The sequence below is a fragment of the Mustela nigripes genome, chromosome 2 (assembly GCF_022355385.1).
Source record: "Mustela nigripes isolate SB6536 chromosome 2, MUSNIG.SB6536, whole genome shotgun sequence".
NCBI lineage: Eukaryota > Metazoa > Chordata > Mammalia > Carnivora > Mustelidae > Mustela > Mustela nigripes.
Window position 1 is genome coordinate 56,998,296 of NC_081558.1, and position 63,841 is coordinate 57,062,136.

The window sequence follows — 63,841 nt, forward strand, 5'->3', positions numbered from 1 at the left end:
AGCAGGGGGGAGTGGAAGAGGGAGCAGCAGGCTTCCTGCCAAGCAGGGAGCCCAATGTGGGGCTTGATCCCAGGACTCTGGGATCATGACCCAAGCTGAAGGCAGACACGTAACGACTGAGCCACCCAGGCGTCCAACATCTGTGTTGCTTAACCCGTCAGGGAACACATGAAAACACGGCTGCTGGGAAGGTAAATGGTGCAGCCATCATGAAAAACAGTTTGGCAGTTCCTCAAAAATTAAAGCATAAAACTAGCCTCCAAGCAAAGGTCTCACTCCTGGGTCTACATGCAAGACAAATGAAAACACGTCCATGCAAAAACATGCACACGCATGTTCCCGGCAGCACTATGTAGAACTGCCAAAAGGTGGGAACAACCCCGATGTCCATCAGCTGATGAACAGAGAAGCAAAAACATGGTCTAGCTGCACAATGGAATATTGCTCTGCCATAAAAAGGAAGGATGTAATGATATACACTACAGGGTGGGGGAACCTTGAAAACATTACTGTTAGTGTTTTCAGAAAGGAGCCAGTCACATATTATATGATTCGATCTATACAAAATGTCCAGAATAGACAAATCCATAGAAACAGAGAGTGGTGGTTGCCTAGCGCGGGAGGCTGGGGGAAAGGTGAAGGAGAAAATGAGCTAACCAGTGCAAGGGTTTTGGGAAATGAGTGATGAGAACTTTATGAAGTTAGATCGTGGCTAGGTTTCAGAAACATACCAAAAGCATTGATTTACACCCTTCAGTGGATGAATTTTATGGTACGTAAATGGTAAATAAGATGTGTCCTCCCCCAAAGAAAGAAATCACCTTGGCAAAAAGAAATGTTACAGCAAAGTCTAAGCATTCTTTTTTTTTTTTTAAAGATTTTATTATTTATTTGACAGAGAGAGATCACAAATAGGCAGAGAGGCAGGCAGAGAGAGAGAGAGAGGAGGAAGCAGGCTCCCTACTGAGCAGAGAGCCCAATGTGGGACTCGATTCCAGGACCCTGAGATCATGACCTGAGCCAAAGGAGTGGGTTAACCCACTGAGCCACCCAGGTGCCCCAAAGTCTAAGCATTCTTGATCTCCAGAAATAACCGCTGTGTCAGTTTTGAATCCCTCCATCTTTTTCTTTTTCTTTTAATTTTTTTAAAGGTTTTATTTATTTAGAGAGAGAACGTGAGGAGGGGAGGGGCAGAGGCAGAGAGAGAAGCAGACTCCCCACTGAGCAAGGAGCCCCACGGCAGGTGTGTGTGGGGGGGAGAGGGCTAGATCCCAGGACCCCCAGATCATGACCTGAGCCAAAGAACTTAAACAACCGAGACACTCAGGCGCCCCTGCTTCCATCTTTTTCTATGCAGTTACGTACGCATGTCCTTATGTAAAATATTTAATACCCTTTGGTGTGGTTTTGTTGTTATTGTTACGGAGGTCATAACATGGTACAGAAGAGGCTGCAACTTGCTTATTTCACTCATCCCTTTTCCGTGATTCATCCTGGCTGATGCACTGATGAGTACCAGGTTGTCTCTAGTTTGTTGATATTATAAACAATGATACAGTGAACATCCTGTGCACGTGTCTTTTCCTAAGACAGGAGCCCAGAAGTGAAATTGAAGTACAACATTTTGTCGAAATGCTATTGCTTTTATAATTAAAAAAAATTATGTCCAAAATGGCTGGGGAGAAGCACCTAACCCGTTCCCTTGGGCAAAATCTACAAGAATGAGGAAGGATTTGCCAAAAAATATTAAAAAATAAAAAAAATAAAAAGCCAATTCTGGGATACTGCAGCCCAGGAGACAGAATTTTAGTGCCTTTTCAAATTCCAGGATTTAGCATTTAAATTCCTAGAGTTAAACAGAAAAGATTCTGCCCTTCTTACAGCCAAGGACGGTTCAATAAAGCCTGCCTCTGGCTCCAGTGTGGCTGGATAACCGGTCCAGTGCAGGTAATAGGTGCAGGACACCTCGTGAAAGAGAAAGGAAAAACAGCCTAGGTCTCCCCTGAGAAGGTGGCTTTTCTTCCACCTTCCAGAAATGTGCTGTAAGGCACCAGAGAAAACGTTGGCCAAACAGCCCTGTTAGCATAACCCCAGCTCAGAGACGGAACTCAGATTGCTTCGCCAACTCACCATCCACAGGCACAAAGAGGAAGGCTGGAAACCACTTTTCTATCCCCGCCTCCCCCACCCCAACACCCCAGCAAACACACACTGAGATTAGAGAACGAGGGTCCATCTCAGATCGACTTCTTACCAGCCGGATGTCCCCAAAGCAGTCCCCTTAACTTCTCCAACCCTGTCTCTCTGCTCTAGTTTACTGCGTGAGCCTCGGCACCATCTACCGTGGAGAGACACGTGAATCTGGGAACCCTGTATCTGAACATAAAGGGACAGTGGCTTCTCCGCACCTGCGCGGGGAGAGGGCGGTTAGAGGCAGCTCGCGGGGCTACCCTCGGAAGACTTTCCCGGGAGAAGTGGAGTGACACGTGGGCACGGGGGACACGCCCCCAACAAAACAGGAGCTGGCAGCTACCCTCCCAGGCCTCCCGGACTTCCTATCTTGCGTCCACGCCTCGCGCGGGTCCCAGGGCCAAACTCTCAGCGCAAGGCGGGTGAGACAGAGGGTGCGGGAGCGGAACGCCGACAGAGTCGGGAGTAGGAGGGGGAAAGGAAACTCCAGCAACGCCCCGGGAGTGACGAGGGGAGAAGAAAGCGGGGATCACCCGGAGAAGCGACACAGAGAGAGGGATCAGGTCCCCTGCCCCAGCCTTCTCCAAGCCAAGCCGAGTAAACACACACGCCCCGCCAAGCCAGCAGCGGCTGGACACCGCCCTCCGCGCCGCTCCAACCAGACCGCGACCGCTAAGCCCCTCCTTTTGAAGAACTCTGGGGCCGCCCCCTGGAAGTTGCGGGGCGGAGGAGTGGGGGAGCGACGCGCTGCAGCGACGGAGCCGAGCGGCCCGGGCCGGGAGGCCGGCATGGAGGGCGCGGCGGCGGACCCGTACCGACGACCCGCGCGGCGCACTCAGTGGCTGCTGAGCGCCCTGGCTCACCACTATGGGCTGGACCGCGGCGTGGAGAACGAGATCGTGGTGCTGGCCACCGGCCTGGACCAGTACCTGCAGGAGGTCTTCCACCACCTGGACTGCCGCGGCGCTGGCCGCCTGCCCCGTGCTGACTTCCGCGCTCTCTGCGCCGTGCTGGGGCTGCGCGCCGAGGGGGCCGCCGCCTGGGAGGCCTCCGGGGATGCGGCCGAGGGGGACGCAAACCCTGGGGACGAGACCGCCGGGGTCGCGGCCGCTGGGGTGGCCACCGACGGGGACGCGGATGTCGAAGAGGAGGCGTGCCTGGCGCTGCGCGCGGAGCCGCCCGAGCTCACCTTCCGCCAGTTCCACGCGCGCCTCTGCGGCTACTTCGGCACCCGCGCGGGGCCCCGGCTGCCCCGCGGTGCTCTCAGCGAACACATCGAGACGCAGATCCGCCTGCGCCGCCCGCGCCGCCGCCGCCGCACGCCCCGCACGCCGGCCTCGGACCGCGGCCCCGACGGCGGCAGGGACGGCGAGCTCCTGGCGCGGTTGGAGGAGGAGAACAGCAGCCTGCGCGAGCTGGTGGAGGACCTGCGTGCCGCGCTGCAGAGCAGTGACGCGCGCTGCCTAGCGCTGCAGGTGCACGGCCGCGGAAGGACGGGGGGCAGTCGTGACTGGAGGGGCGGGCGGGGGCAGCCAGGGACCCTCTGAGAAAGTGGAAGGGGGGAGAGGGCAGCCCCACTCCACTTCGGCTCACTTCCCCTTATCCCACCCCATTGCGTTCAATGGGTCAATGGGTCGCCAAACCCATCCCACCTCCAAAACCCCTGTCCCACCCGGATCACCGTTCCACGCCATCGCCCCACCCTCACTATCTCGTCTTGCATCTTCTAACCTAGTAGCTGAACTCTCCCGGGAAATCTGGGCCGTCTCACACATCCAATCATTCAATAGGCATCTTGAGCTCTCCCTGGTGCCAGGCTGGAGGTGAGGAATGAGGTTGGTTAGGAAATAAGGGGTGAAAAGGGCCCTGTCCCCACCCTTAAGGAGCTTCTTGCCTAATGGGGTAGACTGGCAGCTCACTGGGTCGTTCAGCAAATATTTATGGGCCTCCCTCATGGCCAAGGCAGGTGCTAAAATGGTGTCACTGTTCATCAGGCAGTCGCTGGTCACCGAGCACCTGTGGGGGCCAATCCTCTGGGATGCTGAAAAGGAAGCACTGAGTGATTATGGATCCAGCCCAAGCATTGAGATTCAGTCAACAAACACTTCAGTGCTGCGCTCAGCACTGGGCGCAGCCTTGTGCCAAGGGGTAGGGAGTGGGAGGGGTGGGAGGAGGAAAAGAAATGCCTCTGTCCCAAGGGACCCTAAATCAGGAGAGAGCTGACTTGTATTAGCCCTATTCTGCACATTGCCCAGTCACCAGCCCTGAGTGGCAGAGGGCAGGCTGCGCATGCAGAGGGGTGGTGAGGTGCTGCTTTCAGGAGTCACAGCTATGGACAGGCAAGGGCTGGGGGCCTGGGAGCACAAGAGAAGTGAAGGGTAGGAGTGGGAAATGACTCCCGTGGTGCGGAGTAAGATGGTCCAGGATCATTCATTCTCCAGCTATTTCTAGAGCACCTACTGTGTGCCAAATCTGGTTTAGGCGTAGGGGACACAGCGGTAAACAAGATAGACAAAAAACCCACCCTCAAGAACAGTCTTTTGACCAGACATCAGGGAGATCCAGAAACACCTGTTTGAGACGGTCAGATTCTTCCTCGACTCCAGGGATCGGAGGAGTCCCAGAAAGTTGAATGCTACCAAGGCAGGAGACGGGCAGAGAAGAGGCGTGAAGTTCAGGAATTAATGGTACCGCGCAGAGATGAGAATACTGGGCTTTGTGGCTCAGTTTCCCCCACCCAGGAAAAAGGGGATAATTAGAGCTCCTGCCTCATTTGGGTGGTTGCGAGGATTACACGAATTCAGACCACCCTGGGAGCGGTAGGCAGTGCGCACAATAAAGCCTCACCGCGGGTGCTCAGGGATGGGGGGCGCCGGAACAGTGGCCGAGGTCGAGGCCGGTGGCCGACGCGAGGCGCTCACCGCGGTAACCGCGGCCCTGTCCCCTGCAGGTCGGCCTCTGGAAGAGCCAGGCGGGCGCGCAGGAGGCTGGGCGCGGTGGGCCCGAAGCAGCGGCGCAGGAGCTGCGTCAGGCGCTGGGCGCTCTGGCGGTGGCCGAGGCCCGCGCCGCGCGGCTGCGCCAGGGCCAGGCCGAGGTGCGGCGGCGTGCGGAGGAGGCCCGGGAGGCGGTGCTGCGCAGCCTGGGCCGGGTGCGCGAGCTGGAGGCGCTGGCACGACAGGTGCCGGGCCTACAGCGCTGGGTGAGAAGGCTGGAGGGCGAGCTGCGGCGCTACAGGTGAGCCGGGGGGAGGGGGGGGGGGTGGCAGGGTGAGGAGGGACGGCCGGGGTGCCCCAAGTCAGCTCCGGGTCTCTCAGATCCCAGGCGTGCATCGTTCCCGCACACACACTGAATCTCCTGTTCCTCTGTTTGTTCACAATGTCTGTCCATGGGTCCCTCCGCTCCCTCGGCTGTTCTTCCACGTCCTTGGTCATTCATGCCCTCATTCACTGGCTTTCCACTAACCCAGCCATTCACGTGCCCACTCACGCACAAAGGCCTTCCACTTGCCCATTCGTGGGTCCCAAGAGGATATGGTTATTATTTGTATTTATTCTTTTACCGACATAACAACGATGATGATGATGAGAGCCCACAGTCGCTGAGCGCTTGATTTGTGTGCCCGGCTCTGGGCTAAGCCTCATAACAGCCCTGTGAGGTGGGTCCCACCTCATCCCCATTCTACAGATGAGGAAGCAGATGTACAATGATCCCTGGTATAAGCCACACAGGCAGGAAACTGGGCGTGGGACCAAGTCTCAAATCCTAGGGGCCTCTGCCAGATGTGTGACCTTGGGCAAGTCACTGCCCCCTCTTGGAGCTTCTGTTTCCCCCTTTGGCAGAACACAGATTGGAGTCCCTGCTGGCCAGGGTGGCTGTGAAGAGGCAGCAGCGTCCTGCCTGGCACACAGTAGGTGCTCAATAAATAGCTCCCTCTCCGTTTTGAATCACAAGGCACACCTGTTTGTCTAATATCCATGTTAACTAGGCACCGGCTGTGTGCAGAGGCTATGCCAGCTGGCAGGGAGGTGACTGGGAACAAGGCAACCCGAAATCCCTGCTCCGAGGGGCTACTACAGAGTGTGTAAGATCAGCATATGACTGGGCAAATGGCATCAGGCAGCATGAACTGGGGGCAGAGAAGGACCTTCTCCATGCTTGCTGCAGGTTCAGCCAGAACCTGAGGTGACACTTGTGCTGAGAGCTAAGGATAGGATGTTATGTGCCAAGATGGGCACGGGAGAGGAGGAGAGGAGAAGGGGAGAGTGTTCTAGAAAATGGGAACATTATGAGCAAAGCCCTGAGACAGGAGGGACCATGGCACATTCCAGAAACTCAAAGGAGGCCAGACTGTCTGGAGCAGGAAAACTGGAGAGGCAGGCAGAGGCCAGGCCTTCCAGGGCCTGGAAGCTTGTGTGAAGGACTTTAATCTTTCCCTCAAAGAGAGCATGGAAGTTTTCAGCAAGAGGGTGACAGTAACTGATCTGCATTTAAAAAAAAAATCATCCTGGCTACAGTTGTGACAAAGAGGTGGGAGGAGGGGGAAGAGCCAGAGACAGTGGGGAGTCCACTGAGAGGGCTGTGGTCCACCTCTGGCCTCCAGCCGGAAAGGAAGGGGTCTGGCCCAGGCTGGTGGGCAGGGCAACCAGAGAGGGAGGCTTTGAACCTAGCCTCTTAGAGGAGGGCCTCCTCCTTGAGTTCGGAGGTGCTCACAGCTGGGAGATGAGAAGCCACAATGCGGAGAGAGGCCTCCATGAAGAGGCCCACCCTGGGCCAGCCTGCTGCAGCTCCAAATGTTTGGATAGTCACTTCCTGTTTGCATAGCTGATCAGCTCAAGAGCAGGGCTGGCTGGCTTGGGGCCCCGTGTCCAGCCTTGGAACTTTCTCCAAGAGAAGAAGTAAAGGGTCTCTTCTTTGTGATACCCTAAAGTAACTGTCCTCTACAGCCTGGTGTAAGAGCCACTGTGAACATCCAGATAGCACTTCCTGCTAGAAAAGGTGGATTTGTCTCCATGGTGCCATTGAATCCTCACAAGAACTGTGCAAGGTAGAGGTGTTATCCCCATTTTACAGACGGTGGGAGGTGAGACTCTGAGAAGTGAACTAATCTACTCAAGGCCCCCCAGCCAAAAAGTGGAAAAGTAAGTTCAGCCTGCCCCTACAGCCTGTGTCTTTCTTTCTTTCCACCTTACCATTTTGTTGTTCTTGACGCACAGTTACAAGATGGCTGCCACACCCCCAGTCCTCATGTCTGCTATTCAGGCTTGAGAAGGACGGGCAAGATTGAGGGTGGGGAGGATTTTCTTCAAGTGAGCTTTGCCTTTGTGTTCAGGAAGAGATACCCCTACCCCATCAGAACTCGGACCTCCATCTCCTGGGCCAGAACTGTGTCACGTGGCTGCTCCTGTCTACAGGAGAATCTGGCCATAGTGATGCCCCAAACACAACTAGGTTCTCTTGGTGAGGAAAATACCGCAGTGGCCCCAAGGAGAGACCCAGTGTATGAGAAAACTGGGGGCCAGAGATTGAGTGACATCGCGTGAAGGCCGTAGGCCACAGTGAGATGGCTTTGTCCTTGTTTCCCTGCCCCTATACAAACATACCGGCAGGAGGTGGGCAGAGTTTGTGGGCTGAACAGCCAAGGACATGCACTGGGCATCACCTGTGTACCAGGCATGATGCCAGACCCTTTCCCCACATTTGCTCAAAGGAGCCCCTCAATTGGCCTAAGAGAAAGGTATCATGATCTGCACTTCGCAGACGAGAAAGCCAAGGCCAGAGAGGAAGCAACTTGCTGGTGTGGCACAGCAAGTGACAAGCCAGAATCCAGACCTCAGCCCAAAGAGCCCAAAGCCATATACCCCAGGCCAGCATGGTAACAGTGCACAAGTCCTCCCCGACTCCCTCACTCCAGCCCTCCCCCTAAAACACCTGCAGGACCTTTCACAGCCTGCAGAGGGGCTGGAACTCAGATGTCCCCTATTTGTTAAGCTGGGAGCCCTCCCTCTGTGGCCTGACCCATTGGGCCTGCAGTCTAGAGGAGCTGGGGGTTGGAAGATGCACCACACCCCAAAGACTAGAGCCCCAGCACGCCCTCTTAAGTGACCTCACTCTCAAATGCCTCCAGGTGTTCTGCAGATGTATCTTTGGGGGGAAAGCCATGCAAGGACTAAAATCCCTCCTGGGAATGACAGCTTGAAGCCATTTGGTTAGAATGAATGACCTGACACACTTTTCCAGCCATGTCACAGAAACTGACCCGCTCTGATCTTCTCATAACACTTAGAGGCTGGATTTATGCCACCTTTTTTCAAATGAGGGAACAGAGCCCTGGGGGTGGTCTCCTAACCAACACTTGGCTGCTTCGGCACCCTGGGGAGTCTCCCAACTCCGAAAAAACGTGCTTTCCCCTTCTCTGCCATCACCTTTAAATAATATCTCAAAGCCTCCCTTGCTCATTTCCTGGACTTCGACGTACTCTTTTTTCAAAACCGGACATTCTTTTCCGTCCCTCCCAGTCCTCGTGTTGTGGTTTCTCTCCCGTTCTTCAACTCTTTCCCGTTTAAACATTCTTCTTTTCCAGTCTCTTTGGGATTGCTGTGACATCTGAGCTCTCCCTGGTGTTTCATCTCTGCTCTTTCTGTGATCATGACAAGTTCTCCGTGTGCTATTGTGATCGTCCACAGTGAGCCCCTCCTTCTTTGGCAGAAGCCATGATCCTGTAGAATCCACCCATCACCAAGGCTGTGGAATTCCGTCCAGAGCTGTCCCACCAGGGCCTGATTCTAGGACAGTTTCTAATTTCATTTCTTGGCTTCAAGTTTCATAACTACATCGGGAGAAATTGAGCTCTGCACCAGCTCCGTACCAACCCAAGGCCAGTAAGTAGGGTTTCTCTCACCTCTGTTCCTGGATGAGACAGCTCCTGGAGGGCCCCCAGCTTCATGCTAGAGCCTCCTTGTATGAACTCACCAGGCAGGTCTTTGGTACCTATCCTCATTGGGCATTAGAACCCCAGTCTTGACCCCTCTCTGGGCATTTCAGGTCTATCTCCTGCATCCCATGCAAGCTGGAGGTCTTTCCTCCTTGTTCTTGACCTTGGCTCTGCCTTCTTTTTTTTTTTTAAGGTGTATTTATTTATTTATTTATTTATTTGAGAGAGAGAGAGAATGAGAGGACAGAGTACAAATAGCAGGAGAGGGAGAAGCAGGCTCCCCCCCAAACAGGGAGCCCAACACGGGGCTGGATCCCAGAATCCCTGGGATCATGACCTGAGCCAAAGGCAGACGTTCAACGACTGAGCCACCGTGCCCCTTGGCTCTGTATTCTTTTAAATGGTTATACTTTGTCCAGTACTTCTCTGTATTTGTACGTGGAAAGGGAACCTTCCCTAGCACCTCGATGCACCATCCTGGCCAGGAACATAAGAGAACGGACAGTAAATATTTAAGCAATAGGGATACTCACTTCTTAGTTCCACGTTTTGTATGCAGCTTCCATGGAGAAAGTGGATACCTCGGGTGACCAGGAATGGGACAGATGTGCCCATTGCCCTCGGAGGCTCTTCTGGGACCTGAGGAAAGCAAGTCATGAACACGCATGTTAGGACACAAATGTGCTGGGTGCAGAGGGCCCCAGCTGTGGGAGTCCCAGACCATATAGAAGTATTCCAGGAATAAAGTGCTCTTCAGGCCTCTTGAAACCAGGCAAAAACCGAGGGGCTCATCTGACCCAGCCCAGTTGCCTAGGAAGGATCACCTGTTCCATCAACCTCTGGGCTCCCGCTTCCCACAGCTGGATTTAGTCTCTTCTTCTAATCCCACAAAATTGTCTCTCCTCCCAACACATTTTTGAGCACAGGAGACCTTACTGATGCTTTGGGGCAGGGGGAAAGGGTACAGATTACATTACAATGATAGTTTTATATGAACAGTTGACATCATGATTCATAAGATGTCATTTGACCCCACATCTAACAGGGGTGTTTCACTGTTACTTTTCCCAAACTATACCCAGCCACTTTCCACCTGTCTCTTCTCTGTTTTCTCTTTCTCCTTATTAGCCATCTCTCTTAGATGAGTGCCTGAAAGCCTGTCTCTATCTGACTTGGATTCAAAAAGAAAGAGTAGCCATCCAGCTTCAGGCATGGCTGGATCCAGGTACTCAAATAATGTCACCAGAATATAGAAGCTCTGCTTTGCTCTCAGGGAAGTTCTTCCCCCTGGTAGCCTTTGGGATGCTTATCTGTTCAAAGCTCTGAGTCCAGTAGAAAGATCATCTCTCATCTGAGCTGTCCCACTGAACGCCTGTAACTGGAAATTATTGAACAGCTTAGAAACAGGTTCATCCCTGAACACATCGGGGTGGCCAAGACAATTTGACGTTCTGATTGGCCAAACCTTAGTCACATACCCATTCCTGGAGCCACAGCCAGCCCCACTGAACTCTGGGACTGAGCTCCTCCCAGGAGAATCAAGGAGGAGCCTAGCCCATGTGTGTTAAACAACACATGCCTCTATCTGGAGCCTGTGGCCTAACTCCCTTCTCTTGTCTCAAAAAACAGGCCACCTGGGGCCACTGGAGACTCTCCAGAAGGTGGAGGCCCCAGGAGGAAGTCTGGTAAGACACAGAACAGGCTTATCTCAAAGTTGGCCTTCCCAGGGTGCTGAACGCTTTGGGCTGGCCATAGGGGCCTGCATCCTCCCCAAAGTAGCCCGTGTTGGCATTTCTCTGGGCCAGCACACAGCTTCGGACTCACAGTAAGGTGGCAAATGAATGGAGGCATGAGCCTACAGCTGGACACTGACCTTACACACATCTTGGTGAGGAGGGGGTGGGCATACGGGACCCCAGCACAAGGTGAGCCCTGAGCAAGTGGTCTGGCCGACAGACCCTGCTTCAAGGGGAGTGGTGCTCTTGGAGGAGCTGCCCTTGACTGGGGCGACTGGGGGTTTGTGGGCATCTCCACCTTCTCTGGAAGCCCCGGGGTGTCGGGCATCTGCCTGTCCCATCTCTGCACTGAGGGACAGCCGGGCCTCCAGGACACCTGGACAGGCAGCCTGAGGCCACCACCATTGGGCTGGGGCTGGGCTCAAACTCACAGAAAAAGAGACTGAAAAACCCAGCTCAGCTGGAGCAGGGTGGAGGGGCCTCCGCCTGGCCTCTGTGGCTTTGTTGTCTGAGAGGGAAAGATGAAAAGGCCTGATGGGGGGCGGGCGTGCGGGTAGGAGGACAGCTCATTTGGCCCGCCACCGCGTAGGGGACACAAAGATGAGGCTGTTGGAGGCACACCTCCTTTCTTCTGCCCCAGTGCAGCAGCCCAGCCTGACCTTGGGTGGGGGGAGGGGCCGAGTCAGCAGGTCGGGGGAGGGAGGCAAGCAGGGGCATGGGGCACCATCTGGAGCTGGGAGGAGTCTGGTCATGGATTCCATTAGTCTTGGAAGTCCATTAGTGGGTGGCCGCTGGTGGGAACTGAGGCCTTTCTCTCAGGGACAATACCCGGGGCTCACAAAGGGGCAGTTCGGGTCAGGCACTCACTGGCTGCACGCTCTGGCCTGAGACCCTACACAGACAGGCATGGCGGGTGGGGTCGTGGGCTCAGGAGGCCCAGCCTGACGGGGGTTTGAATCCCGGCTCTTCCACATATTTCCTGTGGGGCCTTGGGCCCTTCCCTTTCTCTCTATTAGTGCTAGCCTCCTCACCCACCAAGTAGGCGTGAGGTCCTCTTCCTCTGGGTCTCGGGGTGAACATCCAGTGAGACATGGGGACATAGTGGGGTGTAGGAGCCGGAAGTGGCAGCAGCCCTGGGAGTGTGGCCTGCAGCAAATTATTCTCATTTCATGAGCCTTGGTTTCTCATCTGTAAAATGGGGATGATGAGAATGTTACTACTAATAATAATATCCACTTCCTAGTGTGTATGAAGATTCAGAATGCTAATCTGTATAAAGTACCTAGCACTGAGAGAATGCTTAATAAATATTGAAAATTAGTATTATTGATCCCTCATCACAGTACCCCCCATCATTAGTAAAGGCTGTGGTGGCTGGTATTGTTAATATTGGCAGAGTCCAGCCCCTAGAGAGCCTTCTATCTGTGGAGACCCCTAGCAAACAAGGGACAGTTTCAGCTAGTTGTAGGCAGGATGCTAACAAAGTTGCAGAGTGTAGACAAGCACAGAGGAGGCATGAATGACTGGCTAGGGGTCAGGACATCTCTTGGGGGAATGCCATCATCCAAGATGGGTGCTGAAGGATGAGTAGGAGTTTTCTCAGGGATTGTAAAGGCAGGTTGCTGTGAATACAAAGGCTTGGAGATGTGAAGGGCCCTGGTGCCTCCTGGGAAGAGGGAGATGTACTGTGGTAAAGGGTTCAAAGTGGAAAGTGGCAGGAGCAGAAGCTGGGAGGCAGGCAGGGGGTGGCAAAGAATCTGAGCACCAGGCCGAACATGTGGCCTTTACCCCGGACAATGAGGGAGATAGAGAAGGGCTTATGCAAGAAGCAAAGTAATCAGATTTGAGTTTCACAGATTGAGCTTCCCTCTGGCTGCATGTGGAGGACAGATCAGGCAGGAGGGATGACTAGAGGCAAGGAGGCAGGTGACGAGGATGTATCTGGGTCCAGATGGAGAGGACACAGGCCTGACCTCCAGCACCTGAGAAGGGATGGGCCACCAGCCCCACACCTGGAGGCCTTGCCAGGAGCTGGGGGGAGCCTCATGCCTGCTGTTCTCTATTCCAAGACAGAGCCTTCTGCACTCCAATATTATTGTGGGCATGCTAGAAAAGCATGGAATAGACTGAGAGCTCAGACCTCAGAGGTCAGAGGGTGAGCATCCTGCCTCATGATTCTTACACGGGTTGTGTTTATGATGACAAATTCAAAGGAGCCCATTTCAGGATACCACCAGGCATGGCCCAAGGTGGGTGGACAGTGTTCCGTGAGTGGTTTCTCCCGACTGGTCGGGGTCCCACCAAAGCACATGAAGCCTTGAGTTGGGGGAGGAGGGGAGGTCACCAGACCTTTTAACCCCCAGCTACCTCCCTCTGAAACTGCAGCCAGAGTTTGCAAAGCCGTCCTTAGCAAGCCACACCACCCGGATCTCAATTCAATCTCCAGGTACAATTTTGTACTACCTCCCTGAAGCCTCTTGCCACATCGTCCACAGGTCATACACTCTGGCCCAGCATTGCACGAGGGCGGTCACACCACACCTGTGGAAGGGCGCCATGCTGCGGGCAGCTGGGTAGTTGGTCCCTAGTGCTGGATTTATCAGTTTTCAGTTACAAGCTGCTGAGAACTCACCTAACAGTGGTTTGAATATATTGGGGGTTCCTTGTCCACACCTCACCTAGAAGTCCGGGAGTGGCTCCACAACCCTAAGGAAGGCAGAAAGAAGGGTGACATCTTGTTCTTTTCTGGCCAGAAAAGCAAAACCTTCCCAGAAACCACTAGTGGATGTCTACATGAACATCGTGGCCAGAGTGGGGGCACAGAGGGCCAGAAGGGCCCAGAGAATGAGACAGGCCTTCTCAGCCCCAAGAATGGAGACAGTTCGGCAGAGGAACCATGGCGTTCATTGATTAGTAGTATCTCCCAGAGAGGTCAAACCTCATTCAAGTGCATGTCCCCAGCTGGATTTCTCTGAGGACAGAGCTGAGCCCACACTTCTGGCTGACAGCCCAGGGTCTGGGGCTTTGTGCCCCTACCAGTGGGAGGGATCTGGACTGTACCAGCTAATGTGTGCAGCAGATGTGGCCTTCGGAGAGGAAGCTGGAGCCACAGAGGGACAGTGATCTGCCAAAGGCCACCTGGTAGGAGAGGGCACAGCCCTCAAGTGTCCCAGAGTCTGAGGCTGTCTGTGCTGCCTTGGGGTTCAGAACAAGCTTCAGTTCCTGTGTCTCGGGGGTTAGATTAGGGGATGGGCTCTGTGATCCCCAGCTTTCGAGTCCCACCTTGTCCAGGTTCAAGCCAGGTAGGGTCCTGGGGCCTGCAGATGGTTTCCAAGTGGACCAGGGTCCTCAGGTCAGAGCCAGCCACACATAGGACCCAGGGTGGCCTGAGGGGCTGGACAGGTTGCCTTTGGCCATGACCTGCCTTCTCTACTTACCTTGATATGCTCTCTATTTCTTTTGGTGCCTTGATACTTCTTGGGAAACTCTGACTCAACCTGTTTGTGCCTTAGTTTCCTCACCTGGAAAATGGGGTTCATTTTAGGGCCTACATCATGAGGCAAGAATTAAATGGGATCTAAAAAGCACTTCACATTGTGCCTGGCACATACTTAGCACTCACAGATGTCGCTGTCAGGGGTTGGCCCTCTTGCGGCGGGAGACCTCTCATCTGTGTGGGGGCATTCATGCATCCACTCCATACTCTGGAGCAGACCGAAAGCCCCGTGCCACCAGCACACTCCATGCGTCATGTATCTCAGCCTGTCCCCACTTGGCTTTACTCATTCCTGCTCCACATGGTAGGGAACATGGCTGCCGTGACCCCAGATTCACTGCTTTTCAAATTTGGTGACCCAACCTACTGCTTTCCAGTACCTGTGCATAAAGTCCCAGGGAAGAGGGCCGGCTGACCCAGCCTGGGTGACAGATCCAGGGCTAGGGTGCCTGAGGCAAGGGTGCTGGCATACTCCGTGGGACCAGGGCCAGAACGCGCCCTCCACCCTGCAGTCTGGGGAAGATGGGGGCGGGGCCGCTCCGCAAGGCCACTAGGGGGCTGTCGCCAGGAGACAGAAGAAGGACGCAGGTCAGACAAAACCACCAAACGTCCGGCCAGGGAACTTCCTTTCTGGAAGCAAAAATCCAAAGAAATATAAAGGCTGTATGTAACATGGCACCCAGCACAGGGCAAATGAAAGAGCGGAAGTTTGGGCCTCAGAGCCAGATGTTGAAAGTGTTTTGGGTGTCTGTGTCGTATCTTGATGTTCTAGAAAGTCAGAGGTCCTGGTACATGTGGATGGCTCCCTTCCTCTAGAGTGGTCCATCCACATAAGAATGTACTGCCTACCCATGAGGCAACATTGGAAGAAGAGGCCCGTGTCTGTGAGGAGGCCTCCTGTGCCTCATTGCTCCGGAACCAGGATCCTGCCATTGCTCGTTTTGTGGGCTAGAGATGGCCTCTGCTGGAGGCCCAAGCCAGAGAAACTCTGGAGCACATGAGGAAGCAGCACCATGGTCTCTGGAACGTTCTGATGGGATGGCCTGCGATATAGATAATCATGGTGCCCTTGTGAGAGGAAACAGTGAGAAATAAATGTACACTTTTTTCAAGGTAGAGGGACCACTGTATTATATTGGAAACTTGTTGCTAATGACTGAAAGAAAAGCCAAACTGCTTAAATTTTAAAGTCAGGGGGCATTGGGGCATCTGGATGGCTCAGTTACTTGAGCGTCTGACTCTTGGTTTCAGCTCAGGCCATGATCTCAGGATCCTGAGATTCAGCTCTGTGTCAGGCTCTGCACTCAGTGGGGAGTCTGCTGTAGATTCTCTCTCCCTCTCTCTCTTCCCCTCTCTCTCAAAATAACTAAATAAATCTTGAAAGGTAGGGGGGTGTTATCTACTCATAAGCTTGAGAGTATGGCTTCAGGCATGGCTGCATCTAGGAGCCCAAACAATGACACATGGAGTCTATCTCTTATCTCTGCTTTCCTCTAGTTGGCTCCATATTCAGACATTCTTCCTATATGGGAGCAGACAGCTGCCAACACAGGATGAGCTCCCATCCTCCCAATCATCCCCAAGAGAAAGAGCTTTTCCTTTCTAGTAGTTCCAACAAAACCCTTAGATTAGCTTTGATTATCCTGACATGATTATGCCCATCCTTGAACCAAGCACTGACACCAGGGACATGGAATGTGCAGACTGGTCCAAGAGGGGTCGTGTAAATACTCTGGACCAATTTCTGTGATTGACCAGGTCTGGGTCACATGGTATAAGGTGGATTCTCCCTAGACTGGAAGCTTCTTGCAGGCAATGATGGTACCCAGCACCCTTCTTTTCTGTCCCTGCTGCCACTGAGCCCAGCAGAGGGCTAAGCCCAGGAAAGACAAGGGTTCCTCCTGACTGGCAAGTGCATGGACTATCAGAAACATCTGGGGTTTCCCCTGCTCTGCTCTGAATGGGGAGCAGTGGGGACTCTTCTGAGAGGACTGAGGTGAGCTGGAGAAGCTTGGGGCCATCAGCGGTGAGAGACCCAGTGAGAGTGGGGGATAGAGATTCTTCATGTAGTCTCTTCACAATTTCTGTCAGAAATAACTACTGACTTTTCTTGGTTCACCCAAATTTTGTCACATCCCCAGAGAGTGCCGATGCTGGGTTGGCCGCCATGACCAAGACAAAGTCTCTGCCCTCATGGGATGGACCTCCTCACTGGGGGAGACAGTAAAGAGGATGAATGAGGGGGAATGGGTGAGGTAGGGGAGGCTGCTTGACTGTGGCCCTCAGGGAAGTGTATCAGTTAACTTGGCTGCAGGACGAGTACCGTGGGATGGCTGGCTTAAACAGACATGGATTGTCTCATGGTTCTGGAGGCCGGAAGTCCTGGAGCCAAGGGTCGGCAGGGTTGGATCCTTCTGGGGGCTCTGTGGGAGAATGTGTTCCCGGCCTCTCTCCTGGGCGTGCAGATGGCTGTCCTCTCCCTGTGTCCTCGCATAGCCCTCCAGCTGGGTGTGTCTGTGTCCTAAGGTCCTCTTCCTATAAAGACACGAGTCAGATTGAATTAGGGCCTCCCCAGTGACCTCATTTGAACTTGATCACCTCTGTAAATACCCTGTCTCCAAACACAGTCACTCTCTGAAGTGCTGGGTGGGGGAGGGGGAGGACTCCGTATGAATTCAGTCCGTGGCAGGAGGCTTCCTTGAGGAGCTATCTGAGCTGGGATCTCAGAGCCCACCCCTCTGAGTCCTGCCATGTCTCCAACCCACCTGCTCCCCGCCAGCTGCACCCAGCTGCACCCGCCACGCACTGGGCCAGGACCAGCCCGGATGTGATGGCTTTCCCTAGCTCCCCACCAGTCCGCCGGCCACGAAGTGGCTGGGGGTGGGAAGGAGCTTTTCTAAACCCACATCTAACCCCGTAGCTTCCTGTTGTCCTTAGAATAAACATTGGCCTCCTCACAGTCACCGTAGTAGCCCTGCATGATCTGGCCACTGTCCATGGATCCAGCCCCAGCGTCTTCCACTCTGCGCCTCTGGCATTCAGTTCCTGCCTGCTGTCAGGCCTGCCACACCTAGCCCACGTCCACGCTGCCGGTCTCCTTCGCCAGGGCTTGCTTTTTCAGAGGCCCTGGCTCCATCCAGTTTGTGCCTCTGCTGTCTCTCACAGCCCCTGGCCTTTTCTGTCCTTAATGTACTTTTGTGATGACATCATTCGTATCTGCGTCCCCCAGGGGAAGGTAAATTCCACGAGGTCAGGCTGTTCTGTGGCTGAGGGCGGGATCTCTCGCACCCAGGGCAGCAGCAGGCTCACTAATGCGTCTGTCCGATGAATCACAGGATGGAACGAGCAGCCAGCCTGGGAGACGCCTCTGGGGACTCCCCAGCGGCAGCATCGAGCCCCCGCTGGGTCCCCTTGCACCTGTCACCCACCCCATAGAGGCGAGTGGCAGCCAGAGATGAGGGGCCATGGAGAAGCACTTCCCAGGCCTGAAGGCTCCCTTCTTCATGATTTATTTTCAGCTCACCCTTCATAGCCCCCCTCTCAAGCTCTTCTTCCTACTGTTGTTCTCTTGTTTTCACATGCTAGTCTCCGTTTCCTGCTCCTGGGAGGGAGGCTTCACTCAGGAAACGCCAGGCAGTCAAGGAAGCCCGGTGCACAAGACCCCAGGCCCTCCGGGGCGGGCTGCACTGCCTGGCCCCCTGCCTGGCAGCTTCCTCCCCCCCCCTCCCCCCGCCCCGGGTCCCCTCAGCAGGCCCTGCCCGGGCTCTGGGTGTCCTGTCTACCCGGCGGCTTCCCAGAGCTCACAGAACACATGAGTGGCTTGGTGGCTGAAAGCAGAAAGAGAAGCAAACACAAGTGACACTTTCCATCCATTCTATAAAGCTGAGCCGGGGTAGGGGATGGGGGTAGGGGACAGGGGCTGTGTTAGGGGGTGGTCTGTGGGGGGGTCAAGTGGTGATGGTCTTCTGTTGGGTCACCTTGAGGTATCCCTTGGTGACAGCCCCAAGTTGTCCAAACAGGAATCTACACTTGCTGTGAAGACATTTTGCCAATGTTATTTAAGCCCATCAACAGCTGACTCACAGTAAGGGAGAGTATCCTGGATAGTCTGGGTGGGCCCATTTTCATCATTTGAAAGGCCTTTAAAGCAAGACGGTGGACTCCTCTGCAAAAGAGAAGGGGTTCTGCCTGTGACCAGCCTGCCTGTGACCTCCCCCTCCTATGGATGGCATATTGGTTGAGCCAGCCTGTCATCACAGAAGCTACTTCCTTGTGATAAGGCCCTTGAGACAGTGCTATAGCTAGACACATAGACACAGATGAGTATTCCCCGCTGGCCCCACTTCTGCATCTGGACACGGACTCACCCCAGGGCTGAGGCTGAAGGAAGCAGCCCCAAGAGCACAGGCCAGCATCTCTGAGTTCCTGCTGGGCACAAGACACCGTGCTAAGGACTTCCATACACAATCTCATTTAACCCCCAAGCAGTGCTGTGAGCCATTTTCAGTAACAATGCTTTACGCTGCAGGAAACAGAAAACCCAACTCCAGGGGTGCCTTGGTGGCTCAGTCGGTTCACCGTCTGCCTTTGGCTCAGATCATGATCCCAGGGTCCTGTGACCTCACTGGGCTCTCTGCTTAGTGGGGAGCCTGTTTCTCTCTCCATCTCTCCCCACCATTTGTGCCTTCTCTCTTTCAAATAAATAAATAGAATCTTAAAAAGAGAGAGAGAGAGAAGACAAAATCCCATTTCAAACAGCTTAAATCTTAAGGACACTGATGATCGTGAATGAGAAGCCCAGGGGAAAGCAGTTTCTTTGCAACTCTGATGTCTGCAAAGATGCTTATAGGTTTTTTTTTTCTTTTTGATTTTAACTTATTTATTTTAGAGAGAAAGAGAGCACGCTGTGGGAGGGGGAGAGCAGCAGAGGGAGAGGGAAGGGGAGAGAGTCTCAAGCAGATTCTCTGCTGAGCCTGGTGCAGGGCTCAATCTCACAACCTAGCCGAAATCAAGAGTTGGGTGCTTAACCAACTGGTCACCCAGGTGCCCTGGGCCAGGACAGAGTTCTTCATCCTCCCACACTGTCATCCTCAGTTTGTCATCTTCACCTGTCAGCAAATGCCCCTCATGGTCACAATCTGGCTGCCATGGCCTCAGGTATCACTGCCACATCCACAGACAGAAACGTAACTTCCTCCTTGGACTTCCCTTTTCCCAGAGATCATCCAGGAAGACTTTCCCCTCCCCTCTCATTGGCCAGAGGCACATCACACGCTTATCCCTAAACCAATCCTTGGTAAAGGGAAGGAATCATCATGATCAGCACAGACCAATCAAATCTCTTCTCTAGAAGCACGTGGGCACTCTGTGCTTGAAAGCGTAATTGAGGCTGTGTGTGCCATCAAGGCAGACGGGTGTGTCTGTTTGTGCAACTGTGTTTGGTTTCTATGCAACTATAACAAACTACCACAAACTTAGTGGCTTAAAATAACACCCACTTACGATCTCACACGGTGTAGGCCAGAAGTCCAGGCAGGCTTGGCTTCGTTCTCCCTAGGTTCTCCGGAGGCTGAAATCAGTGTCATTGGCCAGGTGTGGAGGCTCAGGGGAAGAATGTGTTTCCAAACTCAGGCGTGGGCAGAATTAGGTTCCTTTCAGTTGTAGGACTGAGATCCCCATTTCCTTGATGGCTGTCAGCTCTGGGGTCACACTCCACACTCCTCTTCATGTGACCTCACTCACCTTCCAGCTAACAAGGACCCCAGTCCTTCTCATGCTTCAGCTCTCCCTGATGACCTTTCTTGTGCCAACCAAGAGAGCTCTCTCTTTTTGTTTTCTTTTTTTTTTTTTTAAGATTTTTTATTTATTTGAGAGAGTGAGAGTGTGACCAGGGAGAGGGGCAGAAGAAGAGGGAGAAGCAGGCTCCCCATTGAGCAGGGAGTCCAACACGGGGCTCGATCCCAGGACCCTGGGATCATGATCTGAGCCGAAGGCAGACACTTAACCGACTGAGCCACCCCGGCACCCCTAGAGCTCTGTTTTTAAAGGGACTCTTGTGACTAGATGGGAACAATAACCCCCTTGAGATCAGCTGTACCACATAATGTAACACCATCACGAGAATGACACCTCCCCAACTTCACAGACTGCAGGGATTAGGGTGTGGAACCTTGAGTCATTCCTAGAAATTCTGCCCACCCTGCAGTAACCACGGTGCACACCACGGTAAGACGTTTCTTTGGAAAGAAAGGTGAAGTTTAGAAAAGTGAACATGAGTTGCTCCAGGCCATACCAGCCAGGGGTCCGTGTCACAAACAACAGGACATGACACGGGCTCACTGAAGCAGGAAGAGAATTCTTTGGGAGGGTGTCAAGGGTCAATACAGTCAATATGCAGGTTGGAGGGTCAGACTCGGGCCAAAAGCAAGGCAGGGCAGACCCAGCCAATCTGTGCACTCAGGTCCCATGGCATCAGACGCCACCTGTGAGCTCAAGTGAGCCTGCACCTGCGTGTGAATGCGCATCCCACACACTGTCAGCTGCCCACCCCCTTCGCCTGTCAGCTACAAACAATATCTCTCCCTCCTGCTGACCCAGACGGACAGACATACTGTGTTCCCCTCAGCATGGCTCCGTGGCCCCTTCCAGACAGATAGTTGCTTTGCTCCATATCCTCGCTCAGGGCTCTTAGCAAATCCAGAAGGTACTGGCTGGCTGGCCTTAGGAACAAAGGTGAGACCTCAGTCCGCCACACTGATTAAACCTGTTTTCCCTGGACTAGAGTCTATGCACTGAGGGCAAAAGCCATCAGTTAAATCAGCAGTTTGTAGGGGCACCTGGGTGGCTCAGTGGGTTAAAACCTCTACCTTCGGCTCAGGTCATGGTCTCAAAGTCCTGGGATCAAGCCCCGAATCGGGCTCAGCAGGGAGCCTACTTCCCCCTCTCTCTCTGCCTGCCTCTCTGCCTACTTGTGATCTCTGTCTGTCGAATAAATAAATAAGATCTTTAAAAAAAAAATCAGGGGTTTGCAAATTATGGCCCATGGGCCAAATCAAGCACCGGGCCTGTTTTTGCATCTGATGCAAACTCTGATTTTAACCTTTGAAAGTGGCTGGGAAAACTCCAGAAAGGAACAATATTCCTGGCACAGAAGAATTTCATGAACTTCAAATTTCAGGACCCGTAAATAAAGTTTTGCTGGAACACTGTCATGTTCATTCCTTTCTGTATTATCTGTAGCTGCTTTTGCACCAGAAAGGCAGCCCTGAGTCATTGCAACAGTGACCACATGGGCTGCCAAGCCCGAAATATTCACTACGTGGCCCTCTCCGGGAAACATTGGCCAGCCCCTGTGTGAAATGATAATGTCCTCCAACTTCTATGCTGGTCGTTGGTGGACATTTATTCTGACACTTGGGAACTTGTGTATTCTGAATGGGAGACTTGGGTTGGAGCAGGGGTAGGAATGGATTTTTTTCCCCCTTTTCTTGCCCTTACCCTATCTGTCCTATAGACGACCATTCTCGTATTGTTCCGTGTTTTTTCTTGTCGTGTCCTTGCAAAATGTGTGGTTTTGTGTCTATGTCCTGTGTCCATCTTGGCACAGCATTCTAGGCCTCACTCTGTCTCTTGCATTCTTAGCTCAGTGCCGTGTGTTTCGGGGGCACTGGGTATGTGCATGTCTGTCCTCTGCTTCTCCTCCTGGCGAGTCTCCCACCCAGTCCCAGAGGCAGACACCCAATCCCAGAGCTGCGTCGAGCTCCCACATCTGCAGGTGACACTGATGTACACCCTCCACCATGCCCCCTTGCAGACAGCCATGGAAACTTCCCCCCAGAAAATATACCCCGGGGAGGAATTCCCGGGTTGCGGGGGACTTAGAGAGAATGTGGCCAGGGGACACCAGCGGGCTCCCATGTCTTCTCTGATGGAATGCGGTTCACCAAATGCTTTGGGCCTTGTGATTTTGCTTTTGAGTTTTGATTTGAGCTGTCCCCCACACCGCGTTTCAAGGTCATTCATTCTGCTCTATGTTCTATTTCAATTCTGCCCTTCAATTTTGGTCTCTATAGAGGCCACACCCCTTCGGGTGGTATAGGCAGGGACCCAGGCTGGGTTTTCTCCATGTGGAGAGGGATGTGCTGGGATTATGGCAGGAACCTCACTCGTGATATGTTTTTGTGTTTACGCTACAGCAGAGTCAAGTTCTAGGTTCAGATAATTACAACTTCAGCAGATTTGTCACTGCATGAACATAATAGTGAATCGAATAGGAGGCTTACAAGTGACCATTACAGTTCCAGATAAAATGACTCTGAACTATAACTTCCCCTTTTACCTTTTAACATGATCTCAGTGCTGTCCAGCAGAACTTTCTGTGATGATGGAAATGGCCTACCTCGGCACTGTCCAATACGGTAGCCGTGAGCCCAATGTGGTTACTGAGTACTTACCATGTGGCTAGCATGGGTGAGGAACTGAATCTTTGGTTTCATTTCCCTGTAATTAATTTAAACTTCAGTAGCCCAGGGTGACTAGCGGCTGCCATATTCAACGGAACAGATCAGATTAAGAAACTGTGGGCCTGGGGTGCCTGGGTAGTTCAGTGGGTTAAGCCTCTGCCTTTGGCTCAGGTCATGATCTCAGGATCCTGGGATTGAGCCCCGCATTGGGCTCTCTGCTCAGCAGGGAGGCTGCTTCTCCCTCTCTCTGAGCCTGCCTCTCTGCCCACTTGTAATCTCTCTGTCTGTCAAATAAATAAATAAAATCTTTAAAAAAAAAGAAAAGAAAAGAAAAGAAAAGAAAAAGGAACTGTGGGCCTATCCCTGCACTCAAGCATTTATTCAAGGTTTTCAGAAAACAAAATGATTATAGGAGGAGGCATTTGGGAACAGAGGATGGGAACCAACAAGAATAGTGTGTCTACTGTGTCCCAGGCATGTGGTTGCCTCACTTAGCCCCAGCTCTTGTCCATGAGTGGGGGCAATGTCCCCATTTGAAAGCTGGGGAGGCCGAGTCTCAGTGACTTGGGCAAGGGACTTGATGAGGGCACCCCTTGATTGAGAGGTTGGCCCAGGAGTAAACAGATACAAGCCCATCCCCAATCCTGCATGGCTCTGGGAGAGCCCAGAGGCCACGTGGGGAAGGGGCCAGGATGCCAGTGGGTCCCGGCAGGTGCAGATCCTGGGGATTTCCCCAGGGCCTGGGCACGGCCCCGGCGGCTGACCTGGCAGCCCCAAGTCCAAATCCATCAGTCGGGCACCTCACAGTCCCCCCAACGAGGCAGCCTAGAGCTATGTTTGGGTGGAGGCTGCCAAAACCATTGGGGGCATGAGGATCAGGGACAGAGCTTACACAGGGTATGTCTCCCCCCTTGACATGCTGGGAACTTGTGTGGAGGGAGTGTCTCAGTGACTAGGGTTCCTGACACTTGGGATATGAGGCTCCGCACAGGTCCTGTGCGACCCAGGATTGCCCTGTACCTCCCACGACTTCCAGATGTCCCTGGGCGTTCATTCTACGAAAAACTTGCTTTCACTACCCTGATCTAAGACTAGAATCTAACTCTGCTTTACCTAGAAAAATACTATTTTTTGCATAGTTTTAATGCACAATGGATTTTCCAAGAATGCAATGCTGTGTGAGTAGTGGGAAGGTTATACTTTGTTTTGAATTGTTTGAATTTTCCAAGAGTTGTTCACCATTTTAGAACCATATCACACTTGTGCTTAACCAGCTGATAAGCAATGCCTATGTCCCCTGACATTCATTGTGCTGTGTCCCAGTGAGTCTACATATCTATCTACCCATCTATCTGCCTGTCCATTTGCCTCTCTATCCATCCATCTGTCCATCCATCCAAATATATTTTCTTAGTCCTTATTTCAAAATGTCAAACATAGGAAAAGAATGTCAACAATATGCAATTGAATATTACCTTCCTAGTGTCAAATTCAAACAGTCATTTTAACAACAACAGAAAAAGGGGTGCCTGGGTGGCGTAGTTGGTTAAGCCACTGCCTTCAGCTCAAGTCATGATTCCGGGGTCCTAGGATCAAGTCCTTGTCAGCAGGGAGCCTGCTTCTCTCTCTGCTTCTGCTCTCTCTCTGACAAATAAATAAATAAAATCTTTCTTAAAAAAATCTTAAAAAAAAAAAAAAAAAGCAGAAACAGATCCATAATAGAGGGCAAGCTGATAGTTGCCAGAGGGGAAGGAGTTGGGGGATGGGCAAATGGGTGAAAGGGAGTGGGAGATACAGGCTTCCAGTTATGGAATGAGTGAGTCAAGGGGATGAATGACACAGCATAGGGAAGGTAGTCAGTGGTATTGTCATAGGGCTGTATGGTGACAGGTGGTAGCCACGCCGCGGCTAAGCCAAGCGCAATGTATAATCACCATATTGGACACCAGAAACTAAGATAATGTTGCATGTCAATAACACTTCAATTAAAAAAAAATCTTAGCCCTGTTAAATAGGTTTAAACATCTAAAAATATCATGTCATAATATTTACATATTGAAATATATATCCTAAAGTCCCTTTTTACTTTAGATCACTGTTAGAGCCTCACATTAATTGTTTTAAAATATTTGGGAAGATTAGGTATATTATTTATCCAGATCATTTTGGGATCACACCGGGATATTCTAAAATATCCACTATAAAAATAGGGTGCCTAGAGACACCTGGGTGGCTCAGTCGTTAAGCGTCTGCCTTTGGCTCAGTTCATGATTCCAGGGTCCTGGGATAGAATCCTGCATCGCACCTGTACTATTATTTGATTAACATTTTTCCTTAAATCATATCACTCTTTTTACTTAAATAAACTTATTTAAAAGAAGGGCATATTGGGGCACCTGGGTGGCTCAGTCAGTTAAGTGTCTCCGTTTGGCTCAGGTCATGATCTCAGGGTCCTGGGATGGAGCCCCATGTCCAGCACCCTGCTCAGTGGGGAGCCGGCTTCTCCCTCTCTCTCTGCCCCTCCCCCTCTGCTCATGCTCTCTCTCAAATAAGTAAAATCTTTTAAAAGTAAAAAATAAAAATAAAAGAAGGGTATATCATTATCATACAGGTAAAACTAAAATTGTTTGCTGTGTTTGCTAATTGTTTTTTTCTTTTTTTTTATTAACAAATAATTTATTATTTGCCTCAGGGGTACAGGGGCAATCATCAGTCTTATACAGTTCACAGCACTCACCATAGCACATACCCTCCCCAAGGTCCATCACCCAGCCACCCTAACCCTACCCCCAACCACCCAGCAACTCTCAGTTTCCTGAGATTAACAGTCTCATGGGTTCAAATGGAACCCATGCTAAGTGAAATAAGGCTAATTGTTTTTTAATACATATTAAAAATAAATGCTTAGCTATTTAAAACACACACACACTGCTGTTTATCTGGGCATCATCTCAAATGGCCTCAAATGCTGGTGAAGGCAGGAGCTTCCCGCGGTTGGAAAACAAATGGAAATATAAAATTCCATTGTGAATACGGGCTAAGAAAATGTGTTTGGATGGATAGATATATGGATGGGCGGATGGATGGACAGATAGGTCAGCAGATGGGCAGGCAGATGGCTAGGAAGACATGCAGACTCACTGGGACGCGGCATAACGAAGGCCGGCGGACACAGGCATTCCTCCTCAGCCGGCCATCTTGTTTTTCTTCACGGGACTCAGGGCCCCTCTGTGTTTCCTGATGAGTGAATGGGAGAATGGAATGAAGGCTGGGGAGGGGGTCACAGTCCTGTGGGGCAAAACCCAGATTTGGCGGCTCCCCCAACCCCTTTCCGCCATGCTAGATCCCAAGAAGGGGGGAGTCTGTCCACTGGAGACCCAGAAGCCAAGGGCCAGGAGTTGCAGGACTGGAGGAAAGGAGGAAGGGCTACATCTGGCCTTTGTCAGATTGTGCAAGCCACTGGGCTGGTGGCCAGCTGTGGCCGTCAGCCTCTGACAGGAGGGAGACATTAGAGGTTCACCCCAGGCTCCAGGCAGTGCACAGATGTGACCAGCTGGAGACAACACCCGACCGCACACGAGGACTCAGGACCGTCTGGGAGCGAGTCTGCGAGGGGACAGTGGGCAGCCTCCAGGGCCCACCTTTTCCCCCAGAACCTTCTCTAATGCCTGCTGAGTGACAGGCACCTCTGCAGTCACAGGAGTCCCCTCTTCCCCCAGTTCCTCCAGGGCTCCCAAAGGAGAGTGGCATAGAGGCGCGGAAGGGTTCCCAGGCGGGGGAGGCATGGAGCAAGGGCGCTGCGCCTTCTCAGTCCTGGTTTGGAACTGGCGAATCTCTAGGTCCTCACAGGACTAACCCCCATTTTAAGGGAGAAAGAACAGCTTCAGGGTCAGGAGCAAACAGAAAAGAAGGCCTAGCTACAACGGACTCACTTTGTTTTTTTGTTGTTTTACGTATTTTTCTGGTTACTTTCTATGCATGACAATATATTGGTTTTTCACTACTAGTAATAATGTTTCCTATTAAAGGAAATCCATACAGTAAGCAAGAGGGTCGGTGATCAAAAATGTCAGTGGTTGGGGTGCCTGGGTTGCTCAGTGGGTTAAGCCTCTGCTTTTGGTTCAGGTCATGATCTCAATCTCAGGGTCCTGGGATCGAGTCCCGCATTGGGCTCTCTGCTCAGCAGGAAGTCTGCTTCCCTCTCTCTCTGCCTGCCTCTCTGCCTACTTGTGATCTCACTCTCTCTGTCAAATAAATGAATAAAATATTTTTTAAAAATGTCTGTGGTTTAGGAAACTTGACATCATCCTTCCACTTTGAGGGCCTGCTCCTCAGTGACGTGGGCAGGGAGGTTAGCCCCTGAGCCACTGGTAAAGCTCATTGGAGCTGGGACTCCACCTGGATCTTGTGGCTTCAAATTGAATGCTCTCCTCTCTGTCCCTTCTGGAACAATCTAAGATTGTTCCCCACCCAAGTGTTCCCCATCCCCTCGGATCCCCATCCAAGCTCTGGATTGGTCCAGGCCTTACCTGCCCTTCTTCTTCTTCACCCCCACTATTATCAGTGGTTTCATTCAATCAGTTTTTACTGGACCCCTCTGTCCCTGTGCTGTACGCCCAGAGGAAATCCCAATCAGATGAGGGACACAGATCCTAACAGGACACCTGAGAGCATGTGAACTCTGGGAGTCCATTCGAGAGACAGGGGAGGATGTGGGATGTGCATTAGAGAGAGGAGAATGAAGGGCCAGTAGGATTTTCCAGACAGAGATTCCTAAGTTGGGTGTGCACACTGAAGACAAAGGAATCTATGTGATCTGGGGCCAATTACTCTGTTCTCTGCATCTCAGTTTCCTCATCTGTAAAATGGCAGCAAGAAGAATCATTCCTCCTTAGAGTTGCTGGGGAGGCTAGATGAGTTGGCACAAAATACTCAGAACAGTACAGTGTCCGGCACACAGTAAGGCCATATAGGTGTTAGCTGTGCTTGTCATGTGCAAAGGCCCCGAGGGTGACACACAGGAGGTTAGGTGCACCTGGCTGTGCTGTGCCCAGTGGTCATCACCAGCGATCAGGCTGGAGGGGTGGGTAAGATCTCGGAGGACCCTCGGTGGTGTGTTAGGACACTGGAGTTCTTCCTATTGGCTGCAGAGAGCATTTTGAAGGAAGAGAGATAGGGCCAGAGCTGACCTCCACTCCCTTTGGCACCGCAGTGGGGATTGGAGGGGCAGCACTGGGGGTGGGAAGAGAGCAGGGGGACTTCTCTGCACCCACAGGGCCCTCCTGAGTGAAATGTGTTCTTTCTTCCTTGGGATCTTTGCTTTGCAACTTCAGAAACTCCTCCATGGAGGGGCTGGAGTATCAGAGGATCTGGGCTTCTCTAGTTGGCCATGGGAAGCCACAGAGGGCTTTGGAGCAGGATTGGAGCTGTCTTCCAGAAAACGGCCATGGTAGCAAGTGCTGATGGCCCAGGAGTAGGGGGAGAGGAGAGAGGTAAGGTGATGCAGCATCAGCTCCGTGACCTTGGGGCTGACATTTGTAAGAAGGCTGGACCTTCAGGTTACAAGATCATTCAGCAGGGCCGTAGTGACCCTCTGCCTCGTACCCAGGCAGTTCCATCTCCTCCCCCAAACCTCAGGGACCCATTCTTATGGGAAACCCTACTTAAACCTCTGCCATGTGGTCCAGTCTTACTGCCGATAGCGGTCAGATTTCTAGGCCCAGAAAATCCTTTTCTCTTTTTCTATAAGATTTTTATACCTAAGTAATCTCTACATCCAACAGGGACCTCAAACTCACTACTCCAAGATCAAAAGTCACATGTTCCACCGACTAAGCAAACCAGGCAGCCCTTAGGCCAGAAAATTCTAACAAAGCCTTTCACAAACCAGGATAATCACTCCTGAATCAAGAAACATTATACAAACATGTCCTATCGGATCAGATTGAACCATTTTAAATTCCCCTTTTGCAGGTCAAAAAGCAGCAAAAGCCAGCAATTCCATAGGGTTCAACCTAATACCTGCAAAGCTCCACTGACTTCCACCATTTATAATATGTGAGACTTTCCAAGGCCTGGTGACACAAGGGATGCAGCAACAGAACAAGATCAGGCTTTGGAAGAAAGACCCAAGTCCAGATCCCTGCTGGCTCCCCACCCTCTTTGACTTAACCTTCTCTTCCTTTGAGAGCTACCAGTCTCGTAAGTCCAGGGGAAGAGCAGGACCCAAAATAGCACACAGAAGCCCAGCCCAAAGTTGGGGTACCCAATCAGGGTCTGTCCCGCCCCTTCTGAACTGCTGTGAGTCCTCGTCTCTAGCCCAGCCGGCCCCCATCTGTCTCCAAACACACCTGCTGCCTTTATTCCTCCACTCAAACCTCTTTTATTCTACTCAACCACAAGTCCCCAAGTCCTCTAGGACACCCTCCCTGCTCTGTGGACCCAGCGCCCTGCTTGCCTATGTGAGGGTCTGGCCCTGAGTCCAGTGGGCATGGCCTTGAAGAGTGAAGACTCTGGGCTCCCTGCCACCCAGAGGTCCCCCGAGGGCAGGGGTGGCACTCCTTCTTCCCCCTTCCTCCTTCTCACTTCTGTCCACATCTGCACAAACCCAGGCAAGGGAGCGGCCACAAAATAGCATGACACCACGGCCCTTTGCTGAGCAGCCTCCCTGCAGCACCCGTGGGCTGGGCACTGAGTGATGGGTCAGACTGTCCGTTCTCACGTATGACCTCCACTTTGGGTGGCCAGGTGGGTGGTGGCGCTTTTCACTAAGGAACAGACGAAGACACGGCATCTGCAATGCCTGTGGGACATCCAGGTGGAGACCCCAAGGCAGCAGTTAAGCTGGGTGAGGTTGTCAGAACACTGGATCCCAGAAGCCAGGCCAGAGGTACGTTTGGAAGTCATCAGCGCTTAAGGTCACAGCACTGGCTGAGACACCTTATAGAGTGAATGGATAGAAAGAAGTTCTCAGGTGGAGTCTGAGGGCACAGCAGCCAGCACAGGGGCATAGGGATGAAGAGGAGGAACTAGCAAAGTAGACAAGGAGGAGTGCCAGGGAGGGAGGCACTCCTGGAAGCCACCGGAAGAAAGTGACCAGGTGAGAGAGTCATTTAGAACTCACTGCTCTCTGTGTAGTAGTATTCATGAAATATGCTCTACGAAGTGTGCACTGTGAAATGTACACTATGATGTGTGCACTCTGAAATGTACACTGTGAAATGTACACCATGAAGTATAGTGTTCACTTCACCAGCCAAAGGAGAAAAGCAGTGAGACGCCGCCGTTGGGTCTAGTAGCACAGCAGGGACGGGTGACAAGCTGAGGTTGGAACAGCAATGTGTAGCAGAGGCAGCTTTTTCAAGAAGCTCTGCTCTATAGGAGACAGAGAAAGGGGTGGTAGCTGGGGGAAGCCGTATAGTGGGGAGGGTTATTTTGTTTGGTTGGGGTTTGGTTTTTGTATTATAGTAGAGACACTACAGCACATTTATGTGATTATGGGCATGATTCTACAGATTGAATCAGCAGGGTAATGACAGACTCAGTTAAATAGCAATTACTAGACTAGTGTAGCACACCCTTTGTCTCCCTAGGGAAACTCTGTTTCTCTGCAGCCACACTTTATTTCTTGGAACACTCCAAGGTATGTCCTCATCTGTCCCACTCTCCACACTCGGTTCTCAGTGGCTTCCTCTGCCTGACTTTTCCAAGTTTTGCAGTTTCATTTTACACACCCTTTGTACTGGGGTTGTTACGCCTGATAGTCTGAGAGAAATAAGGAATGAGAGATTCTGAAGAGATGAGAGAGATGTTGGTGCACAATGAGGGAGGAGGGAAGAACTAGTTTAACAAGCAGCTAATTCATTAGTGAATATTTTCATGTTATGATAGATTCATTTTCATTTTTTCCTTGACTTTGTAACTGCAGTGACATGGAAAGTGAATATTCAAAAAGTGAGGACTTTACACTACCAAGAAAACAGATTGATGAGCAGGTTCTCCAAAGAGGAGAGATACTTTAAATTTTAATGCAGTTAAAAGTAACTGAAACAATTAAGACTTTTTAAAAGATCTCACCCATAATAAGAAGTCCAGAGGTAGGTAACTCCAGGACTAGTTAATTCAGCAGCTGAAAGATGACAGGACTCTCGTTTAACTACTCTATAATTCTCTCAGCCATTTCCTCATGGTCTCAAGATGGCTGCCATAGCCTCAAACATCATATCCACGTGACAATGTCCAAAGGCAGGAAGGAAGGGATTTCCTTTGCTGATCTTCTTACTAGAGGAGACACAGATCCATTCCAGAGGCTCCTCAGACTTTGCCTTTAGTGCAAAAGGTGCTGAGAGAGTGAGTGTGTGTCATGGAAGGCTGAGACTCTAACATGCCAGGCCTAATGTGTTAGGGAGCCAGTAGGGTCAACCGCAGAGAATACCTAGTGTCTTCTTCAGGCCCATCATACACAGCTTACCCGTGCAGTCTAAGCAGTGGAAGAGAGTGGGTCCACATCCCACACTCTCCTGCGGGAAGCTGGCCGAGTCCCCTCCTCTCTCTCAACACCTGTGTCTTCTCCCCTGCCCACAGGTCAGAGGGCACCCAACTCCCCATCTCATCACAAGCCAGCCCAGAGCCAGAAGTCAAGAGAGGTGACCCTCCGGACAATGGGACCAGAAGCCCAGACAGCCCTCCAGAGGGAGCCTGGCAATCAGACAGCGGTTCTGGTTCTGGGAGCCGACCCCTGGACGAAGGTTTGTCCCTGCCCCACTCAGACTTGCTGCCAGGCTCACAACTGGTCTGCTGTGCCCAGGCCCAGTCCCACGGCCCTGTCAGCACTGAGGCTGCCATCTGGCCTCCAGACAGAACCCTTCTCTCCCTGAGTGCTGAGGCTGGGCTTCCCAAGTCCACAAGGGCTTCCTCCTCAGGCTACATAGCATAGACAGACATCCAGTGGGAGAGGGTGGTTCCCACGGACAGGCTCCAACTCAGTGTGCGAAAAAACTGTCTCCTTTTAGTCCCACGCAGGGATGGGTTGGGTGCCAAGGGAACTGAGATGGAGTAAGCACCCGTCATCAGAAGTGTGTAAGCAGGGGCTGGATGGTTCCCCCCCTTAAGAAGACCACAAAGAAGCCTGTTGTCTCAAGAACCTGAGCCTGGTGGGTGTGGAACCATCATGTGGAAAGAGGAACCATGCTGGCTGAGAACATGCCCGGTACATTCCAGGCTCAGTTATGGGCAGCTATGGAGGTGCTACTGGGCGGTGTCCTTCCCATTCCTCTTCAGAGCTCCTCGCCTACCCTTGCCTGGGGCACCTGGACAGTGTTAATGACTGTGACAACAATGACGCCACACACACATACACACAAACACATATGCACGTACACAACATCGGTACACACATGGTGTCAGGAAATTGCCAGGATGGAAAATGAATTGCCAATATTGGGAATGCAGCTCACACAACCAAAAAGTCAGGGACCAGTCCCTTCAACCCTGATTCTGTTCGGTCTGGCACAGTTACTACTGAAACAAAACAGAATCGCCCTGAGCCCACCCCGTCGGGGTAGTCAGGCTGGAGAGATGGGTGTCCCAAGTCAGGAGACCTGAGTCCATGGTTCCCAGACCTGTCAGGTGGCCAGGATCACCCTAGAGCCTCTTAAAAACACAGAGGCCCAGGCCCACCTCAGCTCTGCTGCTTAGGATTCTCCTCTCCCCCTGCAGGGGGAGGAGGACACAGCTTTGCTGCTCAGGGCACTATCTGTCCACAAGGATCAGGCTATTGTCACTGTCAGACTGGCTCAGATTAATTAAAAAGTCCAAGTCAGCTTCAGGCACAGCCAGGGTGTCACGGAATGTCACCTCTTGCTGCCTTGCCTGCTTTCTCCCTGGCGCACCCATTGTGCAGAAGGCGCTCCGCTCAGACTGACCAGACAGCCCCCCACGAGCTCCAGACCCACACCCTCCACCTCCCAGGCCAGAAGAATGACGGCATTTCTCTTCCCTGGAGGTTTGACTCTGATTCTGGCCTGGCTCTCCTTAGCTCACGCTGGGTCCCCTGCCTTGGCAGAACTAATCATGGTTCACACGAGGCTGGACTCGTGCGTCTCCTGGGCTAGGGTGGAGTGAGGAGCCGAGGGAGGGCTTCCCCTCCCCCTCCCCCAGACACAGAGCCTGATACTGGGTGGCCTAACCCCGGGGTTTCCGATGCACAACCCAACTGAAGTACCCCAACCAGACACAGGGGATGGTCAATGTTGGCCCCAACCAGCCACACTGGTCTGGGTGTCACACAGGGTCACATGTATGACAATCTTTCCTGTACATCCCCCAAATGGTAGAGGTGCAAAGGAAACCCCTTCTCTCTCCCTGAGAGCTGAAAATTGGCTCACCCTGGTGCCTGTGCTATACAGAACCCTGATCCCAGCCCCTTGGCCTCCCTGGCTGGGACGGTCACACCTTAACATGGAAATAATATGCACCTCTGAGAGCGCAGACAGGCCCTGGCTGGTTGTGTCATCTTAGAAAGCAGAGAAGAGAAACAGCTTCTTGCTCCCTGGGACCCTGTGTAAAGCCCCAGGGAGGGGCTCCAGCTGGCCAGTTCGGGGCCTGGGCCAGGCCCTGGGGATGGGCCCCACCAGCCTCGGTGGCCTCACTGGTGGGGACATGGAGAGGGTGGGAGTGTGGCTCTCTGGAAAAGGGGTGGATAGTGCCAGAGCCTGTTCCCTCTGTGCAGCCCACCCACACCTGCCCCTGGGGAGGGCTGCCCGGTTTCCCACCCTTTGTTCCTGGTGCCTGAGCCCCTGCTTCTCCGGCAGTGGACGGGCAGCTGTTCCGCTCAGTGGAAGGCCAGGCCGCCTCCGACGAAGAAGAGGAGGGTGAGGAGAAGTGGCAGAAAGAGCGAAGCTCACTGGCAGAGGTCAAGACGCTGCTGGAGTACCTCTCCAGCTGCAGGAGTGGGTATGTGTGCTGGGGCGGGGCAATCGGCGCTGGAGGCCCAGAGCCCCTTCCCAGAGCTTGACCTTGAGGACCGGATTCAAGTCCCCACTGGATCATCCCCAGCTCCCCTGACACTCTGGCCCCTGGTCCATAGGAGGAAAGTGAGATGTATATCCCAGCATATGCAGGGATGAAATGAGGTGACTGACCAAGGCACGGAGATGCCGTTCCACTGATTCCCTCACACTCCCCTGGCTGCTATCCCAAGATGTGGCCCCAAGTTCTAGTGCTACTCCAGGACATATCAGACCCTTCCTTCCCCATTGCTCCTGTGAGAAACAGCGCTTACAATGCCTCCTACAGCTGACCCCCTGGCTTATTGAATCCTCACACCCACCCTGGAGGGAAGAAAGACCCAGATGCCTGGGGCACTGCAGACAACTCGCAGACTTCTCTGAGCCTCAGCCTTCTCATCTCTAAGATGGGCCAGCAACACTTGTCTGGCAGAGGTTTTTTTTGGACTTGCTATTGCAGCTATAAAATGCCTAAAAGGTGCCTGATCCCCATTGGTTCACTCCCAAGAGCCAGCACAGACTTTAATTATATTGTAAAGTGCTGTCAGTGTTCCTGGGTGATTGTTATTCCTGACCCCAAGTCAACAGCAAGCTTTTATGAAGCACCTACTATGTGCTGGGAAAATATGGAGGAACCGAGAGAACAGCAATAAGCAAAATAGCACCACCCCATTAGCGGAGCCCCTATTCTAGTGAGTGGTGACAAGTGTGAGGAGAAAAGGTGAAGCATGGGGGAGGGGCAGAGGGTGGTGCAGGAAGATGCTGGGAAGGCCACTCTAAGAAGGTGCCATGTGAGCAAAAACCTGAAGGACACAAGGAAAGGGCATTCCACAAAGAGGGAACAGCATGTGCAAAGGCCCTGAGGCATGCTCTAAGGGCAGTGAGGGGGCTACTGAGGCTGGAGCATGATGAGTGAAGATGAATGGGATGGAGGTCAGAGAGATTGCAGGAGCAGATTGGGAGAGGCCTTTGGCTTTTCCTTGGAGTAAAAAGGGGAGCCACAAGAGGGTACTGGGCAGAGGGTACCATGACCTGGCTTAGCTTTCAAGAGACAGGCTTGGCAGCAACACCCACATTCTGAGGCTGGACCAGACTCTGCAGAGCCACCCCGCAGTGCTGGTGCTCTCCTTTGCCGCAGGTGTGATGACCAGACAGCCAAGAAGCTCAAAACTTACTTCAGCCACATTGGCAGTGGTGACGATGCCTGCACCCTGGGACAGCTGGAGACCCACATCACCATGCTGGTGGAGCATCTGGGGACCCAGAGCTGCCGTGGCAAGGCCCTGGGGACACTTGGGGAGGAGGTCAGCTGAGCCCCAGAGGTCGAGGTCTGGACCAAAGCTAGAATCTCTCATAGCTGGAAGAACCCCAAGGGATGTCAGCCAAATACTGGGCCCTGTTCACAGATGAGCAGACCAAGACTCAGAGAGGACATGCAACTTGCTTTGACTTAGATTTAACGAAGAATATTCTGGTTGCAAGACAACAGAATTAACTCGAATTAGCTTCAGTGCAAAACTGGTATTTAATAGGATATGGAGCTGGCAAGAACAGCTTCAGAAGAACAGCAGAGGAGATGAGCTTCAGGAACAATGGGGTCCAGTGACTTAGACGAGATTGTCTCCATCTATCTGTCTGCTCGGTGTTTCCCAGGTGCTGGCCTCGTTTCCCCCTACTTCAGAAGGGCTTCCTCCATGTGGTGGTGAAAGGAAAGGCAGGACCACAGACAGCTCCAGGCTCCCATTGACCCACCCACGGGAATTAAGAGCCTGATATATAAAATCTCAGGGAAGAACTCCAGTTGACCCAGTCTTGGTCATGTGCCCGTCCCTGGCCCAGTCCCTGTGGTAGGCAGGCAACGTTCAGGGATTAGCAGCTCCATCAAAGTCAGATGACAGGGAGGAGGGACTTTTTTCTCCCCAGGAAAGTTACTGAGGGTTATGGGAGGGAGCTGGCAGGCAACACTAATAGCAGGGTGTCTCCGTTCCAATAGGAACACTTTGCATTTTTTTCCATCTCTCTACTCCATTCTCCAGTAATCAAGTTCAGAGTGTTATTGAGAGTTACCATTTCACAAAGCCCTAGCCCACTGCACTTTTGCAAACTGTTGTGTTGACCTAAGGTAGTTTTATATTTATATATCTGAAATTCGAAATCCATACTGTTTGTGACATAGTTGTGGTCTGATGTGGTTCCAAAAGGCATGGCCACCACCCCTTTTCTAAGTAAATTCCAAGGAAGTGGGGGTTAGGAGAGTTACTGAGGCATGTGAGTGGTGTCCCCAAGCCCACCTTCCAGTCCCATCTGTGGTGGGCACCAGCACCATGCCTTCTCTGTCCTACCCAAAGCCCAGAGTGGACCCAGAGTGTCTGAGGATGCCACACCTTCAGCTGCTTCTCTTTCCCTCCATTGGTGCCAAGAATAGGGGCTGCCTCTCATCTGGCATCCTGCTTTAAAAGGCTAGTAGCCACACGATGCTCTGTGACTGCCCCCTGGTGGGTATCCTGGTAGGACCCATGGTCTCAGGGCTCAAGCTGGCCCAATCCAGGCCCCTTCTGGGGCTCTCTCTCTCTTGAGGGAAGTAGAAGAGTGGCTGGAGAGTGTCCTTCTCAGCTCTGAACTCTGGAGAAGAGGCTTGAGGCTGTCCTACCATCTCAACCCCATTGCAGTCCTAGCCCTGAGCTTCTCCAGCTGCTGGTCTGTTCTGGGAATGACCCAGAGCCTGCCAGTGAATTCTCTTTCTGTTTCACTAGCCAGATAGTTTTCTGTTGCTTGCAACCAAAATAATAATAATAATAATAAATAAAAATAAGAAGGAGGAAAAAAAGTATTAAAATAAAAGAAAGCAGATGAATACAGAAGAAGAACGGAAAATGGAGTCCTCATCTAGAAAACGAAATATACATACTCTTACATTAACACCACTCACTGTGTGATCTTGGGCCAGACACGTAGCCTCTCTGGGCCTTGGTGCCCCCACTGGGAAGATGGGTGATTTTATCTGCTCAGTCCCCTGGCAGGTACAGGGAGAGAGGGAAGATCAGAAGAGATGACCTCTGTGAAAAGGTCAAGGCAAGTCATGGGCCCTGCCTGGAGATGGCACAGTGAGTGCTGGGCAGAGGGCAGCAGGGTGGGTGCTGAGTCCCTGCTGGCCCCAACAGGCAGAGCTGCAGCAGAAGGTAGAAGAGATTGAGCACCTGAGGCTGGAGCTACAAATGGTGGAGACAGAGCGGGTTCGGCTGTCCCTGCTGGAGGAGAAGCTCATGGATGTGCTACAGCTCCTGAAAAGGCTCCGGGACCTGGTAGGCTCATGGGCGCTGGCACACCCGGGGCAATGGGAGGAGCTCTCAGGGAGCACCAGCCTCTGCCAGGCACTTGGCCCAGAGTTTCCTCACGTTAGGCAGGTGTCAATTTCACTTGACACCTGGGACGTTATAGTAAAAAGAAGGGAAGGCTACTCTGTCCCAGCCAAGGTGGTGTTATTCACTTTCTAAAGCTGATCCAACTTTGATTTCAAAACCAGAGAAGGAGAAATATAAGAAAGGAAAATTATAAGCTAATGTCACATGGAAATGTGGATGCAAAATATTAAATAAGATATTTGCAAACCAAATCCAGCAGTGTTTAAAGAAATGCAACATGACCACATTGGATTTAAAATGATTTAAAGATCAGTGATTTAAAGATCATTCAAGATCAACAAATCTATTAATGACATATACACATTGTAGATTAAAGGACAAAAACCATATGCTCATCTCAATAGATGTAGAAAAGTCAAGAACAGTCTCCTTTTATCAACGAATTAAGAACAGTAAGGACTTCCTTTACCAGATAAAGAATCTCCACTAACTATCTCTCACAGGCTTCACACTTATTGGTGAAATGTTGTAAGGAGTGCTTCCAAAGTCAGAGTCAAGACAGTGATGCCTGTCATCGCTGTTTGTATGCCAGCTAGAGGATCTAGCCAATGCAGTAAGACAAGAAAAAGAAAGAAAAGGTGTAAGGTTTAGGCAGGAAGACAAAGCTACCAGTGATCATATATCATACTTATCTACACAGAATACCCAAGAGAATCCAGAGGTAAATTATTGTCATTTCTTGGCCAGGTAAATACTAAAATGTCAGGACACAGAAATCAATTGTATTCCTAAATAGCGACAGCAAATCATTAAATAACTTTTTGAGAAATCACTAAGCTGGGATTATAGCCACTATAAGGTAGAAGGAGGATTTAAACCCAGGTTGCCTGAGTTTTAAGTGGGCTCTTTCCAATGCACCAGACTGCCTAGGACAGAACTATCAAGGCCAAAGCCAGGGCAGCAGAGCCTGAGAGAATGGCTGAGTGGCAGCCAACTCCAGCAGACAGTGAAGGCAGTGGTTAGCACCATAGCTCCAGGCCGTGCAACCTGGGGGTAGAAGCTGGTTCTCCCATCTCCTCCTAGCTGGGTGGCTTTAGGCAAATTTCTCATTTTTTCTCAGCACTGCTTTTCTTCACTGGTAAAAATGAGCCTAATAATAGGACTTGTTGCAAAGATTAAATGAGCCAATGCATAAAAATGCACTTATTCATGTTTATTTCCTAAGTGCCAACTTTACTTTGGCACATAAATGGTAATCCATAAATATATGATCTTTGAGGGAATGGATGCTGCAGCCCACACTATCCACCCACCAAAAGTCTTTGAGAAGCCCATCAATCAGTGTGGCCAGGCTAAGGGTAGGGACCCAGGAAGGGATGGGGGGGATAGTGACTCTATGTGCCCCCAGGGAGCCTTACAGAAGCTGTAGGGGCCATCAAGTCCCGCCTGCTGGATGAGGACACAGCAGCCACAGTGAAGTCCAGCCCTGTCTCCATTTCTTTTCAAGAACATATCGAAAAGAGCCCTGGGGAAGATTTTGCTGAACACGCTGGATGCTTGCAAGGACACCCCACCCGGTAGGAGAACTCCCCCATCTTTCAGAGCCTGGACAGTGTCTGGAGAGCAGCCTGACCCAGAACTCTCTGCCCTGAGTGTCTTGTCTACAAAATGCCACTGTCATGACTCCTCTGACTGCCTGTGATGTGCATAGTACATAGTGAGGAATGGGCTTTAGAAAGTTGGAAAATGCTATTGGGTGTCCCAGGTAGAGGAGCTAAGCAGAAGCCAGCATGGTCAAACCTCCAAGGGCGCTAGGCAAGTTCAGTCACTGGGCTGAGTGTGGGCTCTGTGGAGGCATCCCATGTGGTTTCAATCCCCCAAGTCATGACAACAGCCTACTGGAGAAGGTGCTGTTATTGTACCCATTTCACAGATGGAGAGACCAAAGCAGAGAAAGGTCAAGTGCCAGCTGTACCCAAAGCCTTGGGTCTCTCCATTATGCAGTAAGCTAAGTGGCCCCCATTGTTTAGACAAAGTTCAGGGCAGTAGGATTTCATCAGTACTAGATTGTGGCTGGTGAAATCAAGAGGAGTCAGGCCAAGCCCTCTCCTCAAAGGGCCTCCTATGCTAATGGGGCAACCAACTGCTGATGAGCCTTTGCTTGCTGGCCTCACAAGGCATTGCAGGGCAAGGCTCAGGTAGGTCCAGTGCCCTGGATGGTCCCTGGAATTGAGAGGGAGGTTAGAAATTGTGTGCTAGAAGCCCCCTTCTCTGGGGCCCTCAGTGGGAGAGAAACAAGAGGGGGAGGTGGCTAGGCAGGACTGGGGAGGGTCCCAGAAAGGAGTAAGAGTGGCTATGTAGGCCACAGTGAGCAAAATGAACTACCTTCCCTGTCCACTCTTTCCTTCCAGAGGGGCGATGTGGACCCTTGGCCATCCTGGATGCCCTGCGCCAAGCTTTGGCTGGCTGTGAGCTCCTGCAGGGAGAGCTCTCGGCGCCAGCCTCCACAGCTCCTGCACTAGCTAACCCACTCCTCATCTCCTGCTGAGGTCACTGGCCCACCTCGGTCAGCCTGACCTCCATCAGACCAGCCTCCAGATCAACCTGACTGCGACCAGACCAGTTTCCTTGACCAGCCTGACCACCATCGGATGAGCTTCCATGGCTACCCCCAACCACCATCACATCCTCAGAACCCTAGAGACCCTGACTCCTGAGACTGGGCTCAACCCCAAAGCCTCCCACAACAGAGCCTGGCAGACTTCATCTCCTTGAGTTCCTCCCAGGTTCCCTCACAGCCTCTGCATTCCTGGTGCCACAGTTCACATTCAAGTCCTGGGGCTGCTGGATCAGCCCATACCTGCTGTTGCCTCCCCTGCCCACTTTCTCATACAGCCCAGCCCAGAATCCCTTCCCTGGTCTCCTGGGGTCTTCTCCCCTCCCAGCACTGTCCCTTTCCTCTTACTGCTGCGCCCAACCTCCAGGCCACACCTGGCCCACTGGGGAATCCCCACACCTCCAGTGCTGAAGACCAGGCAGGGCTGGGGAACACAAGGTGGGGATGATTACTGCAAGTTTCTGGACAGAGGCTGCCCTTGAACTAGCTGTAGAAGAAAGGTGGTATTTAGACGGACAGAGAAAGGATTACAGGACCTGGGACACCTCTTTCCCAGGCAGATAGTGGGTACTGGATTTCACGGAGTCATGCGAAGGAGTAAGACAAGCTGTCTGGTCTCACCTACCTTAACATCTTGTAGGAGAGAAAGCTACATTGGCAAATAGTGTGATATGGGTGAAATCAGTGCCAAATCAAGGTAAAATATTTGCAAGAGTCCAGCCAAGAGGGGGTCATCTGAGCCAAAGAGGATGGATGCACTACAGAGTGGAACTGTAGGGGTGAGGGCAGATGCCCGGAAGGACAGTAGCAGGTCATAGGGGGACTCGATGGCAGACAACAGACTGGGACTTGCTCCCACAGGCAATCAGGAGCCATTGGAGGATTCTGAGCTGCCTCACAGAGGGTAGGTGGAGGGGAGTGAAGAAGAGGCAACTGCAGGACTACAGGAGGAAGGCGGCACTAGGAGCCTGGAGCCAGAGCTACAGGACACAGGAGGGGAATGTGGGAGAAGGAGGATCAAGAGGTACCCAGTGGGGAGTCTGGGAGCAGCAGGCACTCCAGATCAGGGTAGCAGGGACTGGGGACAGACAATGCCTGACTGGCATTCCTGACCTGTCTGGTCTCAGACACTCAGCAGCTTGGATGGGGCCAGGAGGCATCAGGGAGCCACTTCTGGGAGCCCCTACCCAGTTTCCCTATGGATCCTCTGGGAATGGAATGAAAGAGACAAAGGCCAGTGGCCACTCCTGAGGGGCCACCCTACCCTTGGTCCTGTAGGATGGGCCAGGCTTTTTTGAGAAAGTCCTCAGGACTCCTCATGGGCCAGTGGGCAGGACTGGGCAAACATGAGTAGAACTGTGAGTTGAAATAGATGAATCCACTATTGTATCTGGAGAATTCAACTCCCCTCTAACAGAAATGGACAGATCTAGCAGGCAGAAAATTGGTAAAGACAGAGTTGAACTCAGCAGTGCCATCAATCAATGGGATCTAATTGACATCAATAGATGACTTCATCCCGCAGTTGCACAATGCATGTTTTTCTCAAGCTCACATGAACTATTCACTAGGATACACCACATTCCAGGTCACAAAACACACCTCACAAATTTCAACATATTCTGTATGCTCTCAGACCACACTAGAATTAAACTAGAAATCAATCAACAGAAATAGGTAGAAAATCCCAGAATATGTGGAAATTAAACAACACATTCCTAAATAACACATAGGTGAAAGAACAAATCTCAAGGGAGACTTAACAATACTTGGAACTAAATGAAAATGAAATACAGTCTACCAAAATTTGCAGGATACAGCATCAGATGCATATATTGGAAAAGCAGAAGATCTAAAAAAATCTAAGTTTCCACCTAGAAAAAGAAGAGCAAATTAAATCCAAAGTAAGCAGAAGAAAAGAAGTATTTTTTTAAAAAATTAGAGCAGAAATCAATGAAATTGGAAATAAAAAACAGAAAAACAATGAAACAAAAGCTAGTTCTTTGAAAAGGTCAACAGACTCAATAGGCCTCTTGCCAGGTTAATTGTGAAAAAGAGGGAGAAGACACACACTGCTAACATCAGAAATAAATGAGAAGATAGTACTATAGTTGAATATTATATGGATAATAAAGGAATATTACAAATAATTCTAAGCCCTCAAATCAGATAACCTAGATGAAATGGATCAGTTCCTTGAAGGACACAATCTGCCAAAACTTACACAAGAAGAGATATGAATAGGCCTCTATATATTAAAGAAACTGAATCAATAATTAATAACCTTCCCAAAGAGAAAGCACCAGGCCTAAATGGGTTCACTGGTTAATTCTACCAAATATTTAAGGAAGAAATTCTTCCAATTTTCTACAGTATCTTCCAGAAGAGAGAAGCAGAGGCAATACTCCCTACTCATTCTGAAGCTGGCATTACCCTAATCAAAACTAGACAAAGATATTATAAGCAAAGAGAACTACAGAGCTATCTCTATCATGAACACAGATGCAAAAGTCATAAGAAAACTAACAATTTGAATCCAACAATATATAAAAAGAATTTTACAGCATAACCAAGTGGGATTCATCCCAGGTACGCAAGGCTAGCTCAACATTCAAAAATTAACTGTACTCTATCACATCCCACAGGCTAAAGAAGAAAAATCACGTTTATATCAATAAATGCAGAAAAAAACATTTGACAAAATCTAACACCTATCCTTGATAAAACAATAATAATAACCGTCAACAAACTAGGCATAGGGAACCTCCTAACTCGAAAAACCTAGAGCCAACATCACACTCAAGTGGAGAGAAACTAGATACTTTCCCACTAAGATCAGGAACAGGGCAAGGATGTCCCCTCTCCCCATTTGTTTTCAGCATCTTGTTGGAAGTCCTAGCCAAGACAAGAGACAAGGAAAGGAAATACAAGGTGCTTTAGACTGAATATTTGTATCCCCTCAAAGTTCATATGTTGAAACCCTAATTCCCATAGGGATAGTAGCTGGAGCTGCTACTATCCCCTCTGGGTGGGGGGAGGGTGGAGAAGGATTGGGTCAGGAGGGTGGGGCTCTCATGATCATTAGTGCCCTTCTATAGGAGACTGCTTGCTTCCCCCTTTCTCGGTCTCTGCCAGCAGAGGATACAAGACAATGGTCATCTGTAAACAAGGAATAGGGCCCCCACCAAGAACCCAAACACCCTGGCATGCTGATCCAACCTTCAGAACTGTGAGAAATAAATGTGTGTTGCTTAAGCCTCCTAGTTCATGGTGTTTTGTTACAACAGCCCAAACTGACTAAGTCAAAAGGTACACAGAATGGGAAGGAAGAAATACAACAGCCTGTGCACGGATGACATGATCATCTAAATAGAAATCCAAAAGATTTCTTTTGGAACAACAACAACAACAACAAAAATCCTGGAATAAGCAATTATAGCATAATTTCAAGATATAAGCTTACTATACAACAGTCAACTGCTTTCCTATTCACAAGAATAAACAAGCGTGGGTGGCTCAGTGGGTTAAAGTCTCTGCTTCAACTCAGGTCATGATCTTGGGGTCCAGGGATTGGACTCTCCAGGCATTGTGCTCTCTGCTCAGCAGGGGCCCTGCTTCCCCATGCCCCACTCTCTGCCTGCCTCTTTTCCTACTTGTGATCTCTGTCAAAAAAATAAATAAAATCTTGGGGTGCCTGGGTGGCTCAGTGGGTTAAGCCTCTGCCTATGGCTCAGGTCATGATCCCAGGGTCCTGGGATCGAGCCCCATGTTGGGCTCTCTGTCTTCATCTCTTCCTACTTGTGATCTCTATTGGTCAAATAAATAAATAAATAAAATATTTTAAATAAATAAATAAAATCTTAAAAAAAACACTCCACACCGTTTACATTAGCACCCCCAAAATGAAATATTTAGATATGAATCTAACAAAATATATGCAAAATCTATATGAAGAAAATTATAAAACTCTGGTAAAAGAAATCAAAGAACTAAATAAATGGAGGCATAGTTCACATCCATGGACAGGAAGACTCAGCATTATCAAGATATCAGTTCTTCCGACTGATCTCCACTCTGTGCAGCCCCAACCCAAGTTCCAGCAAGGTATTCTGTAGGTATTGACAAACCAATTCTAAAGTTTCTATGGAGAGGCAAAAGACCCATAATAGCCAACATTATATTAAAGAGAACAACAAAGCTGGCAGACTGACACTACCTGAATTCAAGATTTATCATAAAGCCACAGTAATCAAGATGTGTGGTGCTGGGATGCCTGGGAAGCTCAGTTGATTAAATGTCTGCCTTTGGCTCAGGTTATGATTCCAGGGTGCTGGGATTGAGTCCCACATCCAGCTCCTTGATCAGTGGAGAGCCTGCTTCTCCCTCTCCCTGTTCACGTACACTCACTCTCTCTCTTTGACAAATCAATCAATCAACCTAAAAAAAAAAAAAAAAAGACATGTGTTGCTGGCAAATACATCAGTGGAACAGAATAGAGAGGCCAGAAAGAGACCCACACAGATATAGTCAACTGATCTCTGACAAAGGCACAGAAGCAACACAAGACAAAAATAGACTTTTCAATAAATGGTGCTGGGACAAATGGATATCCACATGCAAAAAAAAAAAATTAGACACAGACCTTACACCCTTCTCTAAAATTAACCCTTCACAAAAATTAAAGTGAGTTACAAACCTAAATACAAAACGCAAACCTAAAAACTTCTGAAATATAACATAGGAGAAAACTTGAGGATTTTACGGCCTTTTAAAATACACCAAAGGCATAATCCCTCCAAGAAGTAACTGATACCCTGGAATTTGTTAAAATTAAAATGTCCTGCTCTGAGAAAGATGATGTCAAGGGAGTGAAAAGAGAAGCCACAGACTGGGGGAAAATATTTGCAAAGGCACATCCGATAAAGGACTGTTATCCAGAAGAGACAAAGAGCTCTTAGAACTCGCTAATAAGAGAGTTAACAACCCGATTTCTTTTTCCAGTGGGCAAAGACCCTGAACAGACAAGTCACCAAAGATACAGAGATGGCAACCACATGAGTGAAAAGCCGTTCCCCAACAGACGTCACTGAGGAATCACAGATTAACATAAGGCGATGCTGCTCCACACCTCACAGAATGGCCCAGCTTGGAAAGGCAGACAGCATCAAATGCCGGTGAGGACGTGGAGCAACAGGAACTCTTGTTCTTTGCTGACGGGAATTCCATACGGGGTACGGCCACTTGGGAAGACAGTGTGGCATCTTCTTAAAAACTAAACATGCTCTCACCACATGATCCAGCAGTCATGCGCCTTGGTTTTTACACCAAAGAAGTTGAAATGTACATTCATACAAACGCTTGCACGTGGATGTGTAGAGCAGCGTTATTCACAGTTGTCAAAGCTTGGAAGCAGTCACAGTGTCCTTCGGTGGGGGAAATGGATACAGAAACTGGGGCAGGTCCAGACAAGGAAATACTAGTCAGCACTAAAAAGAAATGAGCTATTAAGCGCCCCCAAAACATGAGGGAAGTGTCAAATGTGTATTACTAAATGAAAGAAACCAGTCTGAAAAGACTATATGCTGTACGAGTCCAGCTAGATCATGTTCTGGAAAACGCAAAACTATGGAGTAAAAATATCTGAGGTTGCCAGAGGTGGGTTGGCAGGGGAGGGATGACGGGGTGGAGCACAGAGGAATCTAGGGAAGAGAAACTATTTTGTATGAGACCCCAGTAGGTGTATTTGTCAAAATCCATAGAACATGCACCCCGACAGTGGACCTTATTGTAAACTGTGGACTTTGGAAGATGATGGTGTGTCCATGTAGGTTTATTAGTTATCATAAATGGACCACCCAGGTTTGGGATGGTGATAGTGGGTATATGCTTACAAGCAGGGGCAGGGAATATAGGGGAACTCTACACTTTCTGCTCAATTTTGCTGTTAAAAAATTAACTCCATTGGTGGGGGAAGGAGAATGGGCACAGAAGGTCTCTCAGCTGTGTTTGCAGTTAGCCCTGGTGTCAGGGGCCTCCTGGCCCCTCACCTTTGCTGATTTGCCCCTCGGCGCCCGGTGAAGCCACTCTCACATTCTCACCCCACAAAATCTGCGGGATAATAGATAAATATGTGTTTTTGCTGCAAGCTGTCCTTTGGGTTGATGATTTGTTACAGAGCAGGAGCTAAGATAGATTTCCTAATTTTTTTTAAAAAAAAAGGCTTTATCAGAACACAGGATAATCTGGGTGTTTGGCTCTATTAGTCATCACTGTCATCAGAGGCCTGACAATAATCACTAGCAGGTTGCAAAGACGACAAGGGTTCCCCAGGCCCAGACCTGGCTGACCCAACATTAAAATGCTCACTGGCCCCAGGGGGCAGCAGGAGAGGGTCTGGGGGACCAGTGGGGCAGGGGAGTAGGCAATCAAAAGTCAGGAAGTTGACAGGGAGTGTAGCCTGCGTCAGGCAGGCTCCAAGGCCCCGGGGCATGCTCCATGGAACAAATTCAAAGTTAAGACAATCATGAATTTCAAGGCAGCAGCCACAGAGCATTACACCCCAATCACAGGGCCTTTCTGAGTTCAGCTACACTGGTCACTGGTTGTGTGCCCTGAAGCTGGCGCCAGGTAAGCGGAGAAGCAAGGAGAGCAAGCCTTCTAGAGAGACTTCTTTGGGATTGTTCAAATGGTCTGAAATTCGTTAAGGTTGCTTTTCTGGGGGAAAAATGTTTTTGTAGGAATTTAACACCCTCTCTCACCTTCTGGCAACAAAATTGTTCTGTTGACCTGAAATTGCCCCCACAGGTCCAACTATCCTGTAATTCCATACTCTTGCCACTAGGTGGCGAGAGCACTCATTGAATAGAGGAATAAACAGGTTTCAAAATCACCCCTAGTGCCAGGTCTTGCTAGTCCAGGATTGAACTCATTTGAACACCCCTCCCTGAGATATTCGCTGTATCTTTGCACCAAGTGTGCTATTGCCGCCTCGATATTTTTCTTAGACTCAGCCCACTTTTTAAATTTATGGAAATGATTTTAGGAAGGAAAGTCGACATGCTCTCATTTAATTGAGAAAGCCATCCCACCTGCCATACAGAGAAGGTAACATTGCAGTCAGTTCACAGAAAATACAATGACCTGTTGACTTCCAACCAGACGCATTTTCTGAGCCTGAAGGGACAAGCAACACCTCAGTAGTCAGGGGTGCCAAACTAGACTGTTCGACCCATTCAACCGAACCCTCTGACACCACAGACAGATCCAAGGGCATCAGGCCCACGTTTCATGCCCTGGCGGCATCCAGGCAGATCCTCGCCGGTGGCTGGCTGACCCAGCACAGACGGTGCCAGGCCTCAAGGGCCTCATACTCACTCAGCCTTCACGGCTTCCCAGGGAGGCAGGTTCTTTTATGCCTCCATTTTACAGACGAGGAAAATGAGGCAGAGAGAAGGCAGAGACTATTTCCCAAGATCATGGAGTTAGTAAGCCAGTCGTGCTACTCCACAGCCTGGCCCCTAACAGCTTTCTGGACAGAGATGTGTATCCACAGAGAACCAGCCAGCAGAGTTTCTGGTCCAAGGGGCCCCAGCAGCTGCGGCAGGAAGGACCCATTGACCCCTGGTTGTACACAGGCTAAAAATGCTAAGTAACAGTTTCCACTTCTTACTCTCCTCTGCTTCTCATCAGAAGAAAAAAAAATGTTTCAGGGGATATGAAGGATCCTCCCCCCACCCCACGTAAAGGGTTTCTGAGCAGCTTCCTTTGTAATACAATGACCAGACCAAGGCCCCCTCCTTTGGGTCAGGGAATGGGAAAGGAGTGGCTCTGTCCCTTGTGTGTCTCAGTATGTATGTCAGACGCATGTGTACCACCCAAAATCCCTTAAGAGACTCAACTGACCTTCGGTCACTCCTCACTCTGTGAACCTCGTGCGTTATGCCACGGTGACTGGGGTCCCTGAGGAGCAGCTGGGCTGGTGGGCAGACAAGCAAACAGCAGGGCCACTAACTCAGCTGGGGTAGCAGGTCAGGAAGGGCCTCCGGGAAGAGGTCATGACCTAGGTGAATCTTAAAGGAAGAGAGAGTGACAGGCAGAACTGTGGGAGTGGGGGTGGGGATGGAGGAGTGGAGGGACTCCCAAAAGAGAAAAGTAAAGAGAAGGAAACCAGCATGTGGGTGGCAAGTAGTGACAAAGATGACCTACCATGAAGCTTCAGGTCAGTAAGAGATAACGGGGGAGCCTGGAGTGGACAGCCAAGAAGAACTCTGCAGAGGAATTGGATTTCATCCCAAAGACACTGAGGAGCCATGAAAAGATGTTGAGCAGACAAGTGTAAAGGTCAAAGCTTTTATCCAGGAGATAAAAGTCCTGGAAAGATATGGTCAGGCTGAAACCAGAGGAGAGATGGTCAGCAAAACTGACAAATGTGTATAATGCTCAGACTATGTGGTAGGCATACGTGTGGTTACAAACAGCCGCTAACGGAACATAGACCCTGTCCTCTTGAAGTTCCCTTTCACTGAACACAAACATTTAAGAAATGCATAGAAATTTAGGGGCACCTGGCTGGCTCAGTCAAGCTCAGGGGAGCGTGTGACTCTTGATCTTGGGGTATCGAGATTATGACTTTGAGCCCCACGTTAGATATAGAGATTACTTAAATAAAAACCTTTTAAAAATCATTTTTTAAATGCATAAAAATTTAAAAACAAGATAATCCTAGGTCCTGTTAAGTACTGGGAAGAATTAAATGGAATACTATGGTGAATAATGGAGAATTGTCTTAGCTGGGGGGGGGGTACTTTGAGAAGGAGGTCACTGGCCTGAAACATGAATGATGATCAGGAGGAAGCCATGGTGGAGTTTGGGGGAAGGGTGCCATGGGCAGAGGGACCAGCAAGTGCAAAGACCCTGAGGCAGGAAAATACTGGAGTGACTGAGGGACAGAAAGAAGGTCCCTGTGGCTGTAGATTAGCAAGCAAAGAGGAGAGTGCATTACAAGGTCAAGGCATAAAGGGCCTCATGAAACATGGAGGAGGTAGAGTTCATTGTGGTTGCAACGGGAAGCCAAAGCAGTTAAGAGAAGACTAGGGCAGTGGCAGAACAGGGGGTTAGTTCTGAATATATCTGGGGGGCTGAGACAACAGGAATTGCTGATGGGTTGAGTAGCATGTACGGTCAAATCTTTGGAGGAGTTTTGTGGTGGAGAGAGGCAGGAAAGGTAGTGGTAACTGGAGGAAAATGCAGAACTAAGAAGGGTTTTTTTTTTTTTTTTTTTTTTTTTAAAGATTTTATTTATTTATTTGACAGAGAGATCACAAGTAGGTAGAGAGGCAGGCAGAGAGAGAGAGAGGAGGAAACAGGCTCCCTGCTGAGCAGAGAGCCCGATGCGGGACTCGATCCCAGGACCCTGAGATCATGACCTGAGCCGAAGGCAGCGGCTTAACCCACTGAGCCACCCAGGCGCCCCTAAGAAGGGCTTTTTAAAAGGACAATACTATAGGCCATTTTTAACCTAATGGGAATGATCCAGTAAAGGATAAATTCCATGATGCAGGATAGTGGGTAGCTGTGGGAACAACGTCCTTGAGAAAGTGAAAGAGGCCAACCTTAAAAATAAAACCACCGGTTTCCTTTCCAGCAAAAACGGGTTGATTCGGGAACAGCACAGAACTGCAAGCCACACAACCAAACTACTACAAATCCTTAACAAGTCCATATAGCAGGGGAGAGGAAGGCTCCTTTGTAGAGGAAGCAGTGGGGGGCGGGGTGGGGAGCTGGGAGGGGCTGTTAGAAACAAAAAGTCCATTGGAGTAAACTGGGAGCTCAAAGTGTAGTGGCTTTTCATTGGCTGAGTTGGGATGGTCTCTCATTGGCTGGGCTATTGCCGGGCGGGAGGAGAGGCGGGGGAAGAAACATTCCTTCCACGTGCTGGGACAGTAAAGTAGCGTCCTAAGTGCAAGGTCCCTCTCTTCCTATCGGGTCTACCATTGACCAGAGAGGTCGGTGACCAGAGAGGTAGGGCACGAGCGCTCTCCCTGGCGCCCTCCCCACTCCGTTCTACACAAGACTTCCTTTCGTTCGTTTTCACAAAGGGGACAGAAGGCAGAGCCCCAGAGCCGTTTGCCCTCATACTGATTTTCTCTTGCTGCTGTAAGAAATCACCGCACACTTAGAGGCTTACAGTAACACTCATTCCTTATCTCACAGTTTTCCAGGGGCAGAAGTGGGCACAAAGTGGAGGTGGGTTCTCTGCTTGAGGTCTCGCCAGGATGAAATGATGGTGCACCAGCCGGGCCAGGCTCCTTCCCAGAGGATCCGGAGCAGAATCCACTCGCTGGCTTATTGCAGCTGTCAGCACCATCCAGCTCCTGCTTTCTAGAAGCTTCCAAGTGGCAATCATGCATCCAGTCCTTCCTGTCCTTGAAAACCGACCTCTATGCTCGGGAGCCGAATAGGACACAAATACGAAGTTTGGGAATAAAGAGGAATGACGATTTTATTACTTTGCCTGGCGAAGGAGGCTGCAGCCGGCTGAAACCGCAGACCCACCAGGGGCAAAATGCTGAGAGGGGTTTTATCAGAAAGTCCACGATCTGGGAGGTTTTGCTAGAAATCCGGTGCGTTTGCCCGCCACGCTTGTCACGTCTCCCACGCGGTCTGACACTTGGCGGCAGAGGCCGCGCGAGTCTCGTTCCGAAGTGGCCATACTGGACCAAAGGATCCTCCAGAAACACGAGTGAGGGGAAGCAGGAGGGCAAGAATGCGGAAGAGAGACCCTCGTTCCTTTGAAGTCGAGCTCCCTGCAGCATTAGCGTGCCCGTCTTCATTTCACCCGCCTTCCCGTGGGTGCGGAGCGCCCGTTCTCACGGTCCAGACCTCTCCGACTTCCCTCTCTGTGGCGTCTCTCTCACTTCCTCTTCTGCTAGCGGTCGCAGAGAGTTCTCTGCACTCAAGGGCTCACACATCTAGATCAGGTCCTGCTGGGAAACCGCCCTTTTTAAAGGTCAGCTGAGCCACAGAACACAGCACAGCCACAGCAGGGATGTCTCGTCAGATTCACCAGTCCTGAGGACTAGCGTGAAGGATCTTGGGGGACATTCCTAAGGCCTGTCTCATCGCAGCGGGTCGTTTCTGTGCTGTAGCAGGCGGGAAGGCAGAATATGTGAGGACACGCCTCCACTGCAGGCAGATTGGCGGGTTTGCCCTCAGAGGAAGATGGGGGACAGTAACAGAAACCTGAAGACAGGCTTCACTGAGATAAAATTTTCTCTCTCTCTCCCTGGAAAAGTCCCAAGTAGGCATGCGTGAGCTGGATGGCAGTTCCAGAACCATTAAGAACCCAGGCTCCTTCTATCTTTTTGCTCTGCCACCCACAATTCAGGGCTACGCCCCAAGAACCAAGATGGCTTTCCCAGCCCCCACCTCCTCCGGGGGAAGAACAACTCTCACTTAGTCCTCTTTTCCTATTGGCCTACACCTGATCACATGACTACATCTGAAGGCAAAGAAGGCTGGGAAATGTAGTCTTTAGCTTAAAGGCTTCATGTTCAGCTAAAATTCTATTTGTGTGAAAGAAGGGAAGAGTGGACACTGAAGGACAGTGGTCATCCCTGGGTCAGCTTGTGAGGCCATGCCGTTAAAAGTATAAAAGTACAGTGATAAGGCCACTGGCCCGGAGACCTCAATGAGGCTGGAGAAGGACCAGAGTGGGTAGGCTCAAGGACTTGTGCTGGAATGGGGAGGTGTAGTCCAGAGGTGGGGCACTTGTATCAAGACTTCGAGGAGGAGCAGTTGCTGATGATGGCCAGTCTGGGGTAGGACTGTGAGGGTGAGCAGCTGTGGTGGACCTGAGGACAGGAGCACAGCTCCGGGAGAGGTCAACGGACTATGAGGCCAGGGTGACTAAGAGTCATCTGCATGAATGCTGGAATTACAGAGAGGGAGACAATGTTCATGGTGGACAGAAAGCCCAGTGCCCAAAGTGAGAGTCACCTAGAAGAGGAGTGACCAGGATGGGGAACAGCAGGCAGGAGCAGGGGGCCCGGCAGACAACATGCATATCAAAAGAGCTGGGGTTTGAGTGAGGAAGAGAAATCCCAGGAAACAGCAAGAAGAGGCAAGAGGACAGGGTCCTGGGGGAGAGCTGGGTTCCCATTCTAGAAATGGAGGAAGATGTCAGAGGAGGAGTGAGGGGGTGAGGGTTACTTGGGAGGAGTGGAAGACAGGGCCAGAGAAGGGGACATGGAGTGAGTGGAGAACCACCCTGAAGGGGACAAAGTCCACAGATATGCAGATATGCAAAGTCCACAGATATCATGGGATATGGTAGTGGGGAGAGGGAGGACATCCCTAATGGTGCCTCAGGTTTCTGGCTGGGTGACTGGGTGGTTGCAGGTGGCCCTCTCTAAGGTGGAAAACACTGAGGGGGGCTGGCTTTTGGGGGAGAGACACCCAGGTTTAGGCCATGGTGGGTACGAGCCTCCTGTAGAACACTCAGAGGGGATATCCAGGTAGGACAGTATGTGCACGTCTGGACTGGCATTGGAGATGGAAGGACAAGCGGGGGCAGCTAGACTGGAAGCCAAGAGAGAATGTGCATGACTGAGATAGGACTTGGTGCCCTCGGGAAGTAGCAACTGTATCTGGGTTCGTTGTCAACCCAAGGGGCTGAGGGAAGAGAACAGGGAGCATGCTGGGGTGTTCAAAACATGCACACACACACATACACATGTGCACACACACCAGATTTTTCCAGAATAAAGGAGGTCATAAGCATGTTTACAGACTGAGAGGATGGAGGGGGGCAGGCAGAGTGGGCTTCCAAATAGGGATTGGGGAGGTGACCTAGTAAGGAGCCTGAAGGGGCAGGAGTGGAGAATGCCTCAGTTTCTCCACAGGATAAATGGCATAGATACTGGGTCAGCCAACTTGGTCAGCCCTGGAAGAAGGAGCGTCCCCACCTCAGGAAGCCTGAAGAGCTGCCCCTCTCCCACCCTCAGCCCCCACAAAGGCCTGTCTGACCAAGATAAGGAGAGTGAGGCACACTCTTCATGCCCAGAAATTCCTTAAATAAAAGTTGCCACGTCCATACAATGGAACTATGGCAAACACTGGTGACATATGTGGGTGTATTCGCAGGTGGAAAAAGGAGGTTCCAGGACAGTGTGGGCCCCAAGTGACCCAATTCAGGGTAAGAAAAGAAATACGCACTGGAAAAAAAAATAATAAAAAGCAGTCTTGCTTGATATTGGAATTGAGAGAAAATTTTACTGTTTTCTTCCTGCTCATCTGAACATTCAATTTTTCCACCACAAAAATGGGTTTTCATGTGTGCTGCTTTTTGTTTGGTCATTTTGGGTTTTTTTTTTTTTAAGTTGTATATGCTAAAAAATAAGAGGGAAGTCTCAGAGGTCTAAGAGGAAGAGTGTGTGCCCAACTAGGTCAGGAAACACAACCTGGGGGCTGGGGCGCACCCACTCACCGGGACTCCTTCCTCACATGCTGTAAAGGCATGCAGGAAGATGAAGATGGGACAAGCCCAGGGGTCCACAAGTGGGAGAAGGGAAGGTCTGTGGAGGTTGAGGTTCCTGGTCTGTGGCCCAGGTTCTTCGAGTGGTCACCAAGGTGACCAGCGACAGGTGACCCCAGCGACAGCAGTCATGACTCCAGGGGACCGAATGACACCTTCCCTCCCCACCCTGCTCTGGGCCAGGGATCAGAAGGTTGGGGAGGCTGGCCCTTTGGGCATCACAGGAAGGTCAATGCCTAGCGCCTTCTCCAGAGGGCAGAGCTGGGCCGAGTGGAAAGCGAGAATCCAAGCACCGCCCCGCGGGGCCAGCAGGAGAGACCCCAGCCTTCTGGCCACGGGGGAGGACAGAGGCTAGCCTGAGAGGGGCACACAGTAAGAAATAAGGAGGCCCATGTTCTGAAGTTGTCCTGAGCAAGGACAGTTTATCACAGTTTGTTCTACCAGAATGGGGTATTACTTCATACTCTTGTGCATTTCACTCTTGCCGCTCAACAACACAATGGAAATTCCCCCAAGAACATGATTCATGCGGTTTTATTTCATTTAGTGTGATGTCTGTCAAATATCCCGTGGTGTGCATGACTGGTAACTGTTCCTTTCGTTTCCAGCTTTTTGCTGCCATTAACAATGCTGTAATGCACAGCCTTGGGTACTTAAAACCAAGCCCAAGCCAATCCCAGGTGTCCTAGAAGCAGGCCATGGATGGGGCCATGGGACCACGGGGGCAGGGGAGCCTCTCGGGAAGTCAGGCTTCCCCTATGAGTGGTCTGCCAGCATCTGCACAACGAGGGGTCGGGTTAGAAGATCGGGGTCCTCCTGCTGATAGAAACTTTCAGAGTCAAATCACTGGCTTGCTCCAGCAATCAGCCGGTGCAGACTAAGGAAGGACCTGTGAGGTGCAGGCGCTGACCTCGGCGCGTGGCTTGACCATGGACACAGCCCTCAGGGAGCTGCTGTGCTGTCGGGGAGAAGCAGATGACAGATACACCGATGAACAGGAGCACGCCTTGAAGCGAGCTCCCAGTTGCGAGATGCTAAAAAAATAAAACACCCACACTCTGTGTGAACATGAGGCATGCTCCTGTGGGTCTAGAGTAGTGTGCAAACGGGGTGTTGAAAGCGCCCCTGAGGGGCGTCTGGCTGGCTCAGTCTGCTCAGTGTCTGCCCTCGGTTCAGGTCATGATCTCAGGGTCCTGGGATTGAGCCCCACTCCGGGCTCCCTGCTCAGTGGAGAGTCCGCTTCTCCCTCTGCCCTTCCTTGTGCTCCCTCTTTCTCTGTCTGTCTCAATTAAATAAACAAAATCTTTAAAAATAGATAAATAAACTGAAAATCCACTTATCTTTTAAAGAGAATTCTGTATCACTAACGAAAATGGAAAACTGATGTCACTCCCCTGTAGTGACAGAAATAAATAAAATGCAGATTAAAAAACAATCTTAAATTCTAGCTAGAGACCAATGACTGATAGAGACGGAGCCATGGGCCTGTAGCATCCCATGAAAGAGAAAGATCAGGAGGTTATTAGAAGGTGCTAAAGATGCAGTACACCAAAAAATGACTTTCTCCTTGACCTATTCCGAAGAACCAAAGAAAATCCAAGATGACATTGTTCTCCGGCCATAGGATTCTCTGCCCACAGGAGCTGCCCCAGCCACACCCTGCATATGCAAGCAGGACAGGGATGATTGCTCCCATTTTACAGATAAGGAAATAGGAGATTTGGAGGCCTCCAAGGCCTCATCTTCCTGGAAGCCTTCCCCACCTCCTGAGACCTGATGAGGGGCCTCCTTGGTTCTCCCCCAGGCCCAGCGAGGCACCGGTAGTCCACGGCGATGACCTGTGGGACCCCCTTCTGTAAACAGGGGCTGACCTACCATTTAGGGCCCAACTCCCTGGGACCCCGAGGGCCCGCTGCCTCCGGAGACAGCCCCCCAGTGCTGCATGCGGGGGATAAGCCGGGCTATTTTCATCATTTCCTTCCTCCCACTCAAGCAGCGGCCACCAGCGGCTTTGCATAGAGCTGTTACCTCAGCCTCGACCAGGACAATTCAGGGCACAGAAAGGAGTGCTGGCTGCAGGCCTACAAGTAAGTGGCACTCTTATTACCCAGGACCACCTCCCACAGCGCGCCCCCACACGGACGGGACCGTGGGAGAGGAGGCCAGCCACCGGCCCACCTCTGTCCCTTCAGCTTTCCTCTCCAGAAGATGGGGCAGGGGGAGGGCACCGGCTCTGAGACACTGGCTCCTTGGTTGATTCAACTAATTTTCACAACCTGCTGTGGGCTAGGCCCTGAGGGGAGAGCCTGTCTTAGGAAGGCGAAGCAATTGTAGGCAAGTAGGAGACCCAGGCAAGAGCCTGGAGCTCAGGAGGCATGAGTTGGACTCGGTTCTGTGACACAGACCGCCAGGTGACCCTGCATGGGTCGCACTCTGTCTCCAAGGCTCGATTTCCCCAACTCTGAGTGTTAGCCTCGATGCATGGCTTTCCAGAGGGAGCCCCTTTGGGGGCTCCTCCTGGTCCCCATCTCAGTGTCTTCATCCTGCTGTTTTCTACATTGAGTATCACCAAAGAGATCACCGGGCCCCAGGCCAGCTGCAGACATCGATGGCGCAGGGTGCTCTGTGAAGTCTGCAGCATCAGCCTGTCCCTGGGCTTGGGCACGGGGGCTGTGAGCAGCCTGGGGGCCAGGATTTGGGACTGAGAAGCATCTGGCAAGCATTTGCATCCCTCCTCACCCCACTGAGGAGGGGCTGGACCTCCTGGCTCCTTTCCAAGAGCCTTCTAACCCTCATTCCCCGCCCCCACCCCACAGCTACACTCACCATCCTGCCTTCTGAGTGTCCTGGGAGGCTCAGCGAGGCCTGGGTTGGGCACACTTCACCTCCTGCCGTCATAACCACCCCATTCCACAGAGGAGAAGGCTGAGGCCTGAGAAGGAAGGTGAGTTTTCCTTTGTCCCAGGTTGGTCCCACTGGCCGTTGGCTGGAGGGGGTGCGGGCTGCCAGACTCTCCCTCCCCTCATGGCCACTCTGCCCACAGCCAGCCTGCCAATGCCTGCCTGGGGGGCCCTGTTTCTGCTCTGGGCTGCCGCACAGGCTACCAACGACTGCCCCACCGAGTGCACCTGCCGGGCCCTGGAAACCATGGGGCTGTGGGTGGACTGTCAGGGACAGGGGCTCATGGCCCTGCCTGCGCTGCCTGTCCACACCCGTCACCTCCTGCTGGCTAATAACAACCTGAGCTCTGTGCCCCCTGGTGCCTTCGACCACCTGCCCCAGCTGCAGATCCTCGATGTGACGCAGAACCCCTGGCACTGTGACTGCAGCCTCACCTACCTGCGTCTCTGGCTGGAGGACCACACGCCTGAGGCCTTGCTACATATCCGCTGCGCCAGCCCCGAGCTTGCCACTGCCCGCCCGCTGGGCCAGCTCACGGGCTTTGAGCTGGGGAGCTGCGGCTGGCAGCTCCCAGAGTCCTGGACATACCTAGAGCTCTGGTGGGATGTGCTGCTGATTGTCGTGGCCATGCTGGGCCTGGCTCTCCTGGCCGGCCTCCTGTGCACTGTTACAGAGATCTTTGACTGAGGCCAGGTGCCCAGGGTCACCCTGAGCCCCTCCCCAGACCCCACCAGACCTGGGCATCAGGGCCACCAGTAACTCAAAATAAACTGGGTGCTCGACCATTTTATCCGAGTTCAGAATTTTGGTTATTTTTCCTTTCAGCACCCAAGTCTGGCTCTTTCTGGAAAACTGGGTCCATTTTGTTATAACCAGATACCAACTGGGGCTTCTCTGTCCCCCAATGCGGGGATTGTCCCATCTCCTCCACACCAGCTACCCTCCATCCCAGTCTGTGGACATCCTGAGCCCTTCCTCCGGGTCCCAGGCTGTCACAGTCCTCACGCTCTCCTCCATCCCGGCACCTACTTCCTGCATGGGCCACTCCGGAGGGGCCACGCAAATGTCACATCAGCGTTTAGCTCCTCTCTTAATTCCACAGAAAGTGTGCTCTCCCCCGACCATGGCAGCGAGCAGAGCAGGAGGCACAGAAGACCTTGTGTGGGGAGGAGGAGAGCCATTCCCTTCTCTGACAGACATACCTTGAAAGGCACACACAGCACTGTTTCCTTTTGGCCATGAAGACACCTGCTCACTTGGTCCCATCCTTCCTCATCTTCTCTGATGAGCTTTCTCTCCTCTTCCTCCTCTCTAGCCCTCTTCCTCAGAAACAAAACAACAAATTCTTCCCTTTCTCATGGAAACTCCGGCGGCTGACACCAGATAGCCGCAAACTGGAGTCCCACTTCCATCCCCAGCAATGGCCACCAAATTCTTCAAACAAGATACTTCTCTCTCTCAGAGGAATTCTGATGCCAGCAGTTAAGCTAACAATCTTTTCTTCACCATGTGAGAGAATATTGCTGGGTCTGTTCTGGCCACCCCAAACCCTGATATAATTACACTGAGGCCCTTCCCTCAAGGAGACCCCTGCAGTGGACCTGTGGCTCGAAAGGACCCGCAGGGAAGGCCAGGTGGGCACAGAGCCGCAGAGGTGGAGCAGGAGGCCCAAATTTGGGGATGGGGAGGGACATTAGGGAGAGGTGGAGCCTTTGGCAAACCGGTGAGCGGGGCGTTCTACCTAAGGCTCCCTGCAGACTGTGGACCTGAGCAGCAAGTCTTCCCAAGCTTCCAGGGAGGTTTGGAAATCTACATCTGTGTGGGACATCTCGGACTCAAGTGTTAGCAACTAAATCCAAAAACTGTTACGGAGATACCAACAGCACAAATAAAACCCAGTAATCGGCTGGGTGGAGTCCACGGGCTGGGAGTCAGTGATTTCGGCAGTGGGAATCAGCTGCCTCGTGAGAACGGGAAAAGCTGGTGTCTCCTCAAGGGGCACTGAGTATGTGTGCGGCCCCGCATGAAGGACGGGCCGTGGGTCCTTCTTCTTGTACCCCGGGAGGAAGGCACTTCTCCCTCACACTGCCAGAGGACACAGGTCCAGGACCTCTGACAGTCACTTCACAGGCATGATCCCTGACAGCTCCTCTTTCACACCTGAAAAGTGCCGCCTTGAAAGCTTCCTGAGACTAAGGACCTTCAGCCCCCCAGTCTCTGGGCGGGGTGCCCCTAAATTCTGCTCATGCTCCTTCCCGAGCCCAACACCTGCAGCCACAGGTCTGGGCACAATAGCGATCATAAGCCTTGATTCTTCCGGCTGAGCAGCTGGTCCCATGAGAACCTTCCAGGATCCCGAGGAGCACAGTATCCCCAGTGCCGAGGATGAGGTCCCCATGGGCAGTGGGAAGGGAGGGACTGTCGGCAGCTGGGCAGGCATCTCCCACGATGGATGGAGGACTCAGACGAGAATCCCTAGGGAGATAGGTGCACTGGGAGATTCAATTTGCCACCTGCATTGTCCCAGTGGTCTTTGGCCCAGGCCAGCAAAGTGGCCACCACAGAGCCATGTGCACAGTCCCCGCCCGCTCCCCAGCCACCAAACCAGCAACCACAGATCCTACCACCACGACCAACCATCCCCCACTGGCCACCGCTGTCCCCTGCAGGACCTCAGTACCCCACTATTCCTGATGCCAGGAACACCAGCCCCAGCACCGCCACTATTGGCGTCCATGTGGCCTGCCCACAGGCCTCGCACTTGGCTCCCCTCATCATCTCCACCACGGCCCCAGAACATTCGCCGTGGAAGGTGACACTGCCTCCCACCACCACCCCTCTGCTTCCGTCACCACTAGCTCCACCGCATTTTCAAAATCAAGCCACACAGGGAGAATTTGCTGAGGCGACTTTGACCAGCTGCTGCCACCAGTCCCTCCTTGCCAGTCACTGACCCCCTCCACTGACTGCACCAGAGGGGCTGTTCACCAGCAAGCCTTCTGCCCTGCTCCAGACTCCCACTCAGTACGGCTCCCTGGGGCCCACTGGGAGCCCAGTGCTGGTCCTCTGCATTCCTCTGGCCAGTGGGCGGGCAGACAGAGTGAAGGGGGAAAGCACGGATGTTCCTGGCCAGGCCTAGAAGCGGTAGCCATGGCTTTTGCAAGCAGTCATTGTCCGGAACCAGGAACCAGCCCCGCCCTAACCGCAGGGAGGCCTGGCACAGTGCTCTTCCTGGGCGCCCAGCCACGGCAGCAGGTGAGCCTCTGGCCACCGCTCGCCCTAACAGGTCTATGCGAAGCTAATGGCGTTGGATCAGAAGGCGGACCCAGTGTCGAGAGGGTGTCTACAAAGGGTGTGCTCTCTTGGTGGTGGTGGGGGGCACACACTGAGTCCTGGCTCCATGCCGCAGCCATGCCCAGCTGCTGACACAGTGCCAGGGCGCACGTGTTTTGCATATACGCTCAGCTGCACCTCCTGTGCGTGCATGCGTGCAGTCTCTCAGGACCTCCACCATCTCAAGCCCTTGCGGAAGACACGTCTAACACGATGACAGCTAATTCCTTGGTAAGCAAAGAAGAATGCACTCCATCTCTTGAAAAGGGCCTGAGAGGGCACCTGGGTGGCTCAGCTGGCTGAGTGACTGCCTTCAGCTCAGGTCATGAGCCTGGAATCACGGGATCGAGGCTTGCATCAGGCTCCCTGCTCGACAGGGAATCTGCTTCTCCCTCTGACCTTACCCCTCTCATACTTTCCTGCTTTCATTCTCTCTCTCTTTCAAATAAATAAATAAATAAAATCTTTAAAAAGAAAGAGAGAAAACAAAACAAAACCTGAGCCCGCCTTGTGTGTGTGCCCAAGATGGCAGAATATAGAAGACTCTTGTCCCTGCTCAGCTCTGCCCCTGCAAGGAAAGAGTTGAGTCCGTGGCCTGGGGAATCTTTGAAGAACAGCATCCGAATCCAAAGACATCCCCAGACCTCTGATTGGCAGCTTTATAAACAGCTGGGGCTGGAATCCTCATTTTCAAACACTACAGGTGGTAGGCGGTGATGTCTTACACTTCAGACTTCGCGAAATGTCTCAAGATCTTGGGAAAGTCTTTTTTTAGCTAGATCTCTAATGAAGAGCGTTAAATTCAGAGAGGAAAGCTAAACTATATTACCTTCTTAATTTCAAAAAAATTAAAATACCTCAAGGTTGTCAGGGCAACCACACAGAAGGATCCAGATGGAGCCCTTGACAGCCCCAGTGATCCTGTTTCTGTTCAGACTCTTACAGGGACAGAGATAAAAATCCTATTTCTTTCTTTTGGGTCTGTGTATGCCTACTAAGTAGAAAAAAATGTGAGGTTTACAAAGACATCATGAAAGGAGAAGTGGGGCACCGAGGTTCAGCCAACCTGCTGGGTTCCTTATCGAAAGCTTCAGGGTGCCGACCTGTGAGTAAAAACATGAACAGGAATACGGGCATTTGATGCTTTCGGTTCTAAAAGGACTCTACGCACCTGCATCGCAACCTGAATAACTAGCTCTTACTTTGAGTTCAGAAAGTGTGGTTACCTTATAAAGTCTTTTAACTAAGTCTTTGTATATTTATGTAGGATCCTTCAACAAACGTGGATTGTTTTATTCTGTAACTGAAGCCACCCATTCATTTTGTCTTTAAAAAGTCGGAGTCGGGCGTGCCTGGGTGGCTCACTTAGTTGGGCGTTTGTCTTCGGCTCAGGTGGTGATCCTGGAGTCTCGGGATCGAGTCCCACATCAGGCTCCCTGCTGGGCAGGAAGTCTGCTTCTCCCTCTCACCCAACCCCTCCTCATTCTCTCTCTCTCTCAAATAAATAAATAAAATCTTTTTTAAAAAAAAGTTTAAAAAATGTCTGGAGTGGGGACTCAGGGGATGGAGGGAATGGGGAGCTGTTGGACAAGTATGGAGCTTTAGTTTTGCAAGAACTGATTTCAAAGCTCTGGAGATGGATGCTGGTGGTGGTTCCCCAACCACGTGAAAATACTTAACACTACTGAACTGTACACTCAAAAATGCTGAAGACAGCAAATTTTATGTATATTTGATCATAACATATACATAACATAATAATATACATAAACTATACATAGACTATACATAGTCTAGAGTGATGGTTTTCAAACATTTTTAGCTGTGAGACCTATTTTCCCATGAACCCTTAAGCAGTACCTGGTATATGAAATAAAGTGGCTCATTCTGGTTGGAGGGGGGTCTAACTGCTGCCCTTCCTCCTTCTCCATCTCTGCCCTTTGTGGGCTACTGACAAGCTTTAAGACTCTTAAAAAGCCCATTTATGAAACACCAACCTAGAACTCTAGTGGGGTATTAAAATTCAGTAAAAAAAAAAAAAAAAAACAAGTATGACAGGGGTGCTTGGGTGGCTCAGTGGGTTAAGCCTCTGCCTTCAGCCCAGGTCATGATCTCAGGGTCCTGGGATCAAGCCCCACATCGGGCTCTCTGCTCAGAAGGGAGCCTGCTTCCTCCTTTCTCTCTCTCTGCCTGCCTCTCTGCCTACTTGTGATCTCTGTCTGTCAAATAAATAAAATCTTAAAAAAAAAAAAAAGGTATGACAAAGTGTCACCAAGGATATAAGGTCTGAAACATGAAAAGAGGTACCCATTTGTGAACAGCAAGATTCAGTCCTCCCAGATTAGTCTCTAAATCCATAGAACCTGACAAATCAGGGATGACACTGAGACCACCTGAACCTCCTTATCGATCTTCATGAGAGAGGTAAGCAGAAAGCCAGATAAAGCCAGAACTGCTGTTTGGAGAGGCGTTGGTGGTGCATACAGAACCTTCCCGAGACTCTGCTTACCCTGGGCATACTGACCACATGGGCCTTTGTGGGCTACTGACAAGCTTAAGACTCTTAAAAAGCCCATTTATGAAACATGAACCTAGAACTCTAGTGGGGTATTAAAATTCAGTCCCTGCTCCCTGCCCTAAGCCTCATTGAAATTACCAGATGATTGTAAAAAAAGGGATAAACCCACAAGGACCAGGTTAATGGAGGAGACAACTGTAGGAAAGTGATGTCCACAAGCTTCTGTAAGATGGAGAGTAGGCAGAGGAACCTCAGCTGTCTGGGCAGGTGAGAAAAGCGCCCCCCACCCCCGCCTGCAGAGAAAGCCCTAGGAGGGGCAGCCCTGTCATCCCCCAGAACCCTCAGGAGGCTTCATGCTCCCTTTATGCAATTGGCATATGACTTTTATTCAGAAAGGAAACCAAAGAATTTTTTAAGGTCTGCAAGATGACACCACTTTACATGATTTTATTTAAGATAACAAAATTCAAATGTAACAAACTGCGCTAATGAGCCATACGACACTCATGACACGATACTCTTTAAAGCAGCAAGGGTGTGCCAAAGCCATCAGGTAGATCCTAAAAATATTTCCGGTATGCCTTGTTTACAAGCTCTTGCACCAAAGCAATCGGAATAGTTCACATCCAGGAAAAACACACAGAACCTTTAAAATAGAATTTATCCTTTTATTAAACAACTTTGTAGAAAATGGTATATTAGGAAGTAAAAGTTTTTTGTAGCACCAACCACTTTGTATTTTAAAAAGGTAATAGTTTGCGCAAAGACGAATTTGCTTTTATTTCTAGGTTGCACAGATTTTAAGATCAGATCATGGGGGAGGCTAGGGGCTGAGAACCAAGCGCTGGGTAAAAATCAGGCTCAGAGCATTTGGAACCGGCAGGTGCCCTCTCCATCTTGCACCTCGACATGACCATCATCTTGTCCCAACCCTGCAGGAGAGAGGAGATGTGCTTTCAGAGACACTAAGAAGAGACTCCGGGCCTGGAACCACAGGCAGGACCACCGATCCATGGGAGGAGACAGAGGATGCTTACTGCAAAAACAGAAAGGCCTGGGAGAAAAGATTTCTAGGCACAGACATCTGAGGATCCCTCCCTAGTGGAAAAGCCAGATTGGTCCCAATTATCTTATAGGAAGAAGTCACCCCATCGTGGGACCCACACATTCAGCCATGCTCCCCAGAAGCTTTCAATACAGGGGGATAGTTAGGGGTGACCAGGCTGAGAAAAGCCTCCGACATGATCAAAACAAATGGCAGGAAGAAAAGAACACTGAGCAAAGAACAGGAGAATATTTGAAAACTTGTTTTGGAAACAGCAAAACACCCAGTGGCTCCTTGAAGTAATGAATGACTCTAGGTCTGGGCAGAAAATGCACGATTTAGGTCAGAAAGCAAAGAAGCACTCAAGACCAATGCGCTATGGCAAAGAACTCGGGAGCCTGCTTGAAAGGAGTCTCGGTGTCCAGAGATGGAATAAATAGAGCACTGAAAAGAGCGATGACTTCAGTGGATTAATCCACTGAATGTGTTCCTTCACTGAAACACACACACACAGGGTGCGTGGGTGGCTCAGTGGGTTAAGCGTCTGCCTTCAGCTCAGGTCATGATCTCAGGTTCCTGGGATCGAGCCCCACATAGGGCTCTTTGCTCAGCGGGGAGCCTGCTTCCTCCTCTCTCTCTCTCTGCCTACATCTCTGCCTACTTGTGATCTCTGTCAAATAGATAAATAAAATCTTAAAAAAAAAAAAAAA

The 63,841-nt window shown here is 51.1% G+C and overlaps 2 protein-coding genes across 3 annotated transcripts; both read left to right on the forward strand.

The window, feature by feature from the left end:
• Positions 1–2,483: 2,483 nt before the first annotated feature.
• EFCC1 (EF-hand and coiled-coil domain containing 1) lies at positions 2,484–43,055 on the forward strand (the record flags this gene model as incomplete). The annotated part of the gene is made up of 8 exons (XM_059388299.1): positions 2,484–3,665; positions 5,141–5,424; positions 31,399–31,562; positions 33,627–33,768; positions 34,960–35,125; positions 36,983–37,123; positions 38,691–38,760; positions 39,595–43,055. Coding segments are annotated over 8 exons (2,286 nt in total), but the record flags the coding sequence as incomplete, so codon positions are not given.
• A 12,078-nt stretch (positions 43,056–55,133) lies between these two features.
• Positions 55,134–57,025, forward strand: GP9 (glycoprotein IX platelet). Of its 2 annotated transcripts, XM_059387925.1 has the most exons (4): positions 55,134–55,154; positions 55,328–55,421; positions 56,151–56,278; positions 56,378–57,025. In XM_059387925.1, exon 4 carries the CDS (start codon positions 56,389–56,391, stop codon positions 56,920–56,922), a length of 534 nt encoding a protein of 177 aa, XP_059243908.1. In that variant the 5' UTR covers positions 55,134–55,154; positions 55,328–55,421; positions 56,151–56,278; positions 56,378–56,388; the 3' UTR covers positions 56,923–57,025. The 2 variants fall into 2 exon arrangements, with proteins under 2 accessions (XP_059243908.1, XP_059243907.1); XM_059387924.1 differs by lacking the exon at positions 55,134–55,154 and having other exon boundaries at positions 55,288–55,421.
• The last annotated feature ends 6,816 nt before the right edge of the window (positions 57,026–63,841 follow it).

Bases quoted from the DNA above. Each gene is read 5' to 3' on its own strand.
- GP9 (XM_059387925.1), top strand. From the start codon at position 56,389: ATGCCTGCCTGGGGGGCCCTGTTTCTGCTCTGGGCTGCCGCACAGGCT.